Here is a 72,089-nt window from a genome sequence, read left to right as displayed (position 1 = left end):
AGTAAATGACGTCCTGTGTGTGCTAAGTGAATAAAATTATTCAAGTGTTTCTGACTTACAGATCGACTCCTTTAAGTCCTAAGGAATCAATCACTCTGTTGTTCAATTGTTGTTTAGTCCCTAAGTTGTGTCTGAATTTTTGTGACCCTAAATGCCAACTAACTTTACAACATTCTTAAGGGCTGTCTCAAATGAAATACCTCACATTGAAGAATAAAATATAAAGCTACAAAGTCGGAGTAATTAAAAAAAAAAAAGAAAACTATGTCTGAATGCACTTTAAAAAAAAAAGGTATCCTCAAAAGTTTTCCAAAAAATGACACAAAAGCATAGGTGAAGTCAACTTAGTCAGAAATAACTATAAATTTGGGCACTTTGAGGTAAGTTGAAACAGGTTTAGTATTTCTCTTGGTTTCTAAGTCAGTGTCTTTAATTAAAAATAAAACTAAAGTTAGATGACTGGTGTTTTGACATCCAACCAAGTTTTATTTCCGGTACAGCTCTCCAGACTAAAACACCACTCACAGCAAAACTTGTCCATTTTTATGTGAATGTTTGTTTACACTCAGCTCTTAGCTCCACATCATCATGTCCTGTTGTGTCCCACGTATGTGGAAGTACACTTACATGTTCATTTTGCCTTGCTGTAAGTCCTTTCCAAATGTCTGATAGAGAACCTGGATGAAGTGTGAAGGCCCCAGATGGTAGCCATCAGGCAAGGACCACGTGCGAACACCCACCACTCTCTCCAGGGTTATATGGTCAGTAAGGTTTCTGAGTGGGCCACCCCAGACTCAAAAGATTCCAGTTGGTTTTCTTTGACCTTGGACTTGCCCGTGACGTCGTGCATAAGGCAAAGAGTCTGAAGACAGGTGACCTGCTTCCAGATACTAACTCCACCATTTCTTGCTGTGTCATCACAGGCAAGCCATTTAAATCCTCTGAGCCCCAGTTTCTTCTTTCTACCTACCTGTCCATCCATCCATCCATCCATCCATCCATCCATCTTCTACCTTTGTGGTAAAGAGGAAAAGAGGAAGCATAAAGAGGGAGGCACTTTGAAAACTGCAAATGCACAAATTAATAGCAATCGTTCAGATGATGATAGATGGACAAGGGCTGAGGGCCTAGGCCTCAACTTGGGCTTTCTATTGTCTGAGGGTTTCTGGGATTTGAGGCAAGAGTGAGGCAGGGAGCATGGGCCAGGGGACGATGACTCCCCAGATAGTTCCATGAGGTGGTCCCAGGGCCAAGTCAACATGATTGTCATTAAGTGTGAAAGAAATGAGTGCCACACGTGGGAGGAGGAGAACAGTGGTAACGTGGAATATTAAGCTGGGAGCTGAGGACCTGTTAGACTTGGGTCCTGCACTAGAAGGAGGGCAGTGGGAGGAAGTGTGGGAAGAGCCTGAACCCGACCACATGGAGCCCTTTCTGGACCCTGTTTCTCCATTCTCCTTATGTGCTGCTGGATATAGAGACCTTCCACTTCCTGCTTGGTCACCCCTCAAAGTAACTCTTTAAACTGTGTGTTTCTTCAAATTATTCATTTGTGCATCTTTCAAAATGCATAGTGACACTATCATTTGACAAAAAAACAAAAACCACTATACGTCTCTTCACATGTGCTGAAGTTAACATCTAAACCATTTCTTCATCAACTTAAATCGTTGCAAAGGATATAATCTCTGGTGAATCAGAAATAGGAAATTTTAAAAATAAAATCCTAATATGACTTCTTCACTGTTTCCAGGACAATCTAATAGCACAGCAATTTGATATCTACCATAATTCATTTTAATACACACCTACAAGCTCACCTTTAGTAGGCAAAAATTATTTCATTTACTCCTTAAACTGGTATTTCCACTCTACTTTCTTCACATAATTTTATGTTAATGTGATATATTTTATGCCTAAAATCCTTTCATTGATCATCCATAATTATCTGCAGCAAAAATATGTATAAACTTGAATTCAATTTTGTACATTTTAATTTGACGTAATGTTTAAATCCTGTAGCCAAATAGCTCTAGATATTAAAGGAATAATTCTAAACTGAATTATCACTATATATACTATTAATATATGATTTATCACACAGGATTTTATTAAATATAAAAAGTAAAATTTTATTGGAAAAAAAGTTTTCATCAGACTTACTAAATTAAGATACATCTATTTCCTAAAATAGATGGCAATCCTCACCAACATTAACCTCATTTTACAATTTTTGTCCTTACGTGTGTTGTACACACTATGAAACATTTTTCATGAAAATGAACAAGGAAATGAAAGGAACTTTATCATAGCAATGTCCGTTACCGAGCTCCCTCTGATAGGGTGGTCTATCATCAAGATGATTTTTAATGATCTAATTTCTGATGGCTCAATTAGGTCTTCCCTCAATTTTCATGAAAGCAAAGTATTAGAAACCATCTGAGTTGCAAAGATTTAATACTAAATCAACAGACTCTTTCACTTTCTCAAAAAAACACATTTTATCTGGCACCTGGGAGATGTGTGGGCCCTGGAGAAACTTAGCATAGTAAGCAGAGAGAGAGAGGCAGGTCTCACCTTTATGGAGAGGTCTTTGTGGAAAGCAAGACCCTCCGCCCACCTGGGACCACTCACTGCCCCTCAGCTCTCGGCAGAGCAACCTTTGGAAAGGGCGCACAGGCAGGCTGTGGATCTTCAAATTTTTTTTTTTTAATCCACGTATTGATGTAACGTTAGCAAGCATTCACATACCGCCAAGCATGTGGGGGTCCAATTGCGAAGGCCCTCCACCCACAGACTGTCTGAGAGCTGATTCCCACTGACCTGGGAGCTGAGTCTCCGCAGAGCTGGCAACCCTGAACAGCGGGGATTCACTGACCTCTCCAGTTGCCATTCTCCAAACTGGGTTGGGGCAGGGGTGGGGGTGGGGGGGGCATTTGTGTGCATTGAAATGTGAGTGATTCTCAGTGAAGATGGAATCTAAGTTGAAAAACATTTGGGAAAAGCTCCCTTTTATTTCCCCCTCTTAGAGATTTGCAATCAAACCAGAATATTAAAGGCGAAAGAAAGCTGTTTAACTTTCTTTAGTGCAGAATTTTGAAACCAGTTTGCTGCCCCACCCCAATCTTTTCTCCCAAAGTACACACAGTTATATAGAAAGAGACTTTAAATCATCTGCTCTGATCCCCAGAGTGCCAGACTGAGTCTCCTATGAGATCTGTGTGGTCTGACCTGTTCGTGACAGCTACAGGCCTTCCTAGTTTCCAGGGGACCCGAGATTGGTTGGTTTTCCAGGGCTGTTAACCTGCCAGGGCAGTGTTACCCTCTGCCCCAGTCTTCCGACTGATGTCACCCATGTTTAGATGGGCGTTCTGGTACAGCAGGAAGGCTTCTGTGCTGCTGGTGTAGGGGCAGCACCCACTGCAGCCATGAACTTGAAGCCTGATGACCAGCTCTCAAATAACCAGCAGTGGACGGTCAGTGTGGTGCCTCCCTAGCTGTGTTTCTGTGCCCCATGGTCCATGATGGTGCGGGCCAAGTCAAGAGAGGAGAATAAGTAGATGCAGAGTACAATTAAAATCAAACATATATGAGTGGAATGTGCGTGTGAGAGAGACTGTGTCTCGTCATATGACTGTCTTTATTACATCCAGAGTCACGTGCATTACAATCATCTGGTTTGAACTGTCCATCTTTTCATTGCCAAGCACGAAGAGTTTGCTACATTACCATGATGATGAGAATACATAGTTCAAGTACCCGCTGGGGAGAGACGTCCCTGACGCTGTTCACTACATGGGAAAGAGGGCTGGGTCACCTGACTTGGGTCCCAGTTTGGAACTTCGCAGGCATTTGACCTAAGACACCACCACTGACAATACACAAGAACAAGTCCCTGCTATCTTTTCCTCCAGGAAGACTCCAGGACTTCAAGTTAGAAATCAGTCAATATGCGATGCACCAGTGATGAACATTCTGGTTAGCACGGAGATCCAATCAGACTCTCCACTATGACAGCAGCTCAGAACTCAAACAAATCCGTTGTACCTGCTGAGAACAAGGTTCAAGAGTGAGCTGGTGGAGCATCTCTGCTCTTGGAACACAGGAACCATGAAACGTTTCTGCCTGTACCTTCACTCTGCACACCGTCTTCACTCTACACAGAACAAGAGAGCTGATGAGAACCAGAGGCCACCACATGGATGACTGGTCCAGCCTCAAATGGAACTGGATTGGCCCTTGGGAAGCCTCTGCTCTCACCTGTGAAGCTGCAAAATAACCAAGGATTTTTTAAAAGCTTCTGCTAACCAAGGAGAACAGAACTCAAAGCAGCTGGAAGGACTGAGATAAGGCATCAAAACTAGTCTTTGATCTGAAAACCACTGCAGATTTCCTGGGAAATTATCCTCCGAAACTCCCTTTTATGGGAAGATAAGGGGAGCAGAAATCAAAAGGTTTGCCTACAGGTGAAGGGGGAGAGCTCTCTGCACTTCAGGTCATGGGTTCTAGATGTTAAGGTTCAGAGAAACCTGCAGGGAAGTGCCAGGAAATAAACGCCACACAGCGAGTCTGTGAGCAGGATACTCTATATGCTCAATGAAACCTCCTGGACAAATTTGGCTTAAATATTTTCTTTTTAATGCTTTGTAGGAGGGCTGGTAAGAAGAGCTGGGTGAGGAAAACAAAGTAACAAGATTCAAATTTCTTCCATGTAATGAGATAGATCTTAAGGAATACAGCTTTCTTTATTAAACAAGTATGGGGTCGCACAGAGTCGGACACAACCGAAGTGACTTAGCAGCAGCAGCAGCAACTTTTAATTACTCTAATCTTCCTCCTTTGGTTTCAAATCATCCTGATCCTCTTCGTAAGATGTTTATTGTCTATGACCTTCGTGTATCTTATGATCATAATTTTAACTCTTTAAAGCAGCTGGATGATATAAATATGGATCTGTGAAAAGCATACACAGATGCTTTTCATAAATGTCATGTCAAGCTTTCCTACCACTTACCAACTCATTAATTTTTTTTTTTAAATATGGTACAATTGATGCAAGAACACTGAAAAAACATGATGTTGCTAAATTGGGAACTTCTGGCTTCTCATCCTTTGTAACTCCTCTGAAGGCTGTTAACAAGATTATTCTTTTAATCCCTTTGCCACTCTGCCATCTTTACTGTAGGATTATAGATGTTCATAACAGCCTTGCTTAACAACTATTCTAGGAAGCAAATCCTGTTCATTCATCTCAAATATCCTGTTCATTCCCATCAATGAGGGCCCAGGCCATGTCCCAGCCCTCCCGACCTAGTCTTCTCTCCCGACCATACTAGCTCACTTTCATGCAACCTCCTCCTAAATTCCTGCCACACTCTTTGATATCAATGAAAATTCAAAACTTACCACCTGACATTGTCATTCACATATATATATATTATATAATATAAACATATAATATGTAAAATATAGTAAGATATATATAAATTATAATATAGAGAAATTGTAAAGATTCTTTGAAATAAAGAATTCCACTGAATTGGTTCCAGATGACCTGGTGTGTTTCTTCTTGTCCTCTACTTGTATGACAGTCATCTGAAATTCAACTATTATTAGAACTGCAAGAAAGAGAGGACCAGGATCTTGCGTCCTGGAGCTCCCGTGGCAGTACTTTTATCCAACTTCCCTGGTCTCACGTCCCCTTGAGCTCTCCTTTCTCTCTTTCCCTCTCTTTCATGACCCACTTTTTTATTCTTTTTATAGGTTTTTCTACAATATTTTCTCTTTACCTTTCTTTTAAAAGTATGTTTCATCACTTCCATTCTTTACTGTTTAATCTTTCTCAGAAGCACAAGTACACACACACACAAGTTACCACACAAGCTCTGTGTTTAGGTGCTGTTTGACTGAGCTGTCTGTGTTTGACTCACTTTTTCATATTCCACAACATAACCACATGCCAGGAGAGGCAACCTTTTCCTGTCTGCTTCTCCTTTTGACCCACATTACACTAAAATGAAGCAAAAGGAAGGGTCACAGACAGACCACTGAATGCTTTAAGATGCTGGCCTTTCAGAATTACATCTCACGTTTTCCAAAGCATCAGAGCCCTGGCCAGTCATTTGGCGCCTTCTGCAGGACACAAAGAGACACAGGCTGGGAAAATCAGATCTGATTTAATGAATCTGATTGAATCTGATTGAATTCAAGGTGGCCACCACATACCTAGACCATTCTGAATAAACCGTTTCCTGCTGTCAAAAATAACTATACTAACCAAAGCAATCTACAGATTCGATGCAATTTGTATCAAATTACAAATGGTGTTTCTTGTAGAACTAGAACAAAAAATTTTACAGTGTGTATGGAAATACAAAACACCCTGAAGAGCCAAAACAATCTTGAGAAAGAAGAGCAGGAGCTGAGAGGATCAGGCTCCCTGACTTCAGAGTATACCATAAGCTATAGTAATCGAAATAGTGCTACTGGCACAAAAATCAAAATATATTACATAGATCAATGGGATAGGATAGGAAGTCCAGAGAGAAACTCATGCACCTGTGGTCAGTTAATCCAGGACAAGGAAGCAAGACTATACAATGGAGAAAAGATAGCCTCCTCAATAAGCAGTGCTGAGAAAACTGGACAGCTGCATGTATAAGAATGAAATCAGAACACTCCCTAACACCATCCACAAAAATAAACTCAAAATGGATGAAAGACCAAAATGTAAGGGTAGACATTATAAAACTCTTAAAGGAGAACACAGGCAGAACACTCTCTTGCCACAAATTATAGCGATATCTTTTTTGACCCACCTCTTAAGTGTAATGAAAATAAAAACAAAAATAAGCACATGAGACTCCATTAAACTTACAAGCTTTTGTACAGCACAGGATATCATAAACAAGAGAGAAGACAACCCACTGAATGGGGGACAATATTTGCAAATGATGCAACTGACAGGAGATTAATCTGCAAACTATTCAAGCTTTCCAGGAGTCACGTACACATGTGCGAGTCAGACCATAAAGAAGGCTGAGGGCTGAAGAACTGATGCTTTCAAACTGTGGTGCTGGAGAAGACTCTTGAGAGTCCCTTGCACAGCAATCTTAAAAGAAATCAACCCTGAATATTCGTTGGAAAGACTGATGCTGAAGCTCCAATACTTCAGCCACTTGATGTGAAGGATCAACTTATTGTAAAAGACCCTGATGCTGTGAAAGACTGAGGGCCAGAATGAAGGGGATGACAGAGGATGAGATGATTAGAAGGCATGTTTGATTCGATGGACGTGAGTTTAAGCAAACTCTGGGAGATGGTGAAGGACAGGGAAGCAAGGCGTGTTGCAGTCCATGGGGTCACAAAGAGTTGGACACGACTGAGTAATGAAACAATAACATGCAGAGGTTCACAAAGAAATGTGACTGTAAGGGGTGACTACAACTGGGGGTTGATTATTGGTCAGTTCAGTTCAGTAGCTCAGTCGTGTACAACTCTTTGCGACCGTATGGACTGTGGCACGCCAGGCTTCCCTGTCCATCACCAACTCCCGGAACTTATTCAAACTCATGTCCATCGAGTCAGTGATGCCATCTAACCATCTCATCTCTGTCATCCCCTTTTCCTCCCGCCTTCAATCTTTCCCAGCATCAGAGTCTTTTCCAGTTAGTCAGTTCTCCAAATCAGGTGGCCAAAGTATTGGAGTTTCAGCTTCAGCATCAGTCCTTCCAATGAATATTCAGGACTGATTTCCTTTAGGATTGATTTGTTGGATCTCTTTGCAGTCCAGGGAACTCTCAAGAGTCTTCTCCAACACCACCGTTCAAAAGCATCAATACTTCGGTGCTCAGCTTTCTTTTTAGTCTAACTCTCACATACATACATGACCACTGGAAAAACCATAGACAGATCAGACAGACCTTTGTCGGCTATGTCTCTGCTTTCTAATATGCTATCGAGGTTGGTCATATATTTTTCTCCCGAGGAGCAAGCATCTTTTAATTTCAAGGCTGCAGTCAGAATCTGCAGAGATTTTAGAGCCCAGAAAAATAAAGTCTCTTACTGTTTCCATTGTTTCACCATTTATTTGCAGTGAAGTGATGGGACCAGATGCCATGATCTTAGGTTTCTGAATGTTGAGTTTTAAGCCAACTTTTTCACTCTCCTCTTTCACTTTCATTAAGAGGCTCTTTAGTTTTTCTTCACTTTCTGCCATAAGGGCGGTGTCATATGCATATCTGAGATTATTGATATCTTCCCAGCAATCTTGATTCCAGCTTGTGCTTCATCCAGCCCAGCATTTTGCATGATGTACTCTGCATATAAGTTAAATAAGCAGGGTGACAATATAAAGCCTTGATGTACTCCTTTCCCGATTTGGAACCAGTCTGTTGTTCCATGTCCAGTTACTGCTTCTTGACCTGCATACAGATTTCTTAGATGCACGTCAGGTGATCTAGTATTCCCATCTCTTTCAGAATTTTCCAGAGTTTTTTTTGTGATCCACATAGTCAAACGCTTTGGTGAGTCAATAAAGCAGATGTTTTTCTGGAACTCTCTTGTTTTTTCGATGATCCACTGAATGTTGGCAATTTGACCTCTAGTTCCTCTGCTTTTTCTAAATCCAGCTTGAACATCTGCAAGTTCAAGGTTCACATACTATTGAAACCTGGCTTAGAGAATTTTGAGCACTACTTTGCTAGCGTGTGAGATGAGTTCGATTTTGCGGTAGTTCGAACATGTTTTGGCATTGCCTTTCTTTGGGACTGGAATGAAAACGGACATTTTCCAGTCCTGTGGCCACTACTGAGTTTTCCAAATTTGCTGACACGGTGAGTGCATCACTGTAATAGCATCATCTTTTAGGATTTGAAACAGCTCAACTGGAACTTCATCACCTCTACTAGCTTTGTTCGTAGAGATGCTTCCTAAGGCCGTGACTTCACATTCCAGGATGTCTGGCTCTAGAGGAGTGATCACACCTTTGTGGTTATCTGGGTCATGAAGATCTTTTTTGTATAGTTCTTCTGTGTATTCTTGCCACCTCTTCTTAATATCTTCTGCTTCTGTTAGGTCCATACCATTTCTGTCCTTTATTGCACCCATCTTTGCAGGAAATGTTCCCTTGGTATCTCTAATTCTCTTGAAGAGATCTCTATTCTTTCCCATTCTATTGTTTTCCTCTATTTCTTTGTATTGATCACTGAGGAAGGCTTTCTTATCTCTCCTTGCTATTCTTTGGAACTCGGTATTGAGGCAGGTATATCTTTCCTTTTTTCCTTTGCCTTTTGCTTCTCTTCTTTTCACAGCTATTTGTAAGCCCTCTCAGACAACCATTTTGCCTTTTTGCATTTCTTTGTCTTGGGGATGTTCTTGATCACTGCCTCCTGTACAGTATCATGAACCTCCGTCCATAGCTCTTCAGGCACTCTATCAGATCTCATCACTTAAATCTACTTGTTACTTCTACTGTATAATCATAAGGGATTTGATTTAGGTCATACCTGAATGGCTGCAAAGAATGTAATCAATCTGATTTCAGTATTGACCAGCTGGTGATGTCCATGTGTAGAGTCTTGTCTTGTGTAGGTGGAAGAGGGTGTCTGCCATGACCAGTGCATTCCCTTGGCAAAACTCTGTTAGCCTTTGCCCTGCTTCATTTTGGACTCCAAGGCCAAATTTGCCTGTTATTCCAGGTATCTCGTGACTTCCTACTTTTTCATTGCAGTCCCCTACAATGAAAAGGACATCTCTTTCGGGTGTTAGTTCCAGAAGGTCTTGTAGTTCTTCATAGAATGCTTGACGTCAGCTTCTTCAGCATTAATGGAATTCCTGGGAGTTGATATACTACTTAATAAATGGGGAGTAGAAGAAAAAGGCATCTTCTAAATAACAGGTGACTTGGGCGAGGCACTTATGGGAGAACAAATAACATTTAGGAAGGATAAACGGTACCTTAGGAGGACATATGGGAGTTAGGGGAGTTTTGTGATAATGTCTGTTTGTCTGGTGCTTTTTCCAAAGAAAAAGCCTTCCAAGACTTTTTCCAAAAAGCAAAGCAAAAATAGATAGATTGGTAGACAGGTAAAGATAAGGTGAAAAGTCTTAGGCAAATCTTATTTATCCAGAGGAACTTTCTCTAATTTTAACACTGTCTCCAAAAGTAACCAAAAGTCAACTAAAACTGACTCAAATGCATTCTTTTCTATAGTTGAATAATACACAGCTTCTTTATCCATTCATCTGTTGATGGACATCTAGGTTACTTCCATGTCCTAGCTACTGTAAGTAGTGCTGCAATGAACACTGGGGTACATGTGTCTTTTTGGAATTTGCTGTATGATGCAGGGAACCCAAAGTTGGTGCTTTGTGACAACCTAGAGGGGTCGAATGGGGAGCAAGGTTCAAGAGGGAGGGGCCATACGCATACCTATGGCCAGTTCAAGTCAATGTTTGGCAGAAACCATCACAATATCGTAAAGTAATTATCCTCTAAGAATAAAAATTATAAAAAGTTAATTCATTTAAAAGGCAAAAACTCAGGCAAATCTTATTTCTCCATGAAGAAAGGCCTATGAATCTGTGTTTAAAGTTACATACAGTAAGTTTATGCCACTATTAACAATTGTAACACATCAAAACATTGACGGAAGCCGTAAGAGCAGTATCTAAATATCTAGGTAGTGACAAAAAGTGGAAAGTACAAAAATGCTACCAATCAACACCACTAAATATGAATGACAAGTCTGCCTGTTTGGGTGCTGTTTAAATAGCTGGTATTAGAGCTCAGTCTGAGTTTGTAAAGGGCATCCCTGGTGGCACAAATGGCAGAATCCACCTGCAATGCAGGTGACCTCGGTTTGATCCCAGGATCTGGAAGATCCCTTGGAGAAGGGAATGGTTCCCCACTCCAGTATTCTTACCTGGAGAATTCCATTGACAGATGAACCTGGTGGGCTACAGTCCATGGGGTCACACAGAGTTAGACACAATTGAGTGACTAATACTATCACTTAGAATCTGGAAAACTCAACAGTGCTGATGTTTAAATCTGCTAAAAAGTAAGTTAGATGCAGAGAAACATCACTTAAAATGCTAAATTTCCATCACATACACATAATACAGAGATATTTTCCTTTAATAAGGATTTTCTCATTATGTATAAGGGAAACAATGAAATGTCATGGAAACTGTCCAGTAGAGAAACTTTTCCTATTTATCTTTCTAAATCATGTATTTTTCCTTTCAACTCTGTATATCTTGTTCTTCTGTATACAAAAGTAGGTCATCACACACATTTGACCCATCTGTAGATCCTTGAGAAGACACTCTAAAGGCATCAGATGCAAACTGGGCATCAACTGAAAGAAAAGGAAAGAATTATATTCTTTACCTAAAATACTTGGGTTAACTGAGATTAGTAAAACAAACAAACAAACAAAAAACCTGAGACCTTTCCTAGGATTCTGAAAAATGAAATATATCTATAGATGACACAACATAAAATACTAATCAAGATTACAATTTTATCATCTGCTTATGGTTGCAGTGGGGCTGAGTATCAGAGCTCCTGGTTTTCTCATTCTTCATTCATGTACTCATGCAATTGAGTGAATTGATGAATACTCATGTATTCATGCAAAGGTTCTGTGACAAGCACTGGAATTACAAGATGAAGGTGACCCAGTCCACCCTGAAAAATGATATGCCCTAAACTGGAAAAACAGACCAACAGGCAGTGTCCGTACAGAGTCACAAATACTAAGATACAAAAGACGGCACAAGGAACACTCAGGAGGGAAAGCCAACTTTGTGTCAATACTGCCAGCTTTTTGGTGGAGGTGACATGTATGTAGCTACCTGAAGGACAGGAAAAAGTACAAGAGACAGAGGGGAGAAGCATGTACAGAGAGCGGAGAGCAGGCAACTCTGTGGGTCCTACACAGCCCGGCTGGTTAGATGCAGAGCTAAGCTAGTTAAACGGCAGAGTAAGCTGGTAAAGAGATAAGGCCAACTACTTTGGCAGGACCCAAATGTGGGTGTTTGGAGCATTTCCTGAGGGTAAAAGAGAAACTGGTGACGTATCAAGTGACAGCTACACAAACATGACTGCTTGAGTCTGGGTTTCCTAGCCGTAAACACCACCAGACACTTAAGAAGTTGATGAACGCCACGTTTTCTGAGAATCGTGTTGGGGTGGAGGAAGACAGCCCCACAGGGATGGAGGAAGTAGAAGAAGGATACAGCTAGAAATAAAAAGAAATACACAGACCTTCAGAGACTGTTTTTCAAGCTATGGTACATGATGAATACATGAAGAAGGATATTTTTCACTATGACTGCTCATGTTCTCACATTTTTCATCAGCTATGTATAAAAAAAAATATTTAACATAGCATCTGTTATCCAAACAATGGAAAGAGATGCCATTTATTTTTTACAGGGTATTTCAGAAATCAATGTCTAAATTTAATTCACACATTTTGGCAACATACCTTCTCTTTGCTCTCTAGCTATGCTCCTGGTCCAACTCCCGTTGGATCTGAAATAAGTCAAATATTTATTTTTAAGATAAACAAGTTACATGTTTATAACTTATTAAATGTGACTTTTAAATAATACTTTTGGAAACTAGACCTAACCTGACGATTACCTCAGTAGAAAAAGAAAATCACATTAAAAAAAAGAAAATGAATTTCTACTTATTCTGCTTATAGATAGCAGAGAACATATATATGGAATGCTATTTAACCTGATAAAAGTACAATAAATATCAGTCTATCAAGTACACATAATTTCAGAGAATTAGGGAATGACCCATAATCCTCGGAATGACCCACAAGATGACTATCTTTTCCCCTAAAAGCTCCTGGCCTAAATATGTACTTCTGAGACTTTATTTTGATTTTTAGGTGAGGATCCTGTTCGAATGGAGGAAGTAGTTTGAGTTGAATGTTAATAAGGAGAACACATCTGTGATTTTCTTTAAACTTTTCCGTTTAATGAAAACACAGAAAGGTGAGAAAATTATATACAAGAAAACAATGTGCCAGCAAGATTTAATTCTGAAGATGTTTAGCGAGAAGGATTCTCTCATAAGTGTTAGTTTCCAAACTACGTCCCATAGAAGGGGAAAATTGAACAAGACGACTTAAGAATAATTCAAGAGGATGGTACCAGTTTTAAAACACAGTGTTTTCTTTTCTTCATAATGGTCTTGTTTTTTACCATTTGGTCTTATAAGTGAAAGGATTCTCTAGTGAGAATCATTCTGAAAGGTCAATTTAGTGATAACTGTAATGGAAACTGAAATATTTAAAGGGAAAACAAGTGCCCCCTTCCTTCCAGAAATCTACAAAACTACCTGCTCTAAGGGAGGTAGAGGACACACATAAGCTGTACAGATCCAAAATGTAATGTGCAGTGAAAGTGAGTTCAAGCAGATGAGAGATCAGCAAATGAACCTGCAGACACAGGCTGCCTTCCTTCCACTTCTCTGCGAGCTCCCGGCTCGCGCTGTCTGCAGGCTCCTGCTGACGCTGCTCTGCTTGCCTGTGCTCCACCATATCCATTTCTACGTGGCTTCTGAGGGTCACTGCTTCTTGCTCCAACTTCTTTTTCTTCTCTCTAGTTTTTTACATTTCTTTGGCATTAGTTTCATAGATAACAACTCCTGTTGAAAAACTTGATTTTTTTGCATCCAGGTGCAGACATTTTGAAGATGCAGTTTCCAGCTCTGCTGGAAAATCATCAGTCTTCAAGAATAAAATGATACGGTTTGCTAATGAAGAAAGGGGACTGAGCACAGCCTAACTCAAACCCAGGATCAAATAAATACGATGGTATCTGTATTGTAGACTGTAGGACCAGGGATTACTCAGAGAATCAAGAAAGAAGTTCAAACCACCAAGAGTCACAAAATATATTCTTCACTGCCATCTTTGTCACACAACAATTGCACTTGATTTTAGACTTTTATTGTTCTACAATAATATTTTTCTATCTTTCCTCATAAAAGGACTACAAGTCACCTCTTAGTAGAATGGCTCTTAATCACCCCCCATCTTAATGTCCCAGGATTTTAAAGAAGTTTGAGGGATACTATATTGAGTTATCTAGGGCTAAGTTAATAAGTCCCTCCCAAAAGAAGACTGTGATAATAAGACTCTAATTAATAAATCTTGTAAATATGGATTCTAATCCCATAAGCCTTTTTCTGAAGTACAAAGACTCTTTGCTAATTTGAATTGCATTCCAAAGGGAATTCTTTGCAAAGTTAAAGAAATCCCATTTCCTAACAGTTTACAGAGATGAACCACACATTTTTCTGAAAAGTAACAACAAAAATTGCCTCATTCTTGTAATCCTTTGTTAATGTCCATTTATGCAAGACAAGTGCTGTGCATATCAATAAATATTCCCTGTTACACCAATGTATACTTAGCCAAGATTCCCCCTCATGGAAGAAATGTCAACAGTGTAAAATTAGGGGCTAAACTGTTCCTCAGAGACTAGGTAGCAAGCGCTGATGTGAAAAGGCTCAAAGAGCTGGACAGTCACGAAAGCTCCATGAAGGAGGAGAAGACTGGGCGCCAGGTCTGAAATAATGAAGGACTACCCAAGAGGAAAAGAAACTGTAAAGACAGAAGGAGAGTCTGAGCAAGGGCCCAGAAAAGGGGAAATCAGCCAGCTAACTCCAAGGATAAGATCCCACCACAAGGAAACAAAAACATGTGCACACAGAATCCTGGAAATCAATGTTCACAACAGCATTATTAATAGTCCCAAAGCAGAAACAACCCAGAGATCCATCAAGCGATGATGGATACATGGCTTGGCTTACTGTTGACAACCCACAGAAATGGAAGACCTAATACTTATTATCACACGGATGAACTGTGAAAACATGACATCAAATGAGCAAAGCTAACCCCAAAGGAGCATACTGCATGATTCCATTTATATAAAGTACTGAGGACAGGCTTGTCTAGAGAGACAGATATTAGACGGGGGTTTCCTGGGGCTGAGGGAGATGGGAGGCCACGGGTGGTGGCTAAGGGATGCAGGGTTTCTTTTAGGGGGTGATGGAAATGCTCTAAAATTGACCGTAGTCACTGGTTACACCTCTCTAGACTGAGAGATACTGAACTACACGTGTTGAGTGGGTAAATACTATGATACATCAATTATATCTCAATAGCTTTTTTAAAAAATCCAATGGCAGGATTCGGATAATCTTCTTAATTCTCTAGTTTGGATGTATGTATTCTACACCATCTGAGTACCTCCATGCTTTTACAATATCCTTAAAATGAAGAGGAAAGAAGGCAATGCCTAAATTTCAACTGGTTTGTATAATATCCTTTCTGCACAAGTTATTCTGAAATCCATGAAATAAATATATACAGAACTCTACAGCCATTCACAAAAGGCAAGATGAGAAATGATAATTTTCTGAACGTTCCATTAAACTAATATTATCCTCTGATTTTAACCTGGCTTGCCTCATCATGGTAATACAGCTATCACTTTAAAAAGTATTGTTTCAAAGAAAAAAAAAAGGCTCTCAACTTCTGTGAATAATGAGGCACAATTCTCAACTTTCCTAAGGGTAAATAATATAAGAAAAAAGTAATATAATGCAAATGGCGGGATGAAAGTCAGAGTTTAAGAAACGAGTGCATTATAAAGATAAGAAAATTGTAGTAAGTTACTTGTAACAAAAATACAGAAGAAAGCTGACCATGAAATCGAGTGTCCTAAAACACTTTATCCTACATATTAACTGTTAACATGTTCAATTTCATACATATGCGACTTGTGAGTTGATGTAGCTGTAGTTCACAATTGTTCTTCAAATCCTGTGCCTCAGCTTCTAACTTAGCACAACATGACATGACTTTCAGTGAAGCCTCCAACACAGACTCCTTTTTAACAGTGTCATCCAGTTCTTGTTGAAGTTGTCTCACAACTGCCTAATAAGATGCTCTGTCACTGAGTTTATCAAATCACTTTACTATTATGTTAATAATAGATAACTCCAACATATGGACTTTGAAAACTATCACCACAGACAGCAACTCACCTTCTTTTTCCTCCTCACTGAATCTGGTTACAGACACAGAAGGGGCCACCCTCCAGCCTTCCTGATATTAAGTTACTCAGACAAAGGATGTGGCCCCACTGTCCATGCCCTGCCCTCCCAATAAATCTGCAGAGCTTCACCACCTCACGTCCAGAAAGAAATGAGTGTGTAGGTGGGGAAAGTGATGGAAAATTCCACACTGTAGAAACATTTTCCTTTCCTTTTTTATTAGAAGCTTTGATTAACTCAGAGATCTTCACATATTCCAACCAGTGCTCAGATTTTTCCAATAGATTCCTACCTCAGCAGAAAAATGAGGCCATTCCCTTGTGGCTTATCTATTTTATACCTAGTAGTACATCTATGTTAATCCCAAACTTCTAATTTATCCTTCCTCCCCACCTTTGCCCGTGGCTAACCACTCTACTCAATATTCTGTAGACACCTACCTGGGAAAAGGAACTGAAAAAGAATGGATATATGTACACCTATAACTGAATCAATCTGCTGTACATTTGAAACTAAGACAAAATTGTAAACCAACGATATTCCAATATAAAAGAAAAATGACATTTAAAAAATGAGGTTGCTCCCATGGCCTTCAAGGAGCCTCGATAACCTGGGCTCCACCTGCCTCCAGACCGCAGCCCCTACAACCCTCTCCATGACTCACTCCATTCCTGCTGCTCACGAGTCCTGACATCCTTCATTTTTAGAGGACAAGCTTGTATTCAAATGATAGTAATTGATACCTAAAATGAGCATTATGAGCAAATGGTCTGTAAGAATGTTAAGTGACTCATAAATAGCAATGGGAAGACTAAATCAAGAATAGTTTTGCTAAAGCTCACCACCTGAGTCCCAAATTAGGATCTGATGATAAGTAGATGCATTGATCAAATTGCCAACATCTGTTGTATCATGGAAAAAGCAAGAGACTTCCAGAAAAACATCTATTTCTGCTTTACTGACTATGCCGAAGCCTTTGACTCTGTGGATCACAATAAACTGTGGAAAATTCTGAAGAGATGGGAATACCAGACCACCTGACTTGCCTCTTGAGAAATCTGTATGCAGGTCAGGAAGCAACAGTTAGAACTGGACATGGAACAACAGACTGGTTCCAAATAGGAAAAGGATTACGTCAAGGCTGTATACTGTCACCCTGCTTATTTAACTTCTGTGCAGAGTACATCATGAGAAACACTGGATTGGAAGAAATACAAGCTGGAATTCAGATTGCCGGGAGAAATACCAATAACCTCAGATATGCAGGTGATACCACCCTTATGGCAGAAAGTGAAGAGGAGCTAAAAAGCCTCTTGATGAATGTGAAAGAGAGTGAAAAACTTGGCTTAAAGCTCAACATTCAGAAAACGAAGATCATGGCATCTGGTCCCATCACTTCTTGGGAAATAGATGGGGAAACAGTAGAAACAGTGTCAGACTTTATTTTTGGGGGCTCCAAAATCACTGAAGATGGTAAATGCAGCCATGAAATTAAAAGACGCTTACTCCTTGGAAGAAAAGTTATGACCAACCTAGATAGCATATTCAAAAGCAGAGACATTACTTTGCCGACTAAGGTCCGTCTAGTCAAGGCTATGGTTTTTCCTGTGGTCATGTATGGATGTGAGAGGTGGACTGTGAAGAAGGCTGAGAGCCGAAGAATTGATACTTTTGAACTGTGGTGTTGGAGAAGACTCTTGAGAGTCCCTTGAACTGCAAAGAGATCCAACCAGTCCACTCTGAAGGAGATCAGCCCTGGGATTTCTTTAGAAGGAATGATGCTAAAACTGAAACTCCAGTACTTTGGCCACCTCATGCGAAGAGTTGACTCATTGGAAAAGACTCTGATGCTGGGAGGGACTGGGGGCAGGAGGAGAAGGGGACTACCGAGGATGAGATGGCTGGATGGCCTCACTGACTCGATGGATGTGAGTTTGAGTGAACTCCGGGAGTTGGTGATGGACAGGGAGGCCTGGCATGCTGTGATTCATGGGGTTGCAAAGTTGGACACGACTGAGCGACTGAACTGAACTGAGATGCATCTGAAGAGTTGAGAGGCTTTAAGAATAAATGATTCAAGGCTAAAATGTTTCCCATATTAACTCAAATAGACATGAATAAAAATAAAATTGTACCAACAAATATAACAAAAAGCTATGACAAGCTACTGAAGCCAAAGTACGATATATAAAATATAGCCTCTGGGAAACCTGGAATTGACTATCAAGATAATCCATGTAACTGAAGCTTCATTTCGAAATATTCATTTCAGGTTTGAGCATTTCATTTATCTACTTCATCATGATAGTGAAATGTGGTAACATAAAGATTAAAATTAATACCTTAATAGTAAGAGTAAATTACTAGTACCTGTCTAGGTTAATAATTTAGAACTAAATCTCTTAACATTTCATAAACAACACAATGTCCCTACTCAAAGTAAAGCATTTCTTCAGTCTAATTGTTATTTGCTGAATACAAGGAATGCTTTTAGGCTGGTTTAGAGACCACAGATTCACAGCCTGTGTGTTTTTTATACTCAACTAGATTCAACATTTAGCCAGAATCAAGAATCACTGTGAACTTTCTTTCAGGAAGTCTGAGAATTATTTCTCCTTCTGGATACTCACTTCTCTTTCCGCTTTCTCTTTTTGGTACTGACACATTCTCTCTTTAAAACGATTACACTCCTTGATGAACTGCTTGTTTCTTTCCTCCATCAGACCTCGCTTCTCACGTTCGGCCTGCAGTTCTTTCATGATATGCTGCAGCTGGTCTTGGACGCTCATGGCTGTCTTCTCTCTACTGTCAGCTCTGCTTTGTGCGTCGTCCAGCTGCTGTCGGAGCAACACGTTTTCACTCTGGAGCTGAGATAATCTCTTTTCCAAGGATTCTTGCTTTCCAAGGTATGTATTCACTTTGGCGTGTTCGTTCTGATACATGTGTTCAATTTCCTGCTTTTGACACTCTGTTTGGCTTAGGTCTCTCTGGACACGTTCTAACATCGAAGTCTTTTCTCTAAGATCACCTCTCATGTGCTGCAGCTTGATTTTCAGCTTATTGAGTTTACTTTCTGCTATAGATGGTTGCTGGGAAAATGTCTCGGCCTTATCTTTTAGATTAGTCATATGGGACTTCATTTTGTCTTCTGCTCTCTGGAAGGCAAGTTCCAGGTCTCTTTGTGATGTCTGACCTTGATCATGATCGCGTGAGGCAGCAGCCAGTCTAGAACTGTAGGATTCCACTTCCCTTTCCAGTCTTTGTTTGCTTTCTTCTTCGTTCTCCAGCTTGGAGGTTAGCATTCTATTCTCGGCTGTCAGAGCGTTCAGCTGGCATGTATAGTGGGATACAGTCTCTGTTAACATTTCCTCACTCAGTTTTCTTGCCCTTTGAAGATTATTCTTTCCTTTGAGAATCTCCATGTCCTCACAATAGTTCTCTTCCTTTTCCCGGTGCTGACGTTTCAGTGCATCTGTCTCCAGTCTCAGGACGGCAAGTTCATCCTGCAGCATTTGGATTTCACGCAACAGGTCTTGTGCTTCCTCCCAACTATCAGAAACCTGAGTGAAACAAAGGAGACTTTTAGCTAGTACTCAATAAAGTGACCTGCCATGATTTCCTCTGAAATGAAAGACTAACCTCTACATTTACACAATGAAAAGACTGCACCAAGTGTGTCTCCAACAGGGAAAAATAAGGTTCAATACAATCCTCAGACTTTATACAAGCAGACATTCCCAAAGGTTCAAACATTTAATGGAAGACAATGAATCCACGAAAGTCAAAAAGAAATCCCAAGAGACTTTTCAAGAAGCTCAGAACTGGAAAGGCTTCTCTCTGAACGACAACAAACCCGGAAGGCTTAAAATAAAAGATTCATAGATCTGACTACACTTAAACATTGCATCTGATGTGGAATATTTACATCATGGAAAACTAGTAAGTCATAAAAAAGAAGGAAATAATGCTATTTCCAGCAACAGGGATGGACCTAGACATTCTCACCCTAAGTGAAGTAAGTCAGACCAAGACAAGTATTATACCATACTGCTTATATGTACAATCTAAAATGAGCTTATTCACACAACAGAAAGACTCATGGACACAGAAAACAAACTTATGGTGGCCACAGGAGAAAGCGGGGTAGGGGAAGGGATAAATGAGGACGCTGGGTTAACATACACCCACCAGTAGATATAAAATAACCAACAGAGATCCACTGTACAACGTAAGGAACTACGCTTGCTATTCTGCAAGAAGAACCTGAAACGGAACGTGTGTGTACGTGTGAGCATGTGTGTGAGTGAGTGTGTGTGTGTATTAGTCGCTCGGCCATGTCCAGCTCTTTGCGAGCCCATAGGCTATAGCCTGCCAGGCTCCTCTGTCCATGGAATTTCCCAAGCAAGAATACTGGAGTGGGTAGCCATTTCCTTCTCCAGGCTGCTGCTGCTGCTGCTGCTGCTAAGTCACTTCAGTCGTGTCCGACTCTCTGTGACCACATAGAAAGGCAGCCCACCAGGCTCCCCCGTCCCTGGGATTCTCCAGGCAAGAACACTGGAGTGGGTTGCCATTTCCTTCTCCAATGCATGAAAGTGAAAAGTGAAAGTGAAGTCACTTGGTCATGTCTGACTCTTAGCGACCCCATGGACTGCAGCCTACCAGGCTCCTCCGCCCATGGGATTTTCCAGGCAAAAGTACTGGAGTGGGGTGCCATTGCCTTCTCCACCTTCTCCAGGGGATCTTCCCAACCCAAGGATTGAACCCAGGTCTCCTGCATTGCAGGCAGATTCTTCACAGTCTGAGCCAGCAGGGAAGCCCCATTTATATAATATACACACATACATATACATATATATCTGAATCACTGTGCTGTATACCTGAAACTAACACAATATTGTTAATCACCTATAATTCAATAAACAACACCACTTGCTAGGTTTATAAACACTGCATTTGATACCTCCTATACATCTACTTCACAGTATTTCCTCTTTATTTTCAGAAAGATCTAAAACACCTACCAAGGTTATAGCAAACAGTAAGATAAATTAGGTAAGTACGTCAAGTATTTAGCATCGGACACGACTGAGCGACTGAACTGAAGTTAGAAACCACAAGAAACGGAAGGGTCATAAATTCTCAATTCATAATACATCTCCAAAGGCCTAAAACAAGGCTCATCTTGAATTGCCTCTAAACGAAAGTTTTGCTAGATTAAATAGAAAACATCGCTTCATTAATTTCAAAGTGAGAATTTTTTTAAAAAGAGAAATCACTTCAAATTTAAATGAACTTCCAGAGGGAACTATATTATATATATATATATATATATATATATATACACACACATATATATATATATACACATACATATATATATACACACACACACATACACATACACAAGTATAAACAAATCACATTGCTGTACACCTGAAACTTACACAGTATTTTAAACTGATTACACTTCAATTCAACGAAAAAACAAGAACCACCACCAACCTTGAAAACAACCACCAAAAAAAATAAGGAACACATATTTTTTAGTTCTTCATAAAAGTCAGCTATATGTCATTCAAAAGAGTATGAGCATTGTTTTTTCACAACCTCACTTTCTCTTCTTAAGTTGAATTTGAAATAACTTCTCGCATATTTCTAATACAGAGTTCCTGGTCTGACTGACCCCCACGATTTCTGTAGTGTTTTTGTATAATATCTGTCTCATCTTCACCCTCATTCTATCTTATATTCATCTTGTCCTTCTTAAAGGAATTCTTCCCCTCATCCTCCTCCCCATCTTCATACTCATCTAGTTGTTTCTCCCCAGTGCTCTGTGATTCTCTTCTTTCAGAACGGCCCAGTTAGTATGCCAGTGTTTATAAATCTGAATCACGCGCACGTACGGCTCTTATTATCACACCACTTCGTATCGTGACTTTGAAGGCTTCTATTTCTGTGGTGGGATCCTTTTTGTCACCATAAGCATCAGGGGACTGGCTTGTGAACACACACAGGGAAAGAAGAGTTACAGACAGAACACCTTACCTTTGCACGACCGAGGCCTGCTGCAGACTTGGGAAGTTCTGAAACAGGCTCAGGCGCTGGCAAGGCAGGACGGCAGATGCCCTCCAACCAGGGAGATGGTTTGGGAAATGTTCCAACCACATCTTCAACGTTACTGTCAGAATTACTGTCCTCTGACAAAGTTGTACTCTCTGGTCTCAAAATGCCACATGTTGCTTCTACTGCAGTGAAAACAGGAGAGCGCACATGAGAACGTGTGTCATTTCAAATCAAGGAATAACACCAGGAGGACAGTCTTCAAATAACTTACTGTTTCTCTTGGATTGCTGAGAAGCCTTCATTAGCTTCGGTAACTTTGATTTCAGGACATGCTGGAGAAGCAAATAGAGCTTGAAGAATATAACAAGAATCAACCTGAATAAAGAATTATAACAGCCCCCATTCCTCTATGATCTAACACAAAGAGCACAGGCTCCGGAGTCATTCAGATATGGATTCAAATCCCAGTTCTGGCACTGACTGACCTGCTCATGGGGAAAGGATTATGACAGATGACGTCAGAAGCCCCAGATGTTCCTCCCCTTACCCCTAACTGACTGCTATACAAACACTAGGCCACCCGCTAGACTACTTTCTCTTCCAAAATGTCCTAGAGTAATAATTTATCCCCAGCAGTTTAGAGCACTATTGAAAAACTAAGACATTCAAATTAATTGCTATATTTTGAAATTTGCTTCCATGACTAATATATACATACAAACTTGCGAAGGGAAATATGAAAGTTTAGGTTTTAACAGAACCTTATTTAGATGGGCTAGAACTGCAAACAGGATAAGCTACTTCTATTCTGTTTGTCCAACAGCTAGAGACCAATGAAACAGGGAAAAAAATTCAGCTGCTTCTATGAAACAGGGAAAAAACAAGGTTAAACCCGTAGGGCAATGATCATGAATGAAAGCCACACTCTAAATAGAAAGCCATAAGCAAACATGTTCACAATAGAGACAGAGAGAGATGGACTGAAAGAATAGACACTGAAGAAATGTGTTCTGCAAAGAAAAATTAGGTTAACAGTAAAAATTTAAAAAAAAAAATAAGGCACAGGAGGAAGAAGAAAGGAAAAAGTGAGACATTTCTAGTCAAGAAAAAACTTTACGGAAAAAAAAACAAGTATAATAAGGTATGTGGAGAAACACATTTAGAATTTATATACAATAGATCAGTAAGTTATCAGTGTTCTTAAGGATATACTATGAGCAAAGCCTCTGTTTCATATGATTTTACTAATATATTTTTATGCATCTACGCTGTTCTTCAAATTTTATGAAAATATCAACATCAGTTCAGCTCAGTTCAGTTGCTCAGCTGTGTGCGACTCTTTGCGATCCCATGGACTGCAGCACACCAGACTTCCCTGTTCATCACCAACTCCCAGAGGTTTTACAAACTCTTGTCCATTGAGTCGGTGATGCCATCCAACCATCTCATCCTCTGTTGTCCCCTTCTCCTCCTGCCTTGAAACTTTCCCAGAATCGGTATTTTCCAATGAGTCGGTTCTTCGCGTCAGATGACCAAACTATTGGAGTTTCAGCTTCAGCATCAGTCCTTTCAATGAATATTCAGGACTGATTTCCTTTAGAATGGACTGATTGGATCTCCTTGCAGTCCAAGGGACTCTCAAGAGTCTTCTCCAATACCACAGCTCAAAAGCAGCAATTATTCGGCGCTCAGCCTGTTTTATAGTCCAACTCTCACATCCATACATGACTACTAGAAAAACCATAGCTTAGACTAGACAGAACTTTGCTGGCAAAGTAATGTCCCTGGCTTTTCAATCTGCTGTCTAGGTTGGGCATAGCTTTTCATCCAAGGAGCTTTTAATTTCATGGCTGCAGTCACCATCTGCAGTGATTTTGAAGCCCCCAAAAAGAAGTCTGTCACTGTTTCCATTGTTTCCCCATCTATTTGCCATAAAGTGATGGGACCAGAGGCCATGGTCTTAGTTTTCTGAATTTTGAGTTGTAAGTCAACTTTTTCCTCTCCTCTTTCACTTTCATCAAGAGGCTCTTTAGTTCTTCTTCAATTTCTGCCATCATGGTGGTGTCATCTGCGTATCTGAGGCTATTGATATTTCTTCTAGCTATCTAGATTCCAGCTTCTGCTTCATCCAGCCCGGCATTTCTCATGATGTACTCTGCATATAAGTTAAATAAGCAGGGTGACAATTTACATCCTTGATGTACTCCTTTCCTGATTTGAAACCAGTCTATTGTTCCATATCCAGTTCTAACTGTTGCTTCTTGTCCTGTATACAGATTTCTCCAGAGGCAGGTCAGATGGTCTGGTGTTCCCCTCTCTTGAAGAATTTTCTACACTTTGTTGTGATCCACAGAGTCAAATGGTTTAGCACAGTCAATAAAACAGAAGTAGATGCATTTCTGGAACTCACTTGCTTCTTCTATGATCCAGAGGATGTCGACAATTTGATCTCTGGTTCCTCTGCCTTTTCTTAATCCAGCTTGAACATCTGAAGTTCATGGTTCACGTACTCTTGAAGCCTGGCTTGGAAAATTTTGAGCATTTCTTTGCTAGCATGTGAGATGTGTGCCATTATGCAGTAGTGTGAACATTCTTTGGCATTGCCTTTTTTGGGGACTGGAATGAAAACTGACCTTTTCCTGTGGCCACTGATGCGTTTTCCAGACTTGCTGGCATATTCAGTGTAGCACTTTCACAGCATCATCTTTGAGGATTTGAAATAGCTCAACTGCAATTCTATCATCTTCACTAGCTTTGTTCATAGTGATGCTTCTTAAGGCCTACTTGCCTTCACATTCCAGGATGTTTGGCTCTAGGTGAGTAATCACACCATCCTGGTTATCTGTGTCATAAAGATCTTTTCTGTAGAGTTCTGTGTATTCTTGTCACCTCATCTTAATATCTTCTGCTTCTGTGAGGTCCATACCATTTCGTCCTTTATGGTGTCCATCTTTGCATGAAATGTTCCCATGGTATCTCTAATTTTCTTGAAGAGATCTCTAGCCTTTCCCATTCTATTGTTTGCCTGTATTTCTTTGCATTGATCGCTGAAGAAGGCTTTCTTATCTCTCCTTGCTATTCTTTGGAACTCTGCATTCAGATGGGTGTATCTTTCCATGTCTCCTTTGCCTTTTGCTTCTCTTCTTTTCTCAGCTATCTGGAAGGCGTCCTCAGGCAACCATTTTGCCTCTTTGCTTTTCTTTTTCCTGGGGATGGTCTTGAGAACTGCCTCTTGTACAATGTCACAAATCTCCATCCATAGTTCTTCAGGCACTCTGTTTATCAGATCTCATCCCTTGAATCTATTTGTCACTTCCACTATCTAATCATAAGAGTAAATACTACATGAAACTAATTTCAGAGCAGGAAAACTAATTTCACAACAGAACACTTTACCTTGGTTTTAAAATCTAAGACTTCGTTGTTTGATGTAGGCCCTAAATCAATGCCAGGTTTGTTGGGAAACCTTTAAAGCAAAAACATACAATAAAAATGAGTGAGCTCATGTCCTTGAACAAAAGAAAAAAAAAAAAGCAAAAGTTTGTCTATATATTAAATGAACTTTCTTGACATGAATAAAATTTGGCCTGTTTGAAAACAGCTCTTTTTTTAAAAATTTTTTTACAGATTTCTTGATGTGGACCACTTGTAAAGTCTTTACTGAATTAGTTCCAATGGAGCTTCTATTTTATGTTTTGGCTGTCTGATCCTGGGTCATGTGAGAGCTTAGCTTCCCTGACTGAGTATCAAACCCACACTGCCTACATTGGAAGATGTCTTACTAACCATCTTAACCACTGCACCCCCAGGAAAGTCTCCAAAAAAGTTTTTCCTTACCTATTTCTGCATCCATCTCTCCCAACCTATGAAATATCTAGTTAACACTCATTCTTAGTTTCCATAACAGACAGTGATAGCCAATGTACTGGCAGATCCTAAAAATAATTTGTTTTTACCAAAAGTCCTAATAGCTGAACTGAAAATCCCACTGATGGACTGAAATAATTCTTGCTTGTCCAAACTGGAGTAAACCTGATGACTTAAAACAAAGTGGAAGAATAGGCTTTTCCTTTTCCATTGTCTGTTCAAGGTTCAGAGACGAATCTGAGTCCGTCCAAAATGGGACTCTTGGTCCGTCAGCAGGGATACCACTTACTGAGATGGCACCACTTCTCTCCGTTACTCTAAGGGAGTACAGGGAGTTTCCCCACAATGTAGAAACTTAAAATGTACTCAAGTCAAAGAACTAATTTATATCTTTAACTTATATGCTACACAGGTACTTCTCAGTCTCTGCTGAGGCCATGGGAGTGGACGTGGGAGCTAGGAAGGCCAACTGTCAAATCACAGGTCAGCTCATTTTAACCAGGGTCAATTCACTAACCTCCTGAAACCACAGTTGCCTAATTAAGCAAAAATAGGACACAGCTACTTTACAAAGCTGCTGTGATGACTCTGTGAGGTCACAAATGTTAAGCACGTAATGCAGTGTCTAACCCAGAGTAGAACACTCAACAAACTTTAGTTTCTTTTCTCCATGTTCCCTTAAACATATAATTTTAAACATCCATAAAATCCTACCTCCTTGATGAGTCCTCTTCAGAACTTTCAACCACTATTACAGAAAAAAGCAAGACACATTTTAAATCAACGGAAGAAAAATACAGACTATTAAAACCTCAAGACTGAGGCTCTGTTTAAAAGTATTCCTTTTAAACCACACCTGGAGGCCACACTAGAGGAAGGGAACGGCCACTAATGCCCAAGAACCACTCCTCCCCTTTACAGTCATCAAATGCAAAACGAAACAACAAAGAAAAGAACTGCTCTTTACAACGGCCATAATCCTAACCAAACTCCAGGAGACTGACAGAAAATGATACCATACCATTAACACACTCAGTACTATAAGCTGACAACAGCACGCCTAAACGGCGCAGTGTTTCTGATCTCTATCGCCTGGAGCACTGAGCAGAGACGACAGGGACACGACGACTTCTCTGGCTCTTCAGGTCACAGTGAAGACGCCCTGTCACAGGGAAGCTTGGTCAAAGGCACTGAGCCTCAGAGCAAGGGAAAACATCAGAAACAAAAGTCTTCTCTTCCTGGCCCTCTTTCCAAAGGCAAGAGAAGTATGAAAGATGTAGTGATTCCAGGTATAGAACAGATAATCTCTTGAAAGGCAGGTGGGGGAGGGCAAACGGGTAAAGGGGCTCAACTCAGTGGTGAGAATGGGGACTAGACTTGTAGTGGTGAGCAGGAAGTAGGGTACACAGAAGCTGAACTTTTTAAAAAGTTCTCTCTCTCTCAATATATATAGTTCCCTATATATACAGAGAAAAAAAAATATATATGTATAACTTCTTTAAAAAAGTTCAGCTTCTGTGCATATATATATATACATTAACATGTTTAAAAAGAATCTCTTGAGACTATCTCCTTCCATTGCTCAAGAGTATCTGGACCACACAGGATGGTCCAAAGAGTGCTGTGTACTAGTGAGGGACATCATTATATCAGTCCTTCCCATTATACGTCAAATGTTTATAGAAATCATGCTTTTTCAGCTTGGAAGGCATACATCATCACATCCTAAGCTGATAAACAAGGGGAGGGAGGGAAGGATGGAGGGAGCCACAGACTCTGGTGCTGTTGGACAACATTTCCCAGGGCCGTCATGATCTGATGCTGGACGGATGACGCACACGCAGTGACTCCACGGGGAGAGGAGCACTGCAAGCTTGAGCAAGGAGAGATGGCGCAGTTATTTTTCAATGTTTCCACCCTGTGACATCAGAAGAATGCTTAGTACAGAAAAGACACTTGAAAGTTATCCGTTCAGTGAACAAATGAACAAATAAATAAGCATGTTTTCTTTGAAAATTTTCTTTAGAAAAATACAGAAATTAACCAGAGAGAACTCTATTCTGAGCGTATTGAAGACCAAGACACTGTCATCTGTGTCTCCTCTGACTAGTGTAATAAACCAACCTACTGTTTTTGTTGTTCAGTCACCAAATCGTGTCTGACTCTTGTGACCCCATGGACGACAGCTCCCCAGGCCCTTCTGTCCATGGGATTTCCCAGGCAAGAGTACCAGAGTGGATTGCCCTTTTCTTCTCCAGGGCATCTTCCCAACACAGGGATCAAACCGTATCTCCTGCATTGGCGGGTGGATTCTTTACTACTGAGCCACCTGGGAAGCCTCCTTTGATTAGATCGCGAAGAGTCGGACACGACTGAGTGGCTTCACTTTCACTTCACTCGGTTAAAGGAGTCGTTGGGTACCCTGTACAATGTGCTGGATGCCACATCCAGTGGACCTAATGCTGTTTCTGTTAATGCAAAGTATTTTTGTGCTTTTATTAGAATCTGCAGAGTCCCAAGTTGTTCTATTTGAATATCTATTATGATAATCTTTTAATTGAAGGCAAGAGAACATCTCGTTCTTACAAAACTATACTCTCATGACAATTGTCCAACACACCAAAGAAAATATCTGATCCTAATGAGGTCAACCTATCTCACTCTCTCGGGATCTGTAAGGAATGGAGTTGGTAATCTAGACCTGCTTGGTACAATAGGCAAAACAACTGGTTCTCAACCAGGCATTGCTTTTCTGCCTTCTGTACAATTGGTAGGTATCTTTCAGAAATAATCTCTCACGACTATGCTGCACACTGGCTCAGCTTTGCAGTTACTGTTAATCATTTCTTCTCTTACCAGGAAGGGATTATTCAAGTTCCCAGTTTTAATGATGGTAACTATTTTAGTGAGACTAATCACTACACAGTAACTACTAACTATTCACTCACTAAATGCAAACCATTTCTAACAATGAAAGTTCATTTTCATAAGACGTCCCATCTGCGATACTATGACTACAGATGAAATGTACAGCATACTCACTTAAATTTTTTTTTTCTGATTTACACAGAGATCTAAGGACTTTAAAGGGGCCATATTAAACAGATGGATTTCTTTTCAGACAATACTGTCTTTGATGTTAAATCACCTACAGTTAACTTCTTAAAGAATCTTGAATACTACAGTATAAAGAAATTAATTTAAAAATAAAATACACGTGCAATTTACATTAATTTTTTCACAGTTCTTTCATTATTGAAACTTCTTCATTTCTACTTTATCTATGGTAAAATCACCAAGAGTAATTCGGTATCAGATGACATACCTGTGTTGCTATTTGCAGAAGTTTCAGATGTCTTTTTCTTATACGCAGAAATCAGTTGGCGAAACCTATGTATTAAAAATGCAATAAATAATATTTTAACACTGATATGAAAAACAACTACCAAATTCTTAGATCATTTCAGACAATGTTAGAGATAATATCAAAACTTCAATTGTTACATACATTTCAAGTTTCTAAGTTCTATAAACTTTTATTTAGCATATAGTAAAGGAGAAAGTAAAGGTATATTGTCACCCTGCTTATTTAACTTCTATGCAGAGTACATTATGAAAAACAGTGGGCTGGATGAAGCACAAGCTGGAATCAAGATTGCCGGGAGAAATATCAATAACCTCACATATGCAGATGACACCACCCTTATGGCAGAAAGTGAAGAGGAACTAAAAAGCCTCTTGATGAAAGTGAAAGAGGAGAGTGAAGAAGTTGGCTTAAAGCTCAACATTCAGAAAACGAAGATCATGGCATCCGGTCCCATCACTTCATGGGAAATAGATGGGGAAACAGTGGAAACAGTGTCAGACTTTATTTTTGGGGCTCCAAAATCACTGCAGATGGTGACTGCAGCCATGAAATTAAATGATGCCTGATCCTTGTAAGAAAAACTATGACCAACCTAGACAGCACGATAACAAGCAGAGATATCACTTTGCCGACAAAGGTCCATCTAGTCAAAGCTATGGTTTTTCCAGCAGTAATGCATGGATGTGAGATTTGGACCATAAAGAAAGCTGAGCACCAAAGAATTGATGCTTTTGAACTGTGGTGTTGGGAGACGACTCTTGAGAGTCCCTTGGACTGCAAGGAGATCAAACCATCATAAAGGAAATCAGTCCTGAATATTCACTGGAAGAACTGATGCTGAAGCTGAAACTCCAGTACTTTGGCCACCTGATGGAAAGAACTGACTGATTGGAAAAGAACCTGATGCTGGGAAAGATTGAAAGCAGGAGGAGAAGCGGACGACAGAGGACAAGATGGTTGATGGCATCACTGACTCGATGGGCCTGAGTTTGAGCAGGCTCCGGGAGATGGTGGAGGACAGGGAATCCTCGTGCCCTGCAGTCCATGGGGTCGCAAAGAGTCGGACACGACTGAGTGACTGAACAACATCACTAAAACAGTTGCTTAACAGGATTCTCAAACCCAGTATATCTAGAGTGAAGCTGAGTGGAAACTCTTATTTCGGCAGAGCCTGGCTGGGTTCGCATTCAATTGACTGTGGTCGAAACCAGAAATGACTGGCTCGGCCTCCCTCAGACTCACCGCAGAGCTTTGGGGCACAAGGGCAGCTGTCACTCAGGGAAACAGTTTGATGTGCATGGTTAACCTAACAGCCTGCAGATCTTGGGGCGAGTTTTACAAACTTGATCATACCACTTCCCTCTTTAAAGGGGAAAGGTGCAGTAACATATGGCAGAGCCTCATGACTGATGCTCAGAAAGGACATGCAACATTACAGCAGCGACGCCTCTGAAAGCGACCACGTGCACAGGAAGAAGCGAGGGACGCATGGAAAGGGTCAGGAGCGATAACCTCTGTGGATGTGAAATGTTCACTTTTATTTTTCCTTGTGTGTGTATTTTCTAAGTTTTCTACAATGAACATGTATCCCTTAACACTTTTTGCTGTTAGAATAACCTAACACAACTGCAAACGCTATTTCTAAAAACGTACCAATGACACCAAGCTACTCATGGAGCAAAATCCAAACACTCACATGGCCCTCGAAGCCTTGTGTCCCCCAACCAGATTCTTAGATAGAGATAACGAGGCTCCGGTTCTCTGACTCAAAGAGAACTTCACGGAGTCCCTTCGGGGTGGTCGGGAGAATCAGGTCAACCAGGCTGAGACCAATGCAAATCCATTCTCAGCTCCCCGACTGATGGCCTGAAGCCAGTCGCCGTTGGCTTGTGGGCACTTGGGGAGGGCAGCGCTGGCGGCAGAGGAAGAGCGTGTGCAGTCAGGCTGCCCCCCAGCGGGGAGCCCCATGAGCCCCATGTGCGTCCAGGGGGGACCCAGCCCCTCCCCTGTCTGGGATGGAGCCGAACGCAGCCACAGCAAAGAACCACAGGGAGGCAGGTGACACATCGAGAGAGAGGGAAAGGCTTCCATAAAGGTCAGAAATGCTTTCCTCTCTTCTGTCCGCCACCAGCCGGGCTGACTCTGCGGGAGTCCGCTCAGCCCGCTGCATGGGTGATGCCTGGTCTGCGGGCTCCCTGCTGAGGGCTCAGGTGAGACAGCAGGGCCTCAGCTGGCAGCAGCCTGGGTCCACCATCCGCCCTGGCCCAGGACCCCGGCAGGACCTACCTGACCTCCTCTGTGAGCTGCTCCAGGGCAGAGTGCAGGTCGTCTGTCTTCTTCACAAACTCCAGGTTTCTCTGCTCAGCTTTCTCCAGGTCTTGCCTTGCCTTATCTCGCTCCCTGGCCATCTGCTCCACCTGCTCCCTGCAGAAAGGAGGGAAGGATCACTGGGGACACTGCTCTGGGCCTCATGAGCTGGTCTGAAGGAACAAACTCAGCTGGCCTAAGAGTGCTGAGCAGTGGCCAGCGCTGGGCTCTGACCCACCTCCCGTGCATGCGTGCCAAGTCGCTGCAGTCATGTCCGACTCTATGCAATTCTATGGACTGTAGCCCTCCAGGCTCCTCTGTCCATGGCACTCTCCAGGCAAGAATACTAGACTGGGCTGTCATGCCCTCCTCCAGGGGATCTTCCTAACACAGGGATGGAACTCACATCTCTCACGCCTCTGGCATTGGCAAGTGGGTTCTTTACAACTAGCACGACCTGGGAAGCCTGACCCTCCTCCTACCAGGATGGTTTCTGCAGTTATTGAGTCTGTTTTACAGAAGTACATACAGCAAGAAGCCAACTGGCTTGCAGTGGGGTTTCTAGCAGGTTTCTGAACCAAGAGGTTCGAGCCTGGGGCGTGCAGTGTTCACCCCTCCAGATGGCCTTAGAAGAGGTGGGAAATTATCCACGGTCCCTCTTGCCTATAGCTGGGCCTCAGGCCCCAGCAATCCCCAGCACCTAACCTAGGACTGGACGCATGAAGGGGAGAAGGCTGGCCACCCATTATCCTGCCTGGTCACAGCCTTGCAACTGTAGCCTGGCACCTAAGTGCCAGGGACTTGCCCAGAGCAGAGGAGACTCCTCTCTCTGTCTGGTCACCCCAGGCCCTGTCTGAGGCTCAGTGCACCAGCTATCCTGATGCCTGTTTCTCCCACTGGAGAAGCACCAAGCTTGTCTCCCGTCCTCATCCTCCCAAAGCAGTCTTCCTTTGGGCCCCTCTGCAGAGTTGCCTGACGTCAGAGGTCTCATCTGTCGGTACCTAGGTACCTAACTAGATGCAAAATCGTGAGGATGGAGATTGGAATTACTGCCAACCTTTTCTGTAGCTTCAGCACATCAATAAAAATACAATAACAATCTCTGTGCCAACAGGCTCAGTAGACGGATGGCCTGAATATCCAGCTCAACTGGAGCCAAACCCAATTAAAAAGGATCACATTCTGAGCCCAATCTCCATGCCGTGCTTTGTGACCATGCTGGAAGCACCCTTTCTCCTCCCGCAGGCTGCTCGTGTCTTGGGCGAGGAGGCCAGCCTGGCCAGCGGCCCCACACGCCACGCACAGCGGGGCTCTTACTGGCAGAAGCTCAGCTCCTGGCGGTAGCAAGCCAAAGCTGCCTGCTGGGTGGCCCCGCCCACCATCATGAGCTCAGTCTCCAGGGCCCAGGTCAGCTCCAAAAGGTTCACCTTCTCGTCCACGCTGAAGTCAAGGCTCTGAAAACAGAAAGGCCCATCAGGCAGGCAGGGTGAGTGGGTCTTCAGACATTTGCTGGCCCAGACCTCACTGTCCCAGTACCATCCTTTTCTGTCTGCAAAGTCTCCACCTCTTGAATGGCACCTCTCCCCTGCTCCCATCCCTCTGGGGTACCTCTCCCCAGGTCCCTGTCAACACTGATATCCCCCTCCCACTGTCAGCATACAGATCCTCCCCTCACTGTCCCTGCCTCCGAGGCGGGCATGACCCAGGCTGGACAGAGTCCCCCTTCTTGGACAAAGGGACAGACACAGAAGGGGGCATATGCAAGCAGAGGACTTTGGGGATTGATAGGGAGGCTGGAGAAGGGCTTTTCCTCTGTCCAATCAAGTGTTGTATAGACCACGGGGTCCTGGGGAGCCGTGCAAGGGTGCTAGACCTGAAGCCAAGACCCAGAGGCCAGGAGAGTCCTGACAACCCCCAGAGCTGGGACCCCCAAGCCTAGACACCCTCCTTCTTCCCCAGCTGGTCACAAAGATGTCCTCCTCTTTCCAAGTTTGAGTTGAGTTCTTGCCATTTCAAACACAAAGACTCCTTAATACATCTCTAAATAGCACGAACAGACATAGGAACAATGTGGGTTCTGTTGGTGGAAAGGACTGATAGAGCAATGAGCCACAGCCAAGCATTTCTGAGAGTCACAACCATTCCCCCTCGGGATCGGGGAAGGTAAAGTTAAAAGAACAGGAAAACTGTGCTTTCTGTATTTTACCACAGTAAGGAAAAGAGTAGGCTGGGAATGCCCGCGCACCTGCCGGCGGCCTAGTGATAACACTGGTGCCGTGGCTGCTCTCTCAGTGACTGGTGCTTGTGACTACAAGTTGCAGACACATGGTTGGGGCAGGCACGTGGCAGGGCCCACGGGGAAGCCCTTCCTCTAAAGCGGGAGAGGGGACTTGAATCTCCACGCTTCTCCACGGCCCTGAGGGCTTCTGGGAGAAAAATGACAGGACGCTAAAGCGTGCGGAGCGACCGGGAAGCTGCCGCCACGACATGCTGAGAGCACGCTTCTCAGCAATGAGATCACGGCGGGAGCAGAGGACAAAGAGGTCTGGGCAGCAGCTTCCAGATTAGAAAAACCGCACGACATGTGCGGGCGGCGCCTCCTGGGGTCCACGCCCACGTGCTGCAGTCAGTAAGAGGCCCTCTAGTCCTCCAGGACCGAGGATCCGCTCGGAGGCCGACACGCACTGCAGGGTGAGTCTGAGATACTGAAACCTACCTCTAAAGGATTTGTTTCACGCTGTGGGCTTTCTCTGCTGTTTACTTCTTATGTTTCTAAGTTAGGAGGTCCTACATATCGATATCAAAAAATAAAGCAAAAAGTGATGACGACGGGCCTTCCCTCCACGAGGCCTGTGTCTGAGGTTCTCTGTCCAGCCTCCCTCATGGGCAGTGGCTCCCCCAGTCCCCCCGCCCAGACGCCTCTGCTGGGCCAGCCACGTGACAGGCCCACACCTGCAAGACCTCCCTGCCATTGTGAACGCCTTCCTGGGCCCACAAGGAGATGATCTGCTCCAGGAAGGCGAAGCCGCTGCCGTCATCCACACTGCAGAAGAGGCGGGGGCCCGAGCACACGGACACGAGGGACAATGTGGTGGTCTGGCCAACACTCTCCTCCAGGATCTGCACACGGGGACCAGCACTGTGAGGGCCGCGGGCCTCCCCACACACCTTCTGTGACATCACCACCTGTGCTCGGCAGGCGCGGCCTCCCCCTGATTCCTGCTGCAGGGAAAAGGGTGCTCGGAGGACCTGTGGGAACTGCAGGCTCCAGGGAGGCGACCCAAGCCCAGGGCTCAGGGCTGTCTGCCTGAGGCCGTGCGGGGGGATGCCCCAGCACCTCCAGGGCCCCCCGAGGTAACTTCTCTCTGAACAAGGTGGCTTCCCGCCTGTCCTCCCAGAGGAAGAGCCTGGGAAGGCACAAACCAGCCGAGGGAAACCCAGCCTATGCAGAGAAACCCAAGATGGGCTTCAGAAGAGGCGGAGTGGCCCCAGCAGAGGGCACGTGTCCTCAGGATTCAGGGCTGGAGACAAGGGCAGAAAAATCCCTCGGCCGGAAAGCTGACGGGGGAGGCTGAGGTGCGGCCAGGAAGCTGTGCTTCCCACCCCAGGGAGGGCATTGGCTGCTGGGACCAGAACAAGGAGGAGCAACGGGCCCCTCCTCTCTGAGGTTGGTGTCCCCAGACCACCGGACCCAGGGGCTCCCGACGGAGCAGGAGAACCTCGGTCTGCTGCATGAGGCCCCACACCCACAGCCCGGCCACACCGGTGTCCGCATGCACAGGACATGGCCCCGGGGCCATATCAGCGCTTTCCGGGCAGGAACGAGGGGCCAAGGCCCCTGGGAGGAGCCCTCCTCCGTGGGCTGTGGGCACGACTGCAGTCCCTGCCCTCAGGCGGCCGGGCACTGTCCTCACTACCCCGAATCCTTCCTCATCTCAGTGGCTCTGGGGGCAGAAACGTGATTTTCGGATGCGCCCAGCCCAGCAGAGAACAAGGCCACTGTTCCTGCACCACCTCCCACAAACTACGGGATCAACCACGGTGCCAAAGAGGCGGCAGCAAGACTCCCCAGGACAACCATGCCCTGCGGTGGGAGAAGGAGCCCTGACCACCCCGAGACAGAGGTGAACCAAACGCACTGGCCAACATCACAGTGTAAATAAAGTCTGCTTGACTCCAGCTGGCCTCGTGCAGGATGAAAAATGGGAAGGACACAGCTCCAGGAGAGCCTGGAGGGCTATTCCCAGGGAAGGCACGGCCCTGATAGTGACTCTGCCCCCAAGGGAGGAGCGACCAGGTGCTGTTGGTGGAACGCAGTGTACCCCAGGGAATCCACATAAGACCCCTATGAGGTGCGTCCACTTTACAGATGAGGAACCTGAGGCTCAGAGAAGGCGAGCAGCTTACCAGTGGCGCATAGCCAGGCAGAAGCAATGTCAGGTCAGGTCAGGTCACTCCAACCACCTCCTGGGCACCCACTCCCCACTCTGGGGACCAGGCAGAGAGCTCAGGCCTTCAGAAGAGTGATGGCAGTCACTCTGGGCTGCAAGAGTTAATCACTCCACCTTACCTGGTAATGAGACCAGGACACACTGGGTTTGACAAGCGGGGCCAGTTCCAACGGTCGAGGGGACCCATGATTGAACAGGCCAAGCTGGAGCTCCTCCAGACTCACTCTACCATCCCCATCTTGGTCCAGCTTGTTGAACAGGTCTTCAAGCTCATAAAGAAAAGCACCTCAGGCATCTGCTCAGAAGCTCCTCCCGAGTAGCCTTGACCACCCCGCCCAGGCCCGGCCCCCACCCTACCAAGCAGGCGGCTTGCTATCCCAGCACTGGCTTCCTGGCTGGGGCTTGTGAAATCCACACGCCTGGTCAGTTTCCACCCAGCTGAGCATCCTGCATCTCCCAAACACCCACCCGAGTCTGCTGTGAGGGAGTCTGCTGGACAGTGGGACATGTATGTGTGGGACACGTGTGTACGGAATCCCAGCGGTTCAGGGTCAGCAAGGCGGGGCCCATCCCATCACACTACCCCCTCCTCCCTGGGTCCCGAAGGAGGGAAGGGCTGAACACAGCTGCCGGGGTCACAGCCAGATGCTATGGGCACCACCTTTGGGCTGGGCGGTAGGCCTAGGGAGACCAGAGATGGGAGAGAGCTCCAGGCAGAGGAGCATCCTGCGTGAAGGTGGCCTGAGACGGACCCTCAGCACAAGCCCTGGGAGTCAGCGCAGGATTTCAGGCCAGACAGTGACGACTGAATCTGTGTCTGAGGGTGAAGGGGTTTTCCAGGCCTGGCACCAACCACAAAGACCCAGCCGTCTGAGGCAGTACGTCCCATCCCCTCTCACCTCCTTCGCCAGGCCCTGGAGCCCGATGCTCTGGCAGACCAGGACCAGCTCCTCCTCTGTGAGGTGGCCGCTGCTGCCCACACCCAGCTCTTCCCAGAGACCCCAGACCCGGCTCTCGGCGGTGTCGAAGGAGTGGCTGCAGGGCTTCTGGGGGCTCCTGAAGACCTCAGAACACAGCTGACCTGAAGCAGGGCAAACACACCAAGGCGGAACTTTACCCTGAAATCAGATGGACTGACAGATGGGCAGAGGAACCCATGTGAGAGTCAAGCTTCCGATGCTGGCTACACGGGGCTCACTGTGCAATTCTTCCAACTTAATTCTATGCCACATTTCACAACAAAAGGGGGATTCTGCTGCACGTGGGGAAGGCATTTTCTGAAGGGAGCCTACAGAAGCTGTGGCACTAGGAGCATACCTGCAAGCCTCGCACTTAGAATAAAAAGGCCAGGTTTAAAAAATTAACGTCTAGAAGGTCTCCAAACCTGCCCAAAGCAAAGAGCACAGTCCAACAATGACCCTGTCCCTTGGGCAGCCTCTCGCCCTGGTTTCATCTACCCCTGTTTGTTCTTGCCCGTATATATATATATATATATATATATATATTTTTTTTTTTTTGGTTATATTTATTTGGCTGCTCTGGGTCTTGCTTGCTGCACGTGAGATCTTTTTAGTTGTGGCATGCAAAATCTTAGTTAAGGCATGGAGGCTCTAGTTCTCAGACAAGGGATGGAACCCGGGGCCCCTGCAATGGGAGTGCAGAGTCCTAGACAATAAATCACCACAGAAGTCCCTGGCCCAAGAATCTGAAGGCAAATCCCAGCTGCCGTGTTCTCACCCCTGAGTGTTTCTTATGCACTCCTGACCCCTGTGCGACAATGGCCCTACAACCCAACGACGACGTCCCAGTTCTCTCCCAAGTCTCCCGACAGCTGATTTCTTCAACTCAGCATCAACCCAGAATCCTCCTTGTGTGTGTAGCTACTCCCCCAGAGCCGCTGGGTCACCTCCCACCCGGCCCCTCACCGCCCCCCGGCCTCCTGCCCTCCGTCCTTAACATTTCCCGTAAACTGGAACTTAGCACCAAAGGCTAGTTTGCATGCAGGTTGAGTGTTATCTTTTTTCTTTTTTTTTTCCCAGCAAAAAACGCTCCAAGGTGGGTTGTTTTCCATACCACCTCAAATCAGGAGCCACAGGGGTCTTTGAGATGCATACTCAGTCAGTAGCAAGTCCGGGTGACAGCTGGCCAGGTTTCATAGCCTTTCTACGTTAGCCAGGTGGCTTACTGAGATTTCTGAAGCTTTGCCAGAGACACACCCTTTGGGAGAGGACAGACCTTGGGGTGCCCACAAAGAGCTCTCTTTAGATAAGCAAGGCTTCTAAGCAGAGCTCCTTCCACGCCCAGACTGCACCACCCTGCCCAACACAGGACGAGGGTCACCTGCACCTGACCAGACCCCGGCTCCCGGTCAGTGGGCTGGAGCTCTCCAGAGAGGAGTCATCTTGGCCTTTACTGTGATAATCCAACTAATAATCATAAAGTCCTTTCCTGAGGAAAGCCAGGCCTCCATGATCAGGAATGATGCTGTATATCGGGTTGAGGAAAACACAAGGAAAGGGCCACTTCCAAGACCCCTTCCAGCTTAAAACATCTGAAAGTTCTATGGAAAAATGGAAAAACAGGGACTTCTCTGATGGTCCCGTGGTTAAGAATCCACCTTGTGATGCAGGGGACTCGGGTTTGATCCTTGGTCAGGGAACTAAGATCCCACGTGCCATGGAGCAAATAAGCCTGTGCCCTCAACTAGACAGAAGCCTGTGCACCAGAATGAAAGATCCCAAATGACATATGAAGATCCTGCATGCTGCCACTGAGACCTGACACAGCCAAATAAGTAAATTTTAAATTAAAAAATAAATAAATAAAGGCAGGAACCAGAAAAGGGGGAAAGCAGTTCTGACACCAGGGTGTGTTCTCAGGGCTGGCAGAGAAGGTCAGTCCTGTGCAGTCTGACGTTAGTGTTTGTGCACGAGTGTCAGTTCTAACCTGGATGGAAAGAAGCACCCAACCTGTCTCTGGGCAGAGAGCCCAAAATCACTCAGTGAATAACCTCCTCGGAGCCCTTCCTCTCGTCCCCTAGATTTACTCTCAGTCCAGGGGATGGAGGAAGTGATTTTTGGACACAAACAGGTCCATCTGCTTCATCCAGTAGTGCTGACACTTGGTTCACTCGCCTGACGTCCCCACGCTCAGCACTGAGCCAGCAACAGCCTCGGCCCCTGAGGACCACAGTCTGGACGGTGCTCAGCACCAGTGCAGACCTCTCACTCAGGAGAAGCTCCAGGTCAGTTCTGGTCTCCCGCTGGAGCCATGGTCCTGCACATTCTGCCCTGTGACACACGCTGGTGAGAGGGGTCCTTAAGGAACCCGCACACCCACATGCTGATGCACCCAGCTTTGCTAAGCACACCTGTGACTGCCTTCCGGGTGCTCCACCAGGTTCCCAGCACCAGAGCCACGTCTCGCCCTCCACAGGGGCACAGTCAGGACCTGTGGTGGGTGGGGAGGCTGCTGGCCCAGGCCCGGCACCTTAGGAAGGAGGCCCCTGGCCCATGCCTGCCGGTCGGGAGGATCACTGTGACCCTAACCAACTGGCTGCTCTCTTAGCCAGCAGCTCCTGCCCAAGGGTCTGACCTCAGGAATCTCAGAGCTGGGACCCCTCCCAGGAAGAAAGGCACCCTAGAGAGACCACCCACACTGGGCACCTCCCAGGAAATTCTCTTTTGCTGGCAGCCTGCTGCCTGACAGCCCAGCACTGACCAAAGGGGGCATTCACCACAAAGCCAGGCTTTACCTTGGGCTTTAACAATTCATTCTGAGGCTCCTTCGTGCTGTCGGCTTCTTCATCAGACTTGAGACTCTGTGGAAAAAACAGAAAGAGAAAGACATCAGCCACGATTAACCCGCACGGGTGGATCTGCCCCGTGGATAGACTTTCTGACACGGAGGCCTGAAGGCTCCCGCAGCGGACAGCACAAGGAGTCTCACTGGGGGCCCTGGAGGCATCCATCACAAGCCCGCCAAGTCGTACAGGGTGAGCCTTGGTCCGAGTGCTGGATGGGGGTGACCGTGGCTATGGCACAGCTGCCCTTTCTACCCTCAGCCAATTAACCTTCCCCTCCACCTGCAGGGCCAGGGGAGGGTGGGGATGCTCCGAGGCCCCCGTTTCTGAAGCAGGATGCTTTGTGGCCAGAGCTGCCCTGCAGACAGTGAGACCCAGAGACACCTTAAAACCAAATGTAGGTCCCCAAATAGCCCCTCTTCCAGTGATGAGATGCTCTCTCCCATCCTCCTGTGTCATGTCATGTGAGCAGTGATGAGGGGGCGGGGGGGAGGTGCCAAGGCAGGCTCCACCAACCTCCACGCGGAGCGGCAAAGCTGGCTCCTCACACTGGGTCTGGCCGGCTGCTCCAGTAAACCTGGGGCTCCACCTGCAGTGCCACAGGGCTCAGGCTGGCTCCAACAGCTGTACTACTTAGAGCCGCTCACGTACTTTGGGGGCACAGCCCGGGAGGCAACTGGAAAGCAAATGGGAGGTGTGTGGGGCTCCTTAAAACAGACTCTGGGCCCACTTGTGCTTACAAAGATGCAGATTCGGAGGTGCGATGTGGCTCTTGGGGACAGACAGAGAAAATGCCAGAACACAGGGAGTGGCCAGTGTGGGGCTAGGGCCGAGACAGCTAGGCTGGGAGACAAGACTTCCATCCTAAACTCTCGGTGTTTCCAAGCAAAATATGCTTTTGTTATGTAATATAAAACTAATTCAAAAATCTAGCTTTTTACACAAAGAAATAACCTTCCAATAATCCAAGTGCTCTAGAGACCAGAAGGTCATTTCCCACCCACCTGACGCCACCTCAATGCAGGACCCCGCCTGGACAGGACACAGACGGCAAGGACCTCAGCACAGCCAGGAAGGCTCAGACTCCGCATGAGTCTAAAGTCGGGGGCAGAGGCAGGTGTGGACTTCAGCTAGGGATTCATGAGGCTCCCTTAAGCCCTGATACACCCCTGCACTTCCTTCTTCCCTCCTTACCTGCCCACATCTGCGGAGCAATGGGGACTCCGCAGGCGGAGGAAAAAATGACACTGCTTTGGCAGGAATCTGCGTGGCCAGAGAGACTGGGGAGTGGGGGTGCAGCCTGTGCTGTGACCAGGAGAGAACACAGGTTCAAAGGGAAGGAACCAGAAGGGGCCAGTGGGAGAGAAAGGCCTAGGGTCCCAGGAAGCAAGGCCAGGCCAGGAAAACGGACTGTTTCACACAGGTGGGTCATGCTCCCAGGGACCAAGTACCACCTCCCTTCTCTCCCTCTCCCCCGAAACTGGCCCGCAGCCCCTGACCGTAGGAGCATCAGGGGAGGAGGCTGGGTCCAGCCAGGCCTCCAGAGGAAACAGTGATGCCAGCGACCCACAGAGACTGAGGACAAGGCAGGAGTCTGGGGGCAGAAGATGCTGAGTCCCATGTGACAGAGGACATCGAGGGCAGGCTGACCATGTTCCTGGGCCCTGTGAGGTTATCATGGGCAGGGTCTGGCCCTGTAAACTCTCCCTATGTGGGAACTCCTGGGGCTGCTGGAGAGGAGGGGGCGTTCCCCCTGACAGGGAGGAACCTGAGGCTTGAGCACCCCATGCAGGGAGCAGGGGCCTGCATGCAGGCTCCGCACCTGCTCTGGTTTCCGTCTACACACAGGCTGTGGCTGGATGCTGAGTGGGGAGCAGAGGGTAGAGAAAGGCCGTGTCAGGTGGGAGTGGGCGGGGGGACACACTCGGGAAACCAGGTGCGCCTGACAGCACGCGGACCCCCGCCTGGGGCCCTGCACTCGCCGCTCACCGGAGGTCATGAGCCAGCACCACACCGGCGCCCTTGGCCTGACGGTTTCTGCCTCTCCCCTCCCGAGATCCCCCGGTCTGCTTCCAGAGACCCACCTGCCCTTGATGTGGTCCCCCCTTTCTTCATTGTTTCGGCTGCTCAGCACTTTCCTCAGAGCAACGAGACGCCCAGAAATCACACACATTAGGACCGGTTCATAAATGTTCTCCGAAAGTGTCACCTCCTCCCTCCACCAGGGGAAATGCGTCTCCAGGAATGTGACCACAAGGCAAATCAGGCCAGGAGGGGGCAGCGTCTCACCACCCACAGAGCACAGAGCTGGGGCCTCTCAGTGGGAAGCTCTGGGGGCCAGTCCCCACCCGCTGCCCAGACGGCTGGCAGACCACAAGGTCAGCCGCACCCTGTGCCTCCTGTGTGTGCATATTTATTCATAAGAGCAGAATGCCAAACTCTACAAGTTAAAAATACATTGGATTAGGATCTCCCTGGTGGTCCAGTGGTTAGGACTCTGCACTGCCAATGCTGGGGGCAAAGGTTCAATCCCCAGTCAGGGAACTGATATCTTACCATGCTGAGTGGCATGGCCAAGAGATTCAACAAGCAAAAAAATAAAAACCAAGAAAAATATTTTGATTATGTGTTCTGTGACGGCCTTCACTGAAAGAGCAGAACTACTGAGAAGCAGAATGTTCTTTCAAAACCCCAGGCATTTGGCCCCAGGATGCCATGCACATCCCTGGGGCATCAAAGCACACGTTTTCAATCATGTGGCATGAGTTGGTGGGAAGGACCAGCAGGCAGATTAGAAAGCCAGAGAGAGGGATTCTGTGCGCTGGCTGGGGAAGCAGGGATGACGCCCATGGGGGAGACCGGGAGGGTGGCCCTCCTGGGAAGCACACAGCCTGGAGGGCGGGGGCAGGGCTCGCTGGGCTCTCCCAACAGGGGCCGCCTGTGTGCACCAGCCCTGGCCGAGCCACCTCAGGCAGGCCTGCGACTGACCCACCAACTGACTGGGTAACTGAGGAAAGCTCTGAAAATTGAAAGAAGAGAAAAACAACACAAAACAAAACCAGGCTTGGTACAGAAAAGCACCAGTCACCAAGAGGACACAAGTTGTAGACGCACAGGAGTTCCAGCACAGAAAAGGGGGCGATGACGAGAGCATGACCCTTCTCAGGCACCTTCATGCCCGGGGTCACGCGATCACACCCCAAGTCAGGAAACGCGAGTGGCCTTCTTCCCACCTCATGGAAGAGAAACGTGAGACAAAGCAACCAACAACCTGACCCTTCAGGTCCCAGGGCAGCCGCTAACAAGCTGGCTCCTCCCCGAGTCAGACTCCACTCCCTTCAGGCTCCTCCCCTGCCAGACTCCACCCCATCAGGCTCCTCCCCCGCCAGACACCACCCCCTTATCAGACTCCTCCCCCGCCCCCGACCAGACTCCACCCCATCAGGCTCCTCCCCCGCCAGACACCACCCCCTTATCAGACTCCTCCCCCCGACCAGACTCTACCCCTTACCAGACTCCACCCCATCAGGCTCCTCTCCCCCAGGTCAGGGCTCCCACGTGGCTCCAGCAGGAGGCAGTGCTTCCCCAAGGGCCTAGCTCCAGACTAGAAAACCTCACCTGAGTAATGGGTACGATCAGCCACAGGATTCCGGGGGTTGGGGATGGGTTGGGTGGGCTGACTGGAATCTACATGAAAGGTACATAACCCCCAAACCTCCCAATGGCAACCACTGCCCCATGCACCTGCTCCCGATCCAGGGTGTGGGAGCAGACCAGGGGCCTGTGTGGGGCAGACGCCTCGAACCCCTGCCCCGTGGGGGAAGGAGGGGCTCGCTGGCCACTGCACTCTCCCTCCCAGCACTCCTCAGATGCAGCCCCAACTGGTCATCCGGCCAGAGCACGGCAGGTGCTGCCAGCCAAGGAGTTGGCCCATCTTCTAAGGAGCACGTCCGCCATCACCTTCCCACTGGACCCACAGTCCATACCTCCAAGCAGGCCTCCCTCCAGAATTCTCCCTCCACCTCCTAACCAGTTTCAAAGCCCCTCTTCAGTTCTTTTTAACTATTACCTTTGTTCCACTGGCCCCACTGGAAACCAGGATTCTAACAAGTCCCAGGAGCAGAGAGCACTATGGCCTGAGACAGAAGACCGGCGGAGGGCTGCCTCAGCGGGCGGCATCCTGCTTGCTCCACAAGCCTCCCAGCCTGGCCAGTACCTTACACCTGCCCTGCGCTTTTGATGATCAAATTCTTCCACTCCTCCACACACACTTTATCTTCTTCACACCCTTTGCTGTAAGGACAGCACTTGGTATTACTTGGTATTTGTGAGATTGTGACTTATAATAAATATGAATTTGGTCTTCCTCCCATCCCTTGCACAGCTTCTAAAACCCTCGGAATTTCCTAAGTGATGAGAGCAACCACACCCAAGTTTATGCTGATGAAGTGACTTTGAGAACCACACCTTGAGATGGGCTGGTTGCCAGGGAAACCAAGGATGTGATTAGAGGCTGGAACTTTCAGCCCTACCCCTGACCTCTAGGGAGGTCAGAGGCTGGATGATGAGTTCAATCACTGATGCCCCATCACTGGATCAGTCATGATTGTGTAATGAAGCCTCTATAAACCCCAAAAGGACGGGATTCAGAGTTTCTGAGCTGGTGAACACGGGGAGACCGGGGAAGAGTGAGGGCTGGAGAGGGTGCGGGGGCTCTGAGCCTCTTCCCACAAGCCCATGCATCGCTCAACCTGAGTTACATCCTTTTGTAGTAAACAGCTGATCCAGTAATGGGTTTCCCTGCATCCCATGAGCTGCTCTAGCAAATTAACTGAACCTAAGGAGGCCGTGGGCACCGCCAATCTTTAGCTAGTGGGTCAAAAGCACAAGGTGACAAGCTGGACTTGAGATTGCTGTCTGAAGGCAGTGTAGTCTTAGCCTGTGGGGTCTGCAGCTGTGTCCAGGGAGACGGTGTCAGAATGGAGTTGAACTGCAGGACACCTAGCTGGTGTTGCAAAATGGCCTGATGCAGGAGAAACTACAGAGATCTAGTGACCAGAGGTGCCAGGGTATGCAAAGGATTTTGTGCAGAGGAAAACACAAGACTTTTCCCTTACAGAACCACTTAACAAATAAGGAAGCCAAAGAAGAAAAAACCCAGGTGCTGGTCCCAGTCCATGCAGCTGGGGAACAAAGACCTGCAGAGTTGTTCAGGTACAACATCATACTCCAGAAGTCACAGAATCACAGAAAGAAACGTAAAGAAGACCAGAAAGGCCTCTTACCCGACTCCAAAGACCCAGTCTTCATCTGAGGAGGCAAGACCAGCCTGTGATGACAACACAGCCACAAAACCATCCTTAAATTCCTCAAAGTTAACCTGTGAATTTGAGAAAAGCGGTCAACACTGCTTTCTACAGGCTGCATACATAACACACTGACCTTTGAGGTTTTCTTAGATGGAAGATCTTATATTGCCTTCAGCACTGAGGACATTTATTTTTTCGAATATTTCAGTTCAGTTCAGTTGCTCAGTCGTGTCTGACTCTTTGCGACCCCATGAATCGCAGCACGCCAGGCCTCCCTGTCCATCACCAACTCCCGGAGTTCACTCAGACTCACATCCATCAAGTCAGTGATGCCATCCAGCCATCTCATCCTCTGTCGCCCCCTTCTCCTCCTGCCCCCAATTCCCTCCCAGCATCAGAGTCTTCTCCAATGAGTCAACTCTTCGCATGAGGTGGCCAAAGTACTGGAGTTTCAGCTTTAGCATCATTCCTTCCAAAGAACACCCAGGACTGATCTCCTTTAGAATGGACTGGTCGGATCTCCTTGCAAGTATTTACTTAAGGTTTTAAGAAACTGAAGATATAGTAAGGCAATTAAGAGTGAATCATAAGCCCTTCACCAAAAAACACTATTGACAGCTCCATAAAAGGAAATTAGATAACATAGTGAGAAAAAATGTGCAGGAAAGAGGTGTCTGATGACCACATACATTAACACATAAAGAAATATCCATGCCTTCACTACCCACCAAGAAAGAGAACATGCCAGCACCGAGGCTAGTCCTCCCACAAGGTTCCTTTCCTGATTAAATCCCCCGCCCCTACACTGGGAGGGAAAAAAGCTCTGAACAGTCACACATCTGTGCTAAGAGTTTCTCTGGAGTATACGCACCTAAGAATGGGATTGCTGGGTCACAGAATATACATTTATATCCTCTCAGTAAATTCAATCTTTTGTCATTATACAATGCTGACCCTCTTCAGTTCAGTAATGCTTTTTACCCTAGAAACTAGCTTTTTTATGGAGCTTAAAAGTTTCATATTAACCAGTTTTACCCTCTTCAGGGACAACACAGAGCCTGCCTGATACTTTTGTGCCTTTGTTATTTATTTTAACTCCTTACAAAATATTTTTGTTTTATATAGTCAATGTGCATTTAGAATTATTCAAATATTTGCCACTTTGCTTTTCATTTCTTCCTTCATTTCTGACCTTCTGCCTGGGATAGTTTTCCATCTGTTTGAAATAGATCTTTGAGACTTACGTGTTTTCTTAAGTATGCTGGTGCTAAGCTCTTTTAGTGTGATTGTCTGAAATGCTTTAACTTCACTTTCATTCTTTTTTCAACAAAAACATAATTTATTAAAATAATATTGGAGATGATCTAAAGAAAATGGGTAAATAAACTGTGATTCAGTCAGACAATGAAAGATGACAGGCAGGGAAAAAAAAACACTGACAGAGACGACATACTGACCCTGCCCTGCACTATCTGAATACAGACTGCAGACGCAACACTGAGCGAAAGGACCAGAGGACGCACTGAGCATGCGTTGTATATATCCACCTGTGTGAAGGTCAGAAATAGGCGAACAAATTGATGCTGTTCTCATCAAGACAGTGGTAACTGCTGGGGCCAGACGGACCACGGGGGCACCTGAGGAGGGATGCAGGATGCTGGGGGCCCAGGTATGCTCGGAATGGATGTTCACTGAGCTGCACACTTCCCAACTCTCTTCTCTACCTGTGCTTCACCTGAAGTCACAAAGAACGAAATCAACGCAAGAGATACTTGGAGGTCAAAATGTCACCAGTATGTGCTAGAAAAGCAGGCCTGGGGCTGTAGGTCCAAGCATGCTTCCCACACCTGGCACAGAACTTGAATGAGCACATTTCTATTGCTGCCTCTGAGCACTAAACGCAGCTGTTTGCTGTGGAATGTCTAGGCCTGGGTTATACACGTATCAGACTTGACGGTGGACTACTTATATGTGTGTTTATTTTCTGGCTCCCCAGCTAGCACATGGTCTCACGGCTGACACATTGTAAATACTCAACAAATGTCTATCAGATGTGTTGGTCTCTATATCCTTTCAAAAATGAGCAGAATTCACCTTCTCAAGGAGACATTCTTTCACCTTTCTTCTTTTTTAAAAAAAAGTTCTATTGGTTTATTTTTGGCTGTGCTGGGTCTTTGTTGCTGCAGGCAGGCTTTCTCCATGTGTGGCGAGTGGGGCTACTCTTCCTTGTGGTGTATGGACTTACCATTCTAGTAGCCCTCACTGGAAGGTGGGCATGAATTTGCTGCTAATATGACAGCGTCTGAAGCCTCCTCTCTCTTCTTTAGGACAATGCATCAGTTTCATCAGGTGCATCTATTGATTCATTGTTGCTCAGTCACAACTCATGTCCAACTCTTTGCGACCCCATGGGCTGCAACACATCAGGCTTCCCTTGTCCCTCACCACCTCCCAGAGTTTGCCCAAGTTCATGTCATGTCAGTGATGCCATCCAACCATCTCATTCTCTGTTGTCCCCTTCTCCTCCCTACCCTTAATCTTTCCCAGCATCAGAGTCTTTTCCAATGAGTTGGCTCTTCCCATCAGTGGCCAGAGTATTAGAGCTTCAGCTTCAGCATCAGGCCTTCCAATGAATATTCCAGGTTGATTTCCTTTAGGATTGACTGGTTTGATCTCCTTTTGATTCAAAAATCTCCAGCACCACAATTCAAAAGCATCAATTCTTTGGCACTCAGCCTTCTTTATGATTCAACTCTCACATCCATACATGACTGCTGGAAAAACCACTGCTTTGGCTATATGGACCTTAACGAATCTCATATTGAAAGGGCTGTGTCCAGACTTTTGCCATGTGGATCAATACTAGGAAGAATATTCTTGCATAGCTTTCATCTCACAGAGATATTGTACTGCTTTCATTTTACACTCCTAGCTTCGAGATGTTGCCCAGCACATAAGAAGTGCTCAAAAATACTTGTTGAGGGACTTCCCTGGTAGTCCAGTGTTAAGACTCCAAGCTCCCAATGCAGGGGACCCAGCTCCCAGCTCCACTGCTGGTCAGGGAACCAGATCTCACATGCCACAGCTAAGAGTTTGAATGCCCCAACTAAAGATTCCACATGTTGCAGGGAAGACTGGTGCAGCTAAATAAATAAATTAATATTAAAAAAAAAAAAACACCTTGTTGACTACATGGGAGCGGAATGAAATGGCCATTTTGTTTGATCCAATCTCAGATTTCTCTTGTGTCTTTGATAATACTTATCAGCTTTCTTCTGAGCCATCAAACAGGAGGGGATTTGGGAATTCTCTGGTGGTTCAGTGGTTAGGACTCTGCCCTCTCACAGCCGAGAGCCCCAGTTCAATCCCTGGTTGGGGAACTAAGATCCCACAAGCTGTGTAGCATTATCAAAAAAAAAAAAAAAAACAGGAGGGAATCTGATGGCTGAGTGTGCTGCTGTTTTATCTGATACCATCTGACTGTGTTTCTGTGTCCTCTCCCATCACAGCTCACAAAAGGAGGAAGGGCCAGGATAAAAAACATCAAGGAAACCAGATAACCTGTTTACGCTGTTTTAACCAGTGTTGATTTTCACAAATGTGCCTTTTGCTCACTTAGCCCTCGAATACAATTCCAGGTGATATCAAGAGAGGCTAGGCCATGAGAGATCAAAATCACATCCGTTTTTTGTTTTTTTTTCTGGCCACCCCGCAAATGGCACGTGGCGTCTCAGTTCACCAGCCAGGGGTGGAACAAGCTCCCCCTGCAGTGGAAGCGCGGAGTCTTAACCACTGGACCACGAGGGACGTTCCCACACCCGAGTCTTAAGTCCATATAAAGCAGTAGAGAGGAAACTGACCGAGCAGGGTGAGGTGGGTGTGTGAGGCAGAGTCCTACTCACTGCAGCAGCAGCTCTGCTGACAGCACCGGCCACACGGGCTCTGAGAAAAGTAACAGGAGTCAGATTCACCTAAAAGCTCCGCCTGGGCCAGCAGGGAGGCGTTTCAGGTTGTTCTTCATTTGTTTCTGCCCAAGAACCAACTCAGGAAATCTTTCCAGGCTATACAATTTTTCTTCTCATTCAAAATGAGACCAGTTTCATTGAGTTCTGTGGGGGGAAAAATACTCTTCCTTCAAAGGTAAGATGACCAACACGATTACAAGCACTGCTTTTTTGTTTCTGTTTTGTTTTTGTTCTTTTTTTTTGCAATCTGTGGGATCTCAATTTCCAAACCAGGAATTGAACCCGGGCCCCTGGCAGTGAAAGCCCAGATTCCTAATTATTGGACCACTAGGAAATTCCCAGGCACTGTTTCTAAAATGAACATGTGTACCTCCTTGGTGGTCTAGTGGTTAAGAATCCGCCTGCCAACGGAATGGACATGGGGTTCGATCCCTGGTCTGAGTAGAGTCCTCATGCTGCAGAGCAACTAAGCCCAAGCACCACAACTACTGAGCCTGCACTCTCGAGCCAGGGCTCTGTAACAGGAGAAGCCACTGTGATGAGGAACGAAGAACAGCCCCCACTCGCTGCAACTGGAGAAAAGCCTACATGCAGCAACGACTCAGGGCAGCCAAAAAAAACCAGTTCATTTATTACAAGTATAAAATGAACATGCTACATCTGGACACATTTAAGAAACAGGAACACTAAGAAGCTTCTCAGTGTTCCCGTCAGGAAAGCAAGGCGTGGTCCAGGCTTCTCAGTTCAGATCAGTTCAGTCGCTCAGTCATGTCTGACTCTTTGCGACCCCATGAATCACAGCACGCCAGGCCTCCCTGTCCATCACGAACTCCCGGAGTTCACTCAGACTCACGTCCATCGAGTCAGTGATGCCATCCAGCCATCTCATCCTCTGTCGTCCCCTTCTCCTCCTGCCCCCAATCCCTCCCAGCATCAGTCTTTTCCAATCAGTCAACTCTTCACATGAGGTGGCCAAAGTACTGGAGTTTCAGCTTTAGCATCATTCCTTCCAAAGAAACCCCAGGGCTGATCTCCTTGCAGACCTTTCTAGGGGACCTTGAACTTCCTAGAGAAAAGAACTCCACGCACTTTCTTCCTATCTGGGACAGATACATTCAGAGGGCACCTCTGAAGGCAGGGAGCCTTCACTCTTGCAACAGCAACGCAAGATGTTTTGTACAGCTGCTGGACAAATTTCACGCTGGGCAATTTTATGAGACAATCTGCCTTCGAGGTACTTTGAAGCTGCCTCTGAATGACCCAGCACGTGAGCTGCACACAGATCACTGTGTTTTGTGAACCATCCATACCAACCTTCCACTCCCCAGACAAATCAGCCGTTAAACATCTTTCTGGAAAAACGGAACAAAAACAAATCTCTGGAAGTTACTACACTTAAAAAAGGGCAATTTTAAGAAACCTCTTTCTACAACACAAGAGTTTCATAAAAGGAAAAATAGCATCCCATTTCCTCCTAGCTTTCCTTTGATGAGCATCTCTAGTCAACTGGTGTTTCTCAGACACCCACAGCTGTCACCACAGGCTCTCCATGCTTTTCTCTGCGAGAATGAAGTCCAGTACCCACCCTGGTGAACTGGTTGTTTCCGAGAAGTGTGTGCAGAAGGACAGGCAGCCGTTTTTCCGGATGGAGCTTCAGGCAGAGCTGGGTGAGCTCCTCCCGGCCCAGGAAGCCTGATCCCGTGGTGTCACAGCTGCTGTAGACGTCCCTAAGTTGCGAAACGTAGTGGTTCTCTTCCTCTTTGTCCACCCCATCGCAGGCCGCGTGCAGGACAGGAAGACGCCATGCTATCGGACTGACCCTCACCTCCCTCCACCATCCCGGGGCACCAGGCAGTGTGGTCCAGGGCAGGGTAGGAGCTGGGGTGTGGGCACCAGGGTCCACTCAGGGTGCGTGAGGCTGGAGGAGGTCAGTGAGGCTAGAAACGTGTTTGCAGGGAATCCGTCCTCTACTGGCTTGAAAAACCAGAATTACTTTGTTCTGTTTAAAAAAAAAAAAAAGTACCTAATACAGAATAATCAGAAAGAAAGCAGGTAAGTATAAAGACCAAAATCGTCCAAAATTTCATCACCTAAAAAAACATCATTATTACTATTTTGGCAAATATTCACCCTATGTTTTTCTTTATGCACTTACACACAGGACCTGCTGGGCGCCTGGCACTCCTGCCCTAGGATTCCAGTCGGGCAGAACTCTGGTGTGGGGCTGGGGATCAGAGGGCACCAAAGGCCCTCTCAAGAGCAGTGACGAGCCAGACCCATCCTGAGGGGGCTTGCTGGACCATGGCCCCCTCCCAATTCCACTCAAGGGCTGATTCAGGGGCGAGGGCCCCAACCCTTGGCCCACTGTCACCCCAGTCATGCCAGCTTTGCACATCACAGTTGAGTCCTGGCCATTCAGAAACTTCTTTTCCTCTCCTTTCCCTCATCCCTAGGAAACTGAGACCCGGACCCAACAGAGCAGGTGCTTTGTCTTCGGCCATCCAGGCATATGCCATCGGTGTGATTCAGACCAGCATTCTACAGGTCTTGCATAAAAGACCTTTCAGGCGCCCTTTGCTAGGACACTTATAACCTCCATCCAAGATAAGGGCCAGACCGGCTGGCGTCCCAGCCCTGCTCCCCAGCCGCCAGGGAGGGGACCCGTGAAGGGGGACACCCCCTCATCCCTCCATGCCCCCGCAGTGTGCTGCGGCCCTCAAGGGACCAAGCATGGGTGATCGACTGTCCTCGCTGTGGGCCAGAAGGGTCAGCTGGGTCCCTGGTGATTGCCTCCCCGCTTCCTCACTTTGCGGGCTGCCGCTGCCCCGGCTCCTTATGCTGGCTTTAGGCTTCCCAGGTGACACTAGTGGTAAAGAACCTGCCTGCCAATGCAGGAGATATAATTATGAGATGTGTGTTGGATCCCTGGGTTGGGAAGATCTGCTGGAGAAGGAAATGGCTACCCACTCCAGCATTCCTGCCTGGAGAATCCTCATGGACAGAGGAGCCTGGCATGCTACATACAGTCCAAGGGGTCGCAAAGAGTCAGACACAACTGAAGTGACTTAAGCACAGCACAATACTGCTTTCAAAATGCTGGGGAAAATATTGGCAGAAAGGAGTCACTGCTTCTGGTCACAGGAGCCCTCCTTCCGCCCCAGGATGGGGGTCTTTTTTCAGCCAAGATTCAACATGGCAAACCTCAGCACTGAGATGGGCCAGGAAGGTTTGGAAAAACTGAGAGGGTGCCTCCACCCGGTATATATGCCAGGGCTCAGGTCTGTACCACAACCACGCTGATGTCCCTGGCCTCCCCAGTACTCGAGAGTCCTAGAAAAGGGCTGGACAAGTCACTGGACATTGTAAACAGCTCGGAACTATGACATCTTTTCTACTGTGCTCATCACACCACGAATGACAGCAGAATCACCATCCTGCACATGGGTCCCCAGGTTCCCAGCTGCTCAAATCCTATTTCCAGAAATGTTTCCTCTCCCTCCCTCCTGACGGGGAAAAGCAATCAACCCAAATACAGAACAAGAAGGTGAGAAGAAGAAGGGCTTTACCCTGTCCCTCCCAGCAGGGAGCCAGGAGTATATTACTCCGACTCTGTTCAGACTCCCCAGCCTGTGTATGGGGGCAAAGAACGCTGTCCCCTAGAATCCCCACGCAGGACCCTGGAAGGGAGATAGAAGGGACCCTCGGGGGGGTCCAGTGTCCTGCACTGCCCACGCCTGGCACCCAGGCCTACTCACCCGTGAAGTGCAGGCCTCACAGCCAAGTGGTCCTTATAAATAATAGAACGTCCAAGGCCCTCTTCGGTTTCTCTCTTCACCCAAGCTAAATTATTTAATCCTTTCTGGATTCTACAAATACATAAGGGTCCACACATGGAAACCACCAGAAAGCCCAGCCATATTCAACATTCCAGATAGAGGAGCCCTTGGCTTATCCCAGTTTGATTATTTTGAAGTTGGGAGCTGTAGATTCTCAGCAATTTGAATGCTATAAAACTTTATTTAAAATTGGAGCATACACTTTGCTACCAGGTGAGGCAAAAACCCTGTTTTCATCCTGGGGAGAAAAACCTGCCCTCAAACAAACTGAATACCAGTTAAGAAACAATGGTTGACCAGCACTCTGCAGGACCACGCAGCCCTCTGGAGGCCACGAGGGAAGGTGTAGGTTTCCATTTAACTGGAGCATAGTGATGAAGGAATTTGATCCGTGGCTCTGGAACCCTGCTGGGTATCAAGACAGGGCGGACTACGGCCTCTCACAAGCAGCTGGGTGTGCTGTGTGGAACCAGAGCATTGCAACCGAGAACAACTCCAAACAAGGTCCTCCAAAAAACCTTGTAAAAGCGTGCTGACCCAGAACAAGCCACACCAAGGTCGCATTCTAGATGGCATGTTCTGTATCTGGAGAGATATTACAACTCTGATTAAATATTGAAGCCCAGCCTTGGGTTCCAGAAGAGCAGGTCTGGGCACCATGTCAAATAGCCTTGGGATTGGTAATCAAACTTCACACTTCAGCACTTCTGAGCTTTAACGATTAATCTCTGCATTAGCTGTTTTCATGGCTTTTTCTTATTTTTCAAAACTTATACTATTCACTTACTTTGCCAAGGTCAGCCCTATCTCAGTGATAAAGCTTGAGAGGCCATCACTTTCATCAAAGGGATTTTCCAATCCCAACAATATAAAAATAAGCTGATCCATCATTTAATTGGCAATTAATAATATAGTCTTTGCTCTTCCTACAAAGTAGGTATTTAGACTGGGCAAAAACTACACACTTCCTAAAGTTTTTTTTCTTTTTTTTTTTTATTTATTTGGCTGCACCAGGTATTAGTTGTGGCACGTGGGAATTTTTAGTTGCAGCATTTGGGATCTGGTTCCCTGACCAGGGATCGAACTCAGGCACCTTGGAACTGGGAGCAGAGAGTCCTGGCCACTGGACCATCAGGGAAGTCTCCCTAAAGATTTTTATAATCACATGTACTTATATTCGTGCTGTAGACCCAGTGGTTACAAAACATCTATATAATCAGTTGGTTGTATACATGAGGTTATCCACATAAGGTTCTACATATAAAAATGAGTTTCTCTATGTGAATCACTACATGTATGCAAAAACAGAAAACCTTACTCGCAGTATCAATAACAGCTTCTACCTTAAATTCAACTAGATAATTCTACCATAAAGAAAGCAAGTTTCTCTTCTTTACTAAAAGTAGCCAGTAACAGTGTGGAAGAAATGACAGAACTGGAATACTACAATTTTGAAGCCCTAGTGTCATAGCTGATAGGGTACAGATCATCAGTGTATGAGTAAAAACAGCTGGGGCGGGGGGGACTTCCCTGGTGGTCCAGGGGTTAAGACTCCTAATGCAGGGGGCATATTTCACATTGCAAGGCCAAAAAATTTTTTTAATGAGAAACAGTGGGAACAGTGACGTCATGCAAAGTGGCACGGGAGGAAACTCCACCAGAGCAAAACTGAGCCATAAAGAGGGACTGGAAGGAACTATTTGACACTCTAGAACCAGATCAGACACAGCAAGGTGGTGAAAACAGGCTGCTGATCTTTGTTAAGAGAGCGGTGAGCAGGAGCCAGTCACTATCCTCGACGCTGTGGGGACCGGAGCTGTGAGGACAGCGGCCCAAAGTCCTTTGGCTGGAGCCAGAGCGGGCAATCTGGACCATGTCACCCAAGCCCTGGGATTGTGTGTTTTGTTGGTGACCGAGGACCTGGAGCAGATTCTGGCCTTGGGGTCAGCTTCCTTGGGCTCCAGTAGCTTCCCTCAGAGTATCTCTGTTATTGCTGTTTAGTCACTCAGTCATGTCTGACTCTTTGTGACCCCATGGACTGTAGTCTGCCAGGCTCTTCTGCGCGTGGGACTTTACTGGCAAGAATACTAGAGTGGGTTCCGTTTCCCTCTCCAGGGGATCTTCCTGACCCAGGGAGCCTGCGTCTCCTGCGCTGGCAGGCGGGCTCTTTATCACTGGGTCACAATGGAAGCCCTCGGAGCATCCAGGAGACGGCTAAGACAAACAAGAAGGCTCTGCGGGGCAGGCCTTTGTCAGGTCACTGACTGGCTGCAGACAGCGCAGAATGGGAACGGCAGTCACCACCCACAAGGAATACACTTTGCAAAAATAGCTTAGAAAAGTCACAAAGACAACTGTAGTCCTCAACTAATAAAAATATTCACGTCTGAGGTGTGGGAGAATCAGAATGTCCAGATTTCAACAAAAACTTAGAGAGCATACAAAGACACACACATACCGGAGTCTTTTTTACAGTAGAATTTCTTTTTTATTTCAGGCAGTGTGGTCCACTTAATTTAATCTATTGTTGTCTGCACTTCACGGCTTGTGAGATCTTAGGTCCCTGACCAGGGCTAGAACCTGATCCCACTGCAACGGGAGCACAGAGTCCTAACTGCTAGACTGCCAGGGAATTCCCTCTACCAGAATTTCTCAATTCAACTCTCTGCACTTCTACCCAAATATAAAACAGCAGTTGCATGGAATAAGCCGTGATACATTTTCCTTCTGAAGGAATCACAGTGAGTGCAATGGAAGGGCATTTGCTAAAACAGACTTCTGATTCTAAAGACCCCCAAAATAACTTTTACACAGTTTAATCATTGCTGCCCAATCTCCTTCAACATGGTGACTTTTTTCAAGGTTTAAAAAAAAAATTATTTCTTTTAATTGGAGAATTTACAATATTGTCATGGTTTTGCCATACATAGACATCAATCAGCCATGGGTGCACATGTGTCCTCCATCCTGAACCCCAATCCCAGCTCCCTCCCCACCCCACCCCTCTAGCTTGTCCCAGAGCACTGGCTCTGAGTGCCCTGCTTCACGCAGCAAACTTGATCTGGTCATCTGTTTTACATATGGTAATGCACATGTTTCAATGCTATTCTCTCAAGTCATCCCACCCTCACCTTTTCCCACATAGTTCAAAAGTCTGTTGTTTAATCTGTGTCTCTTTGGCTGCCTTACCCAGGACTCTTGCCTGGAAAATCCCATGGATGGAGGGGCCTGGAAGGCTGCAGTCCATGGGGGTCGCTAAGTCGGACATCGCTGAGCAACTTCACTTTCACTTTTCACTTTCATGCACTGGAGAAGGAAATGGCAACCCACTCCAATGTTCTTGCCTGGAGGATCCCAGGGACGGTGGAGCCTGGTGGGCTGCCGTCTGTGGGGTCACACAGAGCCAGACATGACTGAAGTGACTTAGCAATAGCAATAGCAATACTGTATTGCTGTTTCTCTGACTTACTTCACTCTGTATAATGGGCTCCAGTTTCATCTGCCTCATTAGAACGGACTCTAATGTGCTCCTTTTTATAGCTAAGTAATATTCCATTGTGTCTATGTACCACAACTTCCTTGTCCATTCATCTGCTGATGGACATGTAGGTTGCTTCCACGTTCGAGCTATTGTAAACAGTGCTGCGATGAACACTGGGGCACGTGTGTCTCTTTCAGTTCTGGTTTCCTCAGTGTGTATCCCCAGCAGTGGCATTGCTGGGTCATATGGCAGTTCATTACAATGAATTTTTAAAGAAATCTGTCATCTAGCTGCATTTGTTATAGCAGATGGACATTAAACCAATGTAGTACGCAACAGCTCATGATCTCAGTGAGTATAAACCTGAATTTTCAACCCCGAGCAGGTCTGGCAGGCACGGTCCACCCTTGCTGTCCTCCTCACGTGGACTCTTATTGGCTGTTTTACGAGTGATTTCTGTAACCTTGTTATTCAATCGAGATTTCCCAAGGATAACCTACTTTGCCTGTGACCTTCAATCTGAGAATAATGTTACAGAATATCAGAGTCAGAAAACGGTGGTCCCAAAGGGTGCCATTCAATCACCCCATTTCACACATGAGGACCTGACAGTGTACACTTAAGCACAGAGGTAGATTTCCTCAGTCGGCTGAAGAACGTGGATGGAGGAGACAAGCGCGAAGGCAGGCTGGGAAGAGAACCTCTCCTGCCGCTCCAAGTGTGTGGTGCTTCCTTAGCCTCGAGGTGAAGCCCTCTATCAGGGAAATCCCTGCCGAGGCTTTTAACTGTATACACTGTATACAGCTCAGTGACCAAGGAGCAGCCCCATGGACTCCCCACGATCTTCTTCTCCTGTCTTAGATTTTGATGGCTTTCAAGATGTACCAATGAGGTCAACCCAGGCAGCTGGAGCTGTTCATGCTGACCATTCACAGCTCCATCCTCTGTCTCAATGGCATCAAGTTAGTAGGTTAAAATCTGCTCTGGGAGGACAATTTACACCAAAGCCATTGGAAAATGCTTCAAACTAGGACTCTGGGGGACAGTGGGAAAGCTTTGTAACTATATCACATCACTGGCTAAAATGTAAAGACTGATCATATCAAGTTTTGATAGAGATGTGGAGCAACTGGAATGCTCAGAACTTGTTAGTAGGGGTATAACTGGCACAACAGCTCTAAAAATCTGCTCAGTTTTATCTTCCAAAGCTAAACATATACCCACCCTGCTGCTGCTGCTGCTAAGTCACTTCAGTCGTGTCTGACTCTGTGCGACCCCATAGACTGCAGCACAATAGGTTCCTCTGTCCCTGGGACTCTCCAGGCAAGAATACTGGAGCGGGTTGCCATTTCCTTCACCAATGCACGAAAGTGAAAAGTGAAAGTGAAGTCGCTCAGTCTTAGCGACCCCATGGGCTGGAGCCTACCAGGCTCCTCCGTCCATGGGATTTTCCAGGCAAGAGTACTGGAGTTGGGTGCTATTGCCTTCTCCGCATACCCACCCTACAACATGCCAATTCAACACCGAGGTTCCAACTCCATAGAAACCATAGATTTGTGCACCAAAAGACATGCTTTCTTAAGCAACATTATTCATTGTACCTTAAACTAGAAGCAGTCCAAATATCCATCAATAGTAAAAACGTAAGTGGAGACGTCCCTGGTGGTCCAGTGGTTAGGACTCTGCGCTTCCACTGCAGGGGCTGTGGGTTCAATCCCTGGTTGAGGAACTAGGGTTCTGCAAGCCATGTGGCCAAAAACAAACAAAAGTAAAAATAAGTAATTTGAGGCATATTCTGGGAAACTGTAAAGCCATGGAAAGGAATGAGCTACATAACAGCCCCAATCTTATAAACACGACGGAAGAAGCAGATATTTCAAGATTCCACTTGCATTAAGCTCAAAAGAAGAACAAATTAACCTGCAGTGTTACAAATTAAGATAGCGAGACTTCCTTGGTAGTCCAGTAGTTAAGAATCCGCCTGACAATGCAGGGGACATGGGTTCGGTTCCTCATCCAGGAAGATTCCACATGTCATGGGGCAACTAAGCCCCTGCATCACAACTACTGAGCCAACGTGCTCTAGAGCCCATAATCCGCAACAAGAAAAGGCACCACAGCGAGAAGCCTGAGCACTGAAACTAGAGAGCACAGCCCCCACTCACCACAACTACAACTAGAGAAAGCCCACCAGCAGCAATGAAAACTCGGCGCTGACTGAAAAAGCAAACGAAAAAGAAAACGCTATCCAAAAAATTGATTAGCCATATTTTTTTTTAAAAAAAAGAATACCCATCACATTCTTTTCAGCAAATTCCAAAAGATTCAGAAATTTTAACCAAAAAAAAAAAAAGAAGTAATCTATGAAACACCTAGAATGAAATACAACTTCTTCGTCATCCTTAAAAGAGTGGGAAGTGTGGGGAGTTTGATTAAAAGTCAAAATTTCTATGAACGAAAGAATACAGTCAGAAGATAAATACCAAACGACAACAACAACAACAAAAACCAACAACAAAGTATTATACATTGGGTGACTTAAAACAACAGAAATGTATTTTCTCACAGTCCTGGAGGCTAGAAGTCCAGGCTCAAGGTGCTGGCAGAGCTGGTTTCTTCTGGGATGTCTGTCCTTCCTGCTGTGTCCTCATGTGGGTGTCCCTCTGTGTATGTGTCTGGATCCTAATCTCCTTTTCTTACGAGGACACAGTCACACCTGACCAGGGCCACCTGCTGGGCTGCACCTGGAGGCCAACAAGCCTTGTAGCTCAGCTGTGGGACCAAAGAAAGACCGCAGGTACAATGATGGAGACATCCACAGTTTATCGGACAGCGGACCTTTCAAGTCCAAAGCACAAGGTCCTTAGGAGTTCTGTTGCCACTCCTGGGATGACCCAGCTAGTAGGCCTGGTCATGAAGCAGCTGTGAGGCCTCAGTTAAAGTGCTTCAGCTCTTGGAGCCTAGGCTTCCTGAGACATCAAACAAGGAAGCCAAACCTCACAGCCCAAGGCACCTTCATCCTCTGACATCCTGGTTCTCTCAGGTCCATCACAACATCTTTGGGCTCCATTCATCACTGAGCAGGAGTCCAGGGAATGAGGTCTCAGGGACACAGGCCTCAGGGGCCATGCTTCTTACACCTAGAACCCTGGAACCAGTCTCACCACAGACACTGTCTCCTGTCTCCCTCTGGCCTTTGCACAGAGTCTGGGTCCACATCTGCTCAGGCTTCCGTTCTCTCTCCCTCTCTTTTTCTGGACTGGACAGAAGGCAACATGAATTGTTCTTTGACATCCACGCAAATGTTGGCAGAAGTGCATTATGCACCATTAGCAGCAAACCAATCACATAACCAGAGGTACTGGAGCACAGTGCACGGTGGCCAAACAGACCTGTCTTAAACACCAACAGGGAAACGCCCTGACACTTCAGAGCTCCAGAGGCGCCTGTTCAACCACATTTGTGTCATTCTTTCCACCCAACTTCAGTGTCCTAAATGCGCTGAAATGTTTTTTAAAATGTGCCTACATGGAAAATGCTGAAAGCCAGGTCAGTCTCAGGACACAAATGACAGTATTTCTAAGACTCTAGCCCAGCTCACTGTACACATGGCCATCCACAAACATGTAGCCAAAGATGAAAATGATATGGATCAGAAACGGAATCAAAGATGACACAACAGTGAAAAAGAACATATATTAATAAACAATCCAACGTAATGTAACAGAGGGCACTGGTCTCTCTTTTCCAAACACTGTGGATCATATCACATTTACTCAAAAGAAAAGAGTCTAAAAAAAAAGAAAGAAAAGGGACTGCCCAACAGACACAGCAAAGTGAATGTACAAAGCTACTGCCCTTAAGCCTTTTCTTTTCTCCCTCTCCCACTTAAGTAAAAAATCTACCAGAAGAATATGTAATACGTAAAATGTAATGTGTAATCCTCTGGGTTTGTAAGGCCAACTGCTCCTTTACCCTACTAATCAAACACTGAAGTGGATTCCAGCGATTTTATTCCAGCCGGGTTGGCACAACTCAAGAGAGACACCATCTGCCCATGATCTTCTGTGGGAGTCAGGCCTCCGCGCCCGGCCACGGCCTTTGGGTTGGAGCCTACTCAGCCAGGCCTGGAAACAGCCCCTCAGAAGACTGAAAGAGGCCTCCCTGGAAAGATCTACGTTCAGGAGAGATGAACAGGGGACGAGCAGGTCCTGGGAAAAGGAAGGAGACACAGAGGAATTCAACCAGTTCTCTGGTCGATCCTCACAGCTTCGACGGCAGGTTCAGGAAGGGCCCCCTGGTGCACTGTTAGCCTGGGGACCCAGCAAATGAGCAACTTCACCTCTGACAAGAGCCCCCTGAAACAGGGCAGCCCCACACTGACTGATCGCCCCACTCTGCATGGGAGGATGCAGGCCTTGGGGACCTGCTGTGCCTTCCTGCTGTCAGATGTTATCTCCCATCCTTAATTTATGTTAGAATCTCTCTTTTTTTAATTATTATTATTTTTTAATTATGCATTTGGCTGTGCTGGGTCTTAGTTGAGGCACATGGGATCTTCGGTCTTCATTGCGGCACTCAGGATCTTTAGTCGCGGCATGTGGGATCTAGTTCCCTGACCAGGGATCAAACCTGGGCCCCCTGTATTGGAAGCTCAGAGTCTTAGCCACTAGACCACCTGGGAAGTCCCTACGTGAGAAACTGGCCTCAGAAGTACTTTGGGAAAAGAAGTGCTGGATCTAAGGCACAGGCTGGAGGAATGGCATTTTAAAGGGAGCCGTGCACTGACGACCAGGGGTGTCCCGACTTCTCTGAGCATCTGTGTCCTTAACCGGTGGCCTGCGGGCAACAACAGGGAAGGTTTTTCTCATTGCCTTTACGATGAGAGACACTTTATGTATAACTGATCAATAGCTGGGCTGGGTTTTCGATGCCGCGCACAGGCTTTCTCTTTGTGGCAACCAGGGGCTACTCTTCACTGCAGGGCGGGGCTGCTCCTGTTGCAGAGCACAGGCTCCGGGTGTGCAGGTTTCAGCAGTTACAGCTCGTGGGCTCAGCTGCCCCTCGGCATGCGGGATCCTCCCGGACCAGGAATCAAACTTGTGTCCCCTGCAATGGCAGGCAGATTCTCACCCACTGTACCACCAGGGAAGTCCACTGAGAGACAACTTTGAAAAAAAGAATCATCCCATGGCAAAGATACTTCCCTCTGATTCAGTGGCGGTGCAAACTGGCCTGAAGTAAATCCAGCTGGGTTCACACGAAAACATGGGTCATGAGGAAAGCCAGAATAAGACCTCAATCTTTTAAAGAAAAACACAGGCTGTGCGCCCCAGATTGTGTATGCCTGGGTGGAGAAGGGCTGGATGTTTTAGGCCAGAACCTAATGTTCTTTTCATTGGTGCCTATTCTACTCACTCTAAACAGACCACTAAGTTAATGTTAATTACTACAGCTTTTATTTCTATAATTAATTATTTTATAAGCTATTACAACCTTGTAACGATTAATAGTTCAGCTTGCTGACAACATCCTAAGTCAAAACCACAGGTTGAGATGAATACAAATGTTGTTTGGTTCCCAAGAAGGCCAATTTGTTCCAGTTCACTCACACACCAGGTGGAGCAGCTAAAACTTTGATAGAAAAAAACAGTTTCGATAGCTTGCCAAGTTTGGGGCAACCACAGCAACTGAAAAATGAGTGAAGAATCCTGAAAAAAAAAGAGAGAAGGAAAGACAGAAAGCCCCAAATTCTGCAATGCTCCCTAATTCACCAGACAACCCAACTATGCGTGTGTGGAGCAGCCTCCAAGCAGCGAAGCCAAGAATAAAAGAACTGACGGACTTCCTCGGTGGGCCAGAGTCAAGAGTCCTCCTTCTGGCGCAGGGGACTTGGGTTCGATCCCTGGTCTGGAAACCGGATCCCACAGGCCATGGGCAACTCAGCGTGCGTGCAACAGTGAAAGATCCTGCATGCCACAACTAAGACCAACACAGCCAAATAAATAAATACTTTTTAACAAAAAGAATACAAGAACTGAAATGAGATTTGAGCTGCTGCCCAGAGGCAGAGTTTTCAGTACGAGGCCAAGAGCACTGCCTACTAAAACACACACAAATGAACACTCTTCAGAGGAATAGAACAGAAACTCCCTTTTCCATGATACACCTTCACAATGTCCAGGACATAGTCCAAAATTACTCACAAAAATGAAGAACCAGGAAAGAGTGAGATGTTGCAATTAGCTGCCTTAAAATCCTTTGCCAGCTTAATTATACTCAAGGATGTGAAAGAAAAGATTCTCCTAGAGTGCACATATTGAAAACCTCAGCAGAGAAATAGAAACAATAAAACAGCCAAATGGAAATTTGAGAACTAAAATAACCCATAATATCTGAAATTTTAAAATTCAAATAAAGGGCTTAATAGCAGAATGGATATGATAGAGGGGAAAAGTCAGAGAACTTGAAGACGGATGAATAGAAATCATCCAATCTTAAGAACAGAGAAAAGGAAATTATTTAAAGATTAGCCTCGGGGATTAAAAAGATAATTTTCACAAGTCTAGCATACATCCTAGGAGGAGAAGAGAGGGAATTAAGCAGAAAAACGGACTGAAGAACAAACAGCAAAGATTATCCCAAATTTGGTGAAAAACAAAAATGTACAGATTCAAGAAACTCAGTAAACCCCATTTAGTGTAAAAGTTAATAAAACTACACCCAGGCACATCAGAGCCAAACTGATGAAAAGCAACGTAAGGAGAAAATCTTGAAAACATCCAGAGAAAAACAACACATCACATATGAGGACACAATAATTCAAAACGATTGCTGACTTCTCAGAAATAATGGGCTCCAGAGGACTGTGTAACTTCACCTTTCACATGCTTAAAAACAACAACAACAAGAAAACTCTGTCCAACTATAATTCTGTACACCAAAAATATCCTTCAAGGGATCTTGTCTTCTTTGTGGCACGCGAACTCTTAGCTGTGATATGTGAGATGCAGTTCCCTGACCAGGGATGGAACCCAGGCCCCCTGCATTGGGAGCACAGAGCTTCAGACTCTGGAACACCAGGGAGGCCCCCAAATGCATTTTCAATTAAAAACACAAACTGAGAGAAATGCCAATAGCCCTGTGCTAAAAGAAATGCTATAAGAAATGCTTTAGTTGAAGAGAAATTATGCCAGATGGAAACTTAAATTTTTAGAAAGGAATAAACAGAATCAAAAAAAAAAAACAAATATCTGATTAAAATGAGAGAAAAAAAGTTGTAAACTTGGAAAAAATACAATTAAAGTTTTAAAAAAATACCATTGTCTTGTCAAATTTGTAAGATATGTAGATGTAATACATATAACATCTAGACTATCAAAGTGGGTGAGATGGGGGTACACATTCGCAGGATTTCTATATTACATGTGAAGTGGCAGAATACTAATTCCAAATAAATTATGAAAAGTGAAGTCCACAAAAACACCTGCACACAAATGTTTAGAGCAGCTCAATTCATAATTGCCAAAACTTGTTAGTAACCAGAATATCCTCCAATAAGTGAATAGAGGGACTTCTCTGGCAGTACAGTGGTTCAGATTCCATGCTCCCGATGCAAGGGACATGGGTTCAATCCCTGGCTGGGGAACCAAGATCCAGTATGCCACACAGAATCGCCAAAAAAAAAGATATATTGGAGTACATCCATACAATGGAATATTATCCACCACTTTTTAAAAATGAGCTAGCAAACGTGAAAAGGCTTGGAAGAACTTTAAATGTACATTACTAAGTGAAATAAGACAATCTAAAGAGGCCACATAGTATAGAATTCCAAATATATGATATTCTGGAAAAAGCAACACTGTTGAGATAGTAAAAAAGATCAGTGGTTGTCAGGGGTGGGGAGAGGGCATGGATGAACAGACAGAGCACAGGGGATTTAAGGAAATGAAACTTCTCTGCATGATACTGTAAAGGTACAAACATGTTATTATACATGCCCAAAACCCATAACGTGTAAAACAGGGAGTGAGCCCTAGTGTAAACTCTGGACTCTGGGTGATCATGGTATCAGTGTAGATTTGTCAACTATAACCACAGTGGTGAGGGATGTTGGTGGTGGAAGCTATGGGGTGGGAGAAGTATTGGGTTAGCTAAAAAAGTTTGTTTGGGTTTTTCCATAAGATATTACAGAAAAACATGAATGCACTTGTTGGCTAACCCAATATATGGGAGCTCTCTGCACTGTCTATTCAATTTTGCTACAAACCTAAAAGTGCTCTAAAAAGTAATCTTTTTTTTTTTTTAAGAAAACACAAACAATGGTTGGATAAAATACTGAAACATGCTATAACACTTAGGACCCTTGAGAACATTATACCAAGTGAAAGAAGCCAGTCATAAAAACCACACATAGTATGATTTCATGCATATGAAAAGTCTAGAAGAGGCAAATGTATAGAGACAGAAAATAAATCAGTGGCTGCCCTGGGCTCATGGGGGTGGGGTGTCTGAATGAAACGGGGAATGAGTGCTAACATGGGATTCTTTTGAGATGAGGAAAATGTTCTGAAAGTTGCTGTGGCCATGGTTGCACAACCCTGTGAATCTACTAAACACCACTGAACTATACATATTAAGTGGGTGAACTGATGGTGTGTGAATTGTATCTCAATAAAACTGTCATTTTCTTAAGTAAAGCTGCAAATTTTTTAAAGTAACTGGTTAGAACCCATAGCATGCATACTTTAAACATTAGAATGCTGAAGAATACTGAAGAAGTCTCTAGACTTCTAGAGATAGAAGATAGACTTCTCATAAGTGATAATTCAGCAGGAAGGCATGTCATAAATATCCACATGCCTAACAACAGAGCCTCAAAACAAACCAAGCAAGAACTGAAGGAACCAAAGCCAGAAACAGATGGAAATTTTAGTTTCTTAACAGGTAACAGAAGTAGATCCAAAGTGTGTGTGGGGGGAGGGGGTGGGGGTGGAGGTGTTAGTACTGTACACAATACCATCAACCACCTCGTCTAAAATAAATATGTTGAGGATTGACACATGTACACTACTGACGTGTAAGAGAGAGAACTAACAGGAACGTACTGTATAGCTCAGGGAACTCTATCCAATGCTCTGTGGTGACTTAAGTAGGAAAAGAAATCTAAAAAAGAGGGGATATGTGTATACATATAACTGATCCACTTTGCTGTACAGCAGAAACTAAAGTAAGATTGCGAAGCAACTCTACTCCAATAAAAATTAATTTTAGAATATGTTGAGTATAACAAGCAGGGGTTAAACATTCACTTCATAATAATTTTTTGTCTCCTTGGAACCCCTAAGGATCTTTCAGTGGTCTGAGATATTTCTTTAAGATTTCCTATGATCTTCCTTCCTCTTATCATTTATGTATTTACTCTGGGCTGGGCCAGGTCTCCGCGGCCGCACAGGAGCCTTCTCTGGCTGCGGCAAGGGGGCGCCGCTCTTTGGTTGCGGGGTGCGGGCTTCTCGCTGCGGGGGCTTCTCTGACTGTGGCAAGAGGGCGCCGCTCTCCGGTTGCGGGGTGCGGGCTTCTCGCTGCGGAGGCTTCTCTGGCTGCGGCAAGGGGGCGCCGCTCTCCGGTTGCGGGGTGCGGGCTTCTCGCTGCGGGGGCTTCTCTGGCTGCGGCAAGGGGGCGCCGCTCTCCGGTTGCGGGGTGCGGGCTTCTCGCTGCGGGGGCTTCTCTGGCTGCGGCAAGGGGGCGCCGCTCTCCGGTTGCGGGGTGCGGGCTTCTCGCTGCGGGGGCTTCTCTGGCTGCGGCAAGGGGGCGCCGCTCTCCGGTTGCGGGGTGCGGGCTTCTCACTGCGGGGGCTTCTCTGGCTGCGGCAAGGGGGCGCCGCTCTCTGGTTGCGGTGTGCAGGCTTCTCGCTGCGGGGGCCTCTCTGGCTGCGCAGCACTGGCTCTAGGATGCGTGGGCTTCAGGCGCTGCGGCCTGCAGGCTCCGGAGCACAGGCTCAGGGGTGTGATACACAGGCTTCGTTGCCCTGCAGCATATGGAACATTCCTGGACCAGGGATGGAACCTGTGTCATTGGCAGATTCTTAACCACTAGACGAACCATCAAGGTCTTCTGAAAGGAGGTGACCAAAGTAATTTGCACAGATACCTTTTTCCTTCTTAACACCCTTTCCAAACACGAAGACTTATTCAAAACCATCCCATTTTCCCCAAGACACAATCCCTGTATTCTTTCCTCTTAGATGTTTTCTCTATTGCCTGGAACCCAGGTGGTTTTGACAAGAAGCCCTGCTCCCCTGCAGAAGTGTGCTGGGGGCCAATCACAAGCCATCAGCCAGAGACAGGCAGCAGCCAGGCGGGTGGGTCTGGAGTGCTGCAAACGGCACAGCAGAGGAAACGGACCTGGGCTGCACCCCCGTTTCATCACACAGCAGTGGCACCTGGCAGGCACGTGTTCATTTCCTATCAGCAAGCAGCAAAGGCGAGGCGTGAGCTGGAGCCTCCTGCTTTTCCCAGGAGGTGGTTTCACTGCCAGTGCCTTGTGATGCTCTCCAGGGTCTTAGGCTCCATAGCACGGTTGCTTTTCAGCACTTAAACCTGCCAGCTTCTGACTCATGACACCTGTACAACCTCCTTCAACAGACTGTGCTTAGTCACTCAGTTGTGTCCGACTCTTTGCGACCCCATGGACTGTAGCCCGCCAGGCTCCTCTGTCCGTGGGGATTCTCCAGGCAAGAATACTGGAGTGGGTCGCCATACCCTCCTCCAGGGGATCTTCCTGACCCAGGGATTGAAGCTGGGGCTCTTACGTTTCCTGCCTTGGCAAGCAGGTTCTTTACCACCAGCACCACCCGGGAAGCCCAAGGGTAGCAGGGGGAACATGAAAAGAGAGGAGGTGCCCAGGGTGGTTATGTACACCATGGGAGGATGTCAGGGACAACTTCTTTGTAAAAAGAAAGAAAATCAAGTTGCAAAACTGTGTTCTTTCATCCAAGAAATATCTACTGAGGGAATACCCTGGCAGTCCAGTGGTTAGGACTCCATGCTTTCACTGCTAAGGGCCTGGGTCCAATCTCTGGTCAGGGAACGAAGATCCCACAAGCCGTGCAGCAAGGTTAAAAAAAAAAAAAAATATATATATATATATATATATATATATATATATATTTACTGAGCATGCACCATTCTAGGCACTTCAGTTCAGTTCAGTTCAGTCGCTTAGTCGTGTCCGACTCTTTTTGACCCCATGAATCGCAGCACGCCAGGCCTCCCTGTCCATCACCAACTCCCGGAGTTCACTCAGACTCACATCCATCGAGTAGTGATGCCATCCAGCCATCTCATCCTCGGTCGCTCCCTTCTCCCCCTGCCCCCAATCCCTCCCAGCATCAGAGTCTTTTCCAATGAGTCAACTCTTCGCATGAGGTGGCCAAAGTACTGGAGTTTCAGCTTTGGCATCATTCCTTCCAAAGAACACCCAGGGCTGATCTCCTTCAGAATGGACTGGTTGGATCTCCTTGCAGTCCAAGGGACTTCTCAAGAGTCTTCTCCAACACCACAGTTCAAATGCATCAATTCTTCAACGCTCAGCCTTCTTCACAGTCCAACTCTCACATCCATACAGGACCACTGGAAAAACCACAGCCTTGACTAGATGGACCTTTGTTGGCAAAAGCAACACTAGGCACTTAGGACACTGCAACTAATGAAACAGACAAACCTGGCAAATAAGCAAACCCTGTCTTAAATGGTAATAAGTAACATGAGAGAAACAGAGCAGGAGGAGGTGGGGTATCATCGACTCACAGCCTTAAATGGGGCAGATGGGGAAGGCCTTCCTGAGAAGGGGACCTTTCTGCGCGTCTGAAGGTCGTGTATCTTGGTCTGCATACATATGCCTGGTACTTCCCTGGTGGTTCAGTGGTTAAGATCTGTCTTGCAATGCAGAGAACAAAGGTTCGATTCCTGGTTGGGGAACTAAGATCCCACGTGCCATGGAGCAACTAAGCCAACAAGCTGCAACTAAGTCCACAACGAAGATCCCACGTGTGGAAACTAGGACCTGACGTAACGAAATAGGTAAATAAATATTAAATGTTTCTGAAAAGTCAGCCTGGCCTCAAATGATTTCAAGAGGTCCCTAAACCCCCCAGTATTCCCCTGCCTTCTTCTAAAGCCTGAAGTTTCTTTAATGAGGGGGGAAAGAAACCTATTTAATTCCATTTAATTCTATTAAATTCCTATTTAATCCTGTACTACCAATGAGAAACATCTGATGGTTTTGGGAAAGCTGGCACACAGCGCTCCCATGTCACTAGGTGACCGTGGAAGCGCATGGCTGAGGCCTGGACTTGGCTCCATCACAAGGGAAGGGGAGCACAAACCTCAAGAAGAAGGCGGGTCACTGAGTCAGAAGGAGCGAAGGCGGCCGTCAGACGGCACTCGTCCTGGCTTAGCTGCCTATTTGGCTCAGGACAGGGCAGCTGTCTGCCGTGTGGCGAGCACGTCCTGTGACTGAAACCAGGCAATTCCAGTATGCTAACCATGACGTTCACACAAGGCAATTTAGCCGTGACCAGGCACCCTGGGCACTCACTGATCAGCAGCGCTACGCTGGATCCTCACCTCCTGTACCATCTGCACTAAAGCGAGCAGGGAGCTCTCTAGCAGACCCACTCTGAAAGAAAGGCCGAAGGAAATTCTTCAGGTTCAAAGAGAATAATACCAGAGGGAAACACATTTCCAGAATAAAGGAAGAGCACTACAAATGGCATGTAGTACTAGAAATAGCTATGTAAATATGAGACTTGTGGTTTTCCGGTCTGTGCCATCCAACATGTGGATCTTGGTTCCCCGACCAGGGGTGGAACCCTTGCCCACGGCAGTGGGAGCTCCTAGTCTTAATTGCTGGACTGCCAGGGTGTCCCTAGTTTTAAAGAAATGGCCAAAGCAGCCAGCTTTTTACACTTATTTAAGAAATATTTATTTGTATGTATTTATGTAGCTGTGGCACTTGGGACCTTCCATCTTCACTGCAGCAGGGGGGATCTAGTTCCCTGACCAAGGATCAAACCCAGGCCCCGTGCACTGGGAGCACAGAGGCCTAGCCACTGGACCACCAGGGAAGTGCCGAGACTATTCTGTATGTATATATGATGTACGTATGTGTGACAGCAGAAAGCAAAATTTCCAACACTGTCCGAAGCAGTTTCTGATGCACGAAGATGTAGCACTAAGTGGTGGTGAGGCTTCCATGTTCCCCTTGACATGGCACAATCTTATTTCCAAGCAGAGAAAAGCTAAATATGAATACTATAATCTCCAGAGCAACCACTAAAATACAGAGATACATGGTGAAAAACATCAATAAAAATGATTAAAATGGAACACTAAGAATATAATCAACAATACAGTCGATAATAATGTAGGGGAGTATAGTCAGTAATAAAGTAATACTTTTCGAGCTGACAGATGATAACTAGATTTACGGCGATCATTTTGAAATGTACAGAAATGTCCGATCACTATGCTGTGCACTGGGGAACTAACAGAGTGCTATAGTCAATTATACTCCAAAACTAAACAAGTTCATAGAAAAAGAGATCGGATTTGTTGTTACTGGAAGTACGCAGAGGGGTGTTGGGAGGGGAATTGGAACAATCTGGTCAAAGGGTACAAACTTTCAGAGCACCACCCAGCCGGGTCAGGCGGCCGGCCGAGGAGACCCGGCCCTCCCAGCCTCTGCCCCCGGACCCAGATCTAGAAGGAGCCCCGGCCCTCCCAGCCTCTGCCCCCGGACCCAGATCTAGAAGGAGCCCTGGAGCCGAAACACCTTCTGCACACCCGCCACCGGCCTACCAGAGCCACGAGCCCGAAACACCGAGGGGTGCCCGGCCAGCCCGGCTCCCGCCGCCCACCCGCCACCCGGCCCGTGTCCAGGCGCATCCTCCCGTCCACAGGCTTGCCGGAGACATGCACTCCGGCAGGCATCGATTGGAGCGCTCCAGAAGGGCACGCGCCTGCTGCTAAGACAGACCCCCTTCTGCTGCCTGCAACTCTCTCATCCAACCAGCCTCCCATCCCTTCCTCTGCCCTGAGAGACTGTCTCCTCCTCTCCCACCGCCGGCGCCCAGACCAGGAGAGCCGTGCCCGCCGTCTCTAAGCCCCCTGGAGCCGACATCAGCCACCAGTTAGGTCCCAAGAGTAAGCACCAGGACTCGCAGAGAGAGTCTACCTTCTCCTGAGTCTCCTCTCCACTCCTCCCCCCATCCCCACTCCTTCACCGGCAAGAGAAATACCTGTTAAATTCACTCGTGGTGTGGACTTCAGGTGGCAAACCCAGGCCCTGTTGGCCCTGCAAGAGGCCGCAGAAGCGCTTCCAGTTCATCTCTTCCAGGATGCCTGTCTCCTCTCCTTACACGCCGGCCGCGTCATGCTCTCCTCAAAGGATGCTCAGCTGGCCTGGAGGATCAGAGGCCAGGATAAGAGACTGCCAGGGAAATAGGAAGTGCCACCAGAAGACTTTTGATATTGTGTGTGATGAAAATGATTAGTGAGGGTGGATATTAATAATGGTGCAGTCAGCCAACTGAATTCAAACTAAATGGAAGGACCAAGTTCTGCTGTTTGATACATTTTAACCCTTTGGAAAAACCTTCTCCTGTTCTACATCAAATCATTTTTATGTAAACACTGGAATAAACCTTATCTATGAATACATTTTTTTTAAAAAGGTACAAACTTTCAGTTGTAAGATAAATAAGTACTAGGGATATAATCTACAACACAATAAATAACAATTAATAAACACTGTTCTATGTTATATATGAAAATTATTAAAGAGGAGAGTGAAAAGTTTGACTTAAAGCTCAGCATTCAGAAAATGAAGATCATGGCATCTGGTCCCATCACTTCATGGGAAATAGATGGGGAAACAGTGGAAATAGTGTCAGGCTTTATTTTTGGGGGCTCCAAAATCACTGCAGATGGTGACTGCAGCCATGAAATTAAAAGACGCTTACTCCTTGGAAGGAAAGTGATGACCAACCTAGATAGCATATTCAAAAGCAGAGACATTACTTTGCCAACAAAGGTCCGTCTAGTCAAGGCTATGGTTTTTCCAGTGGTCATGTATGGATGTGAGAGTTGGACTGTGAACAAAGCTGAGCGCCAAAGAATTGCTGCCTTTGAATTGTGGTGTTGGAGAAGACTCTAGAGAGTCCCTTGGGCTGCAGGGAGATCCAACCAGTCCATTCTAAAGGAGATCAGCCCTGGGATTTCTTTGGAAGGAATGATGCTAAAGCTGAAACTCCAGTACTTTGGCCACCTCATGCCAAGAGTTGACTCACTGGAAAAGACTCTGATGCTGGGAGGGATTGGAGGCAAGAGGAAAAGGGGACGACAGAGGATGAGATGGATGGATGGCATCACCGACTCGATGGACGGAAGTCTGAGTAAACTCCGGGAGTTGGTGATGGACAGGGAGGCCTGGCGTGCTGCAATTCATGGGGTCGCAAAGAGTCGGACACGACTGAGCGACTG

General features: G+C 45.9%; 1 protein-coding gene across 1 annotated transcript; it reads right to left on the bottom strand.

The window, feature by feature from the left end:
* Window positions 1-31,202: 31,202 nt before the first annotated feature.
* Window positions 31,203-70,538, bottom strand: LOC138088286 (ninein-like protein). Its single transcript, XM_068983409.1, is given in 14 exon segments — window positions 31,203-31,305; window positions 31,680-31,817; window positions 33,018-33,154; window positions 34,653-34,820; window positions 36,271-36,420; window positions 37,051-37,269; window positions 39,906-39,971; window positions 40,451-40,629; window positions 44,841-44,856; window positions 45,253-45,333; window positions 50,813-51,052; window positions 65,969-66,492; window positions 69,174-69,225; window positions 70,407-70,538. Coding segments are annotated over 14 exon segments (2,205 nt in total).
* Window positions 70,539-72,089: the final 1,551 nt, after the last annotated feature.

Source organism: Capricornis sumatraensis, chromosome 11, assembly GCF_032405125.1.
Source record: "Capricornis sumatraensis isolate serow.1 chromosome 11, serow.2, whole genome shotgun sequence".
In the NCBI taxonomy this organism is placed as follows: Eukaryota; Metazoa; Chordata; class Mammalia; order Artiodactyla; family Bovidae; genus Capricornis; species Capricornis sumatraensis.
Note: the sequence above shows the minus strand (reverse complement) of the source record. Positions and strands in the feature narration are given on the sequence as shown.